The sequence below is a fragment of the Epinephelus lanceolatus genome, chromosome 12 (genome assembly GCF_041903045.1).
Source record: "Epinephelus lanceolatus isolate andai-2023 chromosome 12, ASM4190304v1, whole genome shotgun sequence".
Taxonomy (NCBI): Eukaryota; Metazoa; Chordata; class Actinopteri; order Perciformes; family Serranidae; genus Epinephelus; species Epinephelus lanceolatus.
The window spans coordinates 7,714,811-7,786,899 of NC_135745.1; positions in this window are offsets into that span (position 1 = coordinate 7,714,811).

Below are 72,089 nucleotides of genomic sequence, written 5' to 3' on the forward strand. Positions count from 1 at the left end.
CCGGAGACAGGAGACAGAATGAGAGAAAAGAAGACTAGAAAGGGAGACAACCCACACATGCTGGTGGTGAATCGTGATAGAGAATAAGGCCACGCTCTGCCTTTCTATCTCTGCTCTGAGGGGGAGGCAGTATGTGTGTATTTGTCTGTGTGTGTGTGTATATGTGTGTACGTGTGTATGTGCAATTGAAATCTGAATCCTGCCGCTGACTGCAGGCACAGTTCTCTTCATTTGCACATTTCAAGAGCCACCCCCTCCCTGCTCCTGTGTCTCGGGGTCGCTGGTTATTATATAAAATGCAGCGCCCCTCACAGGCGCCGACAGGGGATGAATTTGTCCACAGGAAATCACACTGCAAACATGAAAAGGTGATGAAGAAGACAATGGCATATTTAGCCAGGGCTGAGACAGACAGAGTTCAAATGCAGTGTGAAATGGAAAGCGTCAATGACCAAGAGGTGGACACAATGTCATCAAGACCTGTTAAAGCCATTTAAAAGCTGTGAATAACATCTGTGTGAAGCATCAGAGGTGTTGATTCAACTCTTCAGCTGTAATGTGTTTGTTTTTTTTATATCTGATCTTATATGCTGTAAAGTGTACCTAATTTTGACCTTCTTCCCTCTACCCTCCCGACTTCACATTCACAGCTGTCTTGGCGAGGACAGTTTCCATGGAGAGAGACATAAAGAGAGTGAGATTAGAGCTTAAGAGATGCTTCCTGTTTGTTGACGGCTGTTTCATCTAAAAGACAATGTCTGTGCTTGTAATGCCAGTGCAAATACATTGTCTTTTGAGTGGATACGCAACCCAACCACCCACCCACACACACAAACACACACCCCTGGTAGTCTAGAAAGGTGACCCTGGAAAGAATCAAGCTTGCTCCCTTTGCGGAGGACAGTACTTATAATCAGCTTGGATATACAACAGTTATGAATTCCCATATAGATTGTCAAGATTAGGCGATTGTGGAGTCGTGCTGTGACTTGGCCGACAGACATGACAGGCTAAAGGTGGTCCACACCAATCATCCCTGGTCGCCTTTCACGACGTTTAAGATGTCACTGGGTTATTTTTGTCCCATTTTTATTATTATTACTATTTTGTGAGTCACTGAGGCTAACGTCTCTGCTGCCTCTGCTTTTTCATGCCATCATTTTGCCCTTTTGCTCTGTCGTGGTAACATCCCTAGAGGAAATATCAAAAAGGCTGGGCTGTTGATGCCATACAGTTGTCCACAGCAGCAGATCGCTGTGTGTTTCTATTGGTCGAAGTGACGGCTGTGACGGGAGAAGTTGTGAACGACAAAAAGAAAATCAAACATACTAGACTTTCTGTCAGGACATCCTGAGGTGGTTGGCGTCTACTATGACACACTACATGAGACAAAACGATGGATTATCGTGTAGGACACTCATTGTCGTTCACGATCCGAGCTGACACCATATGCTGCCGCATCAGGCTATAACTGGGCTGATAATATGTGGTGTGAACCTGGCGTAACACTTTTATAGGGCCAGTAACCAGCAGTGGAGGAAGTACTCAGATCCAGTTCAGATTTTTAACCAGCTTTGTATCGTAACAATGTGGGTAGTATGCATAAATGAACTGTGTGTTAACTTTCCTCTATTTACCAGTGCCCAGATCTCCCTGCTCATTTGTCAACAAAAATTCAGGCAGTCAACCTATAAGATTATACATTTTTTTAAGAGTATAGTAGAACCAAACTCAAATTACTAGGCAGCGCTTATCAAATATGAACCAAGTTTCTATTCCTGAATTTCCTCGCCTCAAATGCTTTCAGAAACATATTTTAGCTTACTATTTAACTGTAATACGAGATCATTTGTCACCAGCTGGATGTCATATTGTTTTCAAGCTGGCCTATAACCATCTCGCCCACCAGCGGGAGTGTTCATTCTTGTAGTTGGCTTTCTACCTCTGGATCAAAGGCAAATGCAACAACCCTTTCCCTCTGTTTTCTCTGGTCATGTAGCACCAATTTCAGAAGTATTTGTGTCTTTCCACTGCAGAGATAGCCCAGTTCTGTGAAAAGACCATCTTCCCTGCAGTGAAATACTGTGTAAAGTAAAAGTACTAACACCATGCTGTAAAAATACCCCATTTACCTGAAACTCCAAGTAAAACTATACAATCAGGAAAATGTACTTACAGTATAAAAAGTGAGAAATGAATGAATAATGAATAACATTTGATTTTTTTTTCAGAATTCAGTTTAGTTTGAAATCTTTCAGAAAATATTATTCTTCTAAATACAAAAAATAATAGAGAAAAAATATTTTTACTTACATATTTATGTTTCCTATAAACACAAATATAAACATAGTAAAATATAAAAAGATAGAGAGCACCTTCATTTTCCCTACAATAAGGAATGCACTCTTTTTTTTTTAACTTCTTGTATCCATATAGGAGTTTATGCCAAACCTTATCTAAGGCCCTAAAACCATTTGAATAACTTAACATATTGTCGGACTAATTATAGTTAACACCTTTGACTCCATTATTTAGAAACCCTGCGAGTGTTTTCCACTAAAGTCGCTAACAGTCATGTGGCATCATCGATCCTCTCATCAGCGACTTACCCTGTGGTGCTGATGTGAAAACACTCTCTGCTGGGCAGGTACAGCTGGCAGAGCGAGGAGGGTCAGTTTACAAGTGTTCAACCATTTCAAGATACACGACTTACTGGACTCAGCTGTTACATACATTTAGCATTCATTTTTATCTGCGTCACAACATTGCTGTCTCCCTTACTGGTGGATGTTGTTGCACTGGTGGATAACGAGCACTGTAGTTGTCCACTTGAGTAAAATACAACCTGAAGTCCATTTCGTCCTCTCCGCTGTGTCCCCTCTACGATAGTGTATGTGTGTGTGTGTGTGTGTGTGTGTGTGAACATGCAAACCAGCGCCAAGGTAGAACAGAGGAGAGGAGCAAAAGGCATAGAAGCAAAAATACCCACCCAGAACTGGATTGTAAGTAGCGTCTCTAACCCTCCCATAATGCAGTTGAAATTCTATTACTGGCATAATAACAATAAATTAATTTTCTTACCAGTTGGCCAATAATGTATCAGCCACCGATATACTGAGCATATCTGAATAACACAAATTACAAAAATCCAGTCCTACAACATGACCTCACTTCACAGTCTGTTGTGTGGTTCACTGCATTTGTTAAGACAATGATAGTACATTATCTTAAATTATATAATATTCTCAATTACTGTAAAAGATTGATGTCATTGCAAAGGGAGACACAACAGCTGATCAGGTGATATCATAATATACATGCTTCCATATTGTTAAAGTTAGTATTTAAATAACAATTGAGATGTTGTGTAAAACAGTTAAAATCACAAATGGTTCATTGTGCTCATTTGCAACAAGTATATTCATGTTGCTTGTATAAAACATAATTAATCTAACTCAAATAGTTGTAAAAATTATGAAGCCAAAACTTAAATGCATCACCCATGTTCACACTGGATGGAGAAGCACTCAGCATGCTGTTCAGCTCCTCTGCTTATTAATCACAAGTAGAGCTTTGTTTCTGACTGCTTGTGTGTGTGCATGTACACTCCGTGTTTTGACACATCTGACAAATATGTGACATGAGTAAGTATGGGATATCATAGAGAATATATCAAATGTATTTGTTTAACTAATTGATAAACATGATGACAAAAGATAACACATTACAAGCTGTGCTAATGGTATGAAATGGTATACACTCCCAGTTCATTCTAATTCTTAAGTCATTAAATACTACCACTTTGTCAGTGATTTTGGTGTCAGACACTGACACCAGGCAGCGTCAGGTTGTAACGTGACTGGACGGAACCAATTGCGATGTAATTAAATGCTGCCAGTTGGCTGGACGGCACCTGTTGTGGTAGTATGATACGCGGACGGGTGGCATGAGTTGATTACGCAACCAGATGATACCTGTTGCGGTGGTATAATATGCTGCTGGACGGTGTCAATTAGAAACACTGCTGGTGACGATGTAATATAAAGAGCTGAAAAAATCCCTGCAGGGCCGATGGGAGGGGTAATGGATTGGTCCAACAAACCTTGGACTTTCACCCAGAAGGGCAGTGTTCGCTGCCTGTATGAATGTAGAGCCAAACCGTTATGTTTTTTTCTAAACCTTAATGCATGCTTTTGTTGCCCTAACCTAACCACGTGCCTGTGTTGCCCAGCATAAATTGGCATGCAGTCCTGGAATGTCAACAACAAATGCAAGAGGATACCTAACACGTAATATGTAGATGTGAACAGTATTGTTCAAGTGGCGATATGTGACGAGTTGGGTTGACATTACCAGTCTCCTAAGTGGGCGTGGTCTCCTCTCTGCTTTGCTCCTTATTTTTCCTGTTGCTTTATCTGCTAACTTAATGTCTGACATCAACTCAGTACAAGATCAACATCAGTTTTATTTCAGTTTTAACTTTAAATTCATATTTTTATGTATACGTCTACTTTAATTTACGTTCATCTGGTTGAAAAATGATGTCGGCAGCATCGCAGAGAGACTGGACCAACGGTTGAGCACCACAGAGAGTGCTGCCAGATCTCATGAGAGTGGGTTGCTGGGACAGTGACATGTCTCGAACTAAGTTAATTTTTTTCTGAATTTATCTGTCTGAAAAATGCCATTTTATCTGCAAAATTTTCGGAAGATATGTGGCTTTAAAAAACTGGGTCCGATATTTACTTTGGTGACTTGAGGCGGAAACATCGGTCATAATCTCTGCTCACAGTGACCTCTCTCACTGGAATGAATAGACTCAGGGCTGCAGCTAGTCTCTTAAAGGGGTGGGACACAGATACAGGAAATTACTCTTAAGTGAGCTGTCTTGGTTTTTCAGTGGTCTCTGATAGTTGGAGGCGCTCCATGGAAAATCAGCGGGCTTTGTGGCACTTCTGTGTCCAGTAAGGTTGTGCCCTGCTCTCCCCTGGACTATTTCTTTGCATTAGTATTCTACACGTCCAGCAGACGGTCTGCAACCACTCCACGTGTGCTCAGTCAACATTCATAAATCATTGTGTTAAACCCATCTAAGACAGTGTGAGGGCTAACAATAGCATGGTAGGGACTAGGGAAAAAAAGGACAGGTTGTGCCAAATTCAGTACTAATACACTAACAGTTGTTGATTCATTACCACTGCTGTAGAGGTTCTGTTTATCATCATCATCCTCATTTTCATTATCAGACTCCTTTCTCCTCACAGCAGAGTAACACAGAACTCATTTATGTTGTCTGAAAATACTACTTCTCAAAGGAAATTGCCACATGGAGTCTCATAAATTTTCAAGCCCGAGAAACAATTTTCAGCATCTATTTTTTTTAACAGTCATTAGAGTGTGACAGCTGTGTGTCTGTCACTGTTTCTGGGTTGACATGATTTGTTTTGTCTGACGTGTCAGTATTTCATCAGCTCATACAACAGTAAGGACATGAGGCAGGGGAGTACATGCGTAGCGACACAAACACACATGTGCACGCACAGCTTCGGGAACAAAAATACCTGCATGGTAATATATGCTGTCTTTGTTGACAAATATAAACAAACATGCCATTTACTATTACTGTCACTATATGAACTACATCAGCAAGAAGCAGACTTGTTTGTGTAGTCTGATGTAAAAAGTTTGCCAGCTACAACTTCTGCTCTTTTTCACCCTCATTTTGGAATTCACATATAATAGATACATAATAAATGTATGTAATATATTCCTAGATTTTTTTATCATTCACTCCAAGTTTTGAGCCTTACAATGTAGCTTTATGTTCTATAATTTTTTGAGAATATTTGAATTCAAAGGCTGAGTCACAGGCTAAATTCAAGGGGACCTTTTATGCTTTTCTGTACTTTATGTGTTATTCCAAAATCCCCCATACTCTTGTACAAACTGGATCATTTGTAAATTTGGAACACTGTTGGAATGTACCATTCAGTTATTCAGAACACACACTCTTGGAGCAGTAGAGCATACACTGGACACTGTGTGGGGAGACAGATCAGCAGAGTGCCAAACAGAGTGAATGTGTGATTAAGTTAATGGTTCGTTAATTCATGTAGAAATAGAACATTCTGCATTCTCATTTTTGTGTAGCACATTAGATTGGATTTACAAATGCATCCATAGTGTTACAATGGAGGATGTTCATTACAAACATGGCCAAAGTTTCAAATAATGAGGTAAAAGTATGAAGAAGTAATGCCACTGAGACAAAATCTCAGGTTTCCTACCATTTTGAACACTTAGTTTCCAACAGTTTCTGCTAATGTGGCTACAACATATCATCATAGGCTGTGTCCAAAATCCCTGACTACTCCCCATATAGTCCACTATATAATGAGCTCGCCATTTTGTAGTGCTGTCTGAATGTATACTGGGAAATATTATACCCTATATAGTGGACTCAAAGTATCCCACAGTGCACCATGAAAAGTAGTGTACAACCAATGGTCGCTCACCAAACAATATATCCCATCATGCACTGCACCGAAGGAACAGATAAACTGTATGGGACTGACACCAAGATGGACGAGGTAAGAGAGAGCAACTTGATATCAACCTGCTGTAAACTTGTAATGACATGTTGAAGTTGATTTACAAGTTTCTTTGTCATGTAATAAACTGTCAATTTAAAGGTCCCATATTATGCTAAATGCACTTTTGCATGTTTTTCACACATAATTATAAGTTACCGGTGTCTGTGGAGACCCCCTGAAGTGTTTGCAAATGCGTCCTCTCAGTATTTCTCCTTCCCTGCATTTCTGTGAACGAGCCCTCCCACAAGCTGTTTCTATTTAGGTCCTCTAGTTACGTATGTAGAGGACCTGGCCCATCCTACTAGGCCATCCCACTTTCACTGGTGAAGATAAGCCCTCCCCTAAGCTACTGCCGTCTGCCACATTGAGCAACACACCCCCGACAATGCCGAGTGGGAAAGGACGACACGCCAGCTGCTCTGTTGCAAGCTGCAATAACCAAGACAGAAGTCTTTTTGCAGTTCCAACAGAAGAAGAAGTGAGGACCCAGTGGATATCTTTTATTTTTGATGGAAACCCTCCTGGAACAGTCCCGAAAATACTATATGTATGTGCTAAGCATTTTACACCGGAGTCTTTCAGTAACCTATTTCAGTTCCAGTCAGGCTTTGCCACTAAACTGTGGCTGAATGTTGGAGCCATACCAACTCTCCGTGAGCCGCCTTCAACATCGGAGGAGGTAAGTTGTCATGTTTTACCATGTTTAATCAATGTGAGTGATGTGTTGGCAATATAGGCCTAGCGTTAGCTGTGTAGCTGTTAGCTGTGTAGCTGTAGCTGTTAGCCGTGTAACGTTAGCTGTAGCTGTTAGCTGCGTAAGGTTAGTTGTGTAGCTGTAGCTGTTAGCCGTGTAACGTTAGCTGTAGCTGTTATCTGTGTAAGGTTAGTTGTGTAGCTGTAGCTATTAGCTGTGTAACGTTAGCTGTTACCTATGTAGCTGTAGCTGTGTGTGAAAGGAAACTTTCTGTCTCATTATACCACTGACGCGTAGTATAGAAAGGTCACAGCAGCTGTAGCCTTTTTTGACATGTATGCTGTCACCATTGGGCATCAGTGAAAAGGCTTTTAATGTTTAACATGTTAATATGTTGACGTTATATTTGCTACTGAGAACGGAGGAGGAGCGGTGGGGGTTGCGGGGGTTTTGACGGAGAGACTGAACTACATTAGTAAAATGTGGCAGCGCTGGAAAGAAACTTCCTCTTGTTCTTCTTGCTGCTCTTCTCCCTCTTCAACCTCAGATTCAGGGTCAAATACATCAGTTTGGACTATCGCGCTCCTTCTAGCCGCCATCTTTACAGACTCTGACTGGGTTGTCATGGTTGCGGGTTGGTGGGGGCACGGCCTTCGGGAGGGAGGGGGCGTGGAAAGCAGCAGCTCATTGCATTAAAGCCACAGTGCACCAAAACAGCTTGTCCAGAATAGGGCTGAATCAGGAGGTTTCAGGTACATGCTGTATGCCTAATCTGAGAGGAATTTTCCTGCACAAACGGCAAATACATGCTCTGGGGGCCTCATTGAAATATTATTTATTTTTAAATGTAGCATAATATGGGACCTTTAATGTAAAGTCTTTGGTCCCTGAAAAGATAAAAATAATTCTGATCCTCTCTGGTGCTTAACAGTTTCTGTACAGAGTAGGACTAATAATGCTAGCTAATGTTAGCAAGCTGGGTCGCTACTAGTTCTGATTTGTGCTGTAATGGCGTAATGTATAATGTTATAAATTAAATTCTCAAGTTATTACATGACTGACTGGTAAAACAAACTTCAACACAACAAAGGTTAAATGGAAAATGGCTTACATTAAGACAGGATGCAATCACGCTGCTCTCTCTCCTCTTTTCTGCCTGCCAGTGTAACATTATTAATAGGCCTACATGTAGCTATGTTTAATGTGAACAGAGCAGCGCGTTTCACAACACAACACAACACAACAACACAAAGTACTTTGTATCGTTATGTATTGATTTTGGGAAAAACACTCAATAATTTCATGTTTTTACCACAAATATGCATGTCAGTATTTCTTATGGATGGTTCACCAGCCGATGTTGATATGACATGTTTTTGCGACAGCAATGAGGTAATTAATGGCGTCGAGAAAATGAGTGTTTTTTTCACGTGCAGATGAGCTCACCTTATGGTGCTCTTCACAGAACTCCCTATATAGTGAGTAGGGAGTGGTGAATGAATGAAAGATTTTAGACATAGCCATACTGTGCCAGATTTCTTGATGTGGTCATCTGCTCTAATGCCACGCTACTCCAAGCTTACATTACATAGCCTACACTGCTAAATTAAGCTAAAAGCTAACATCTTGGAATGCATTCTCGGCTGCTGATTAATTTTCCCGTGATTTTTTGTATCATATCCCTGCTGGAACATGTCTTTTTAAAGATTATTTTTTGTGGGCTTTTGCCTTTAATGGATAGGACAGTGTGTGAAATGGGGAGACAGAGCGAGAGAGAGAAAGGGGACTGACATGCAGCAAAGGATTGCAGGCTGGACTCAAACCCACGACCGCTGCATTGCCTCTGTACATGGGGCACAGTGTTGGGTAAGGGTTACTTTAAAAGTAATCAAAGTACGTTACTTTTTAAAAAAGTAACCAGTTACTTTACTGCATTACTCCCTGAGTAAAGTAACTCAATTACTTTAAAAGTACTTCCAACGTTACTCCCTGAGAAAAGTAACTCAAGCACTTTTAAAGTACTTTTGAGTATTCTACATTTCCTACTGGGCAATGGACCACAGGGCGCTAAGCCTACATTTTTTTGTCTCCAAAATTAAAGTTATGGACCACTTGCCCTTCACTGAGATCCAATTCTCCCATCACAGCCGTCACTTTGACCAGTAGAAACACACAACGATCTGCTGCCGTAGACAACTGTATGACAACAACACCCCAGCGTTTTTAATATTTCCTCTAGGGATGTTACCACACAGAGTAAAAGGGGGAAATGATGGTGTGAAACAGCAGAGGCACTTTGTCAACCCGCTGAGTTAACGTTACTGTCATTAGCATCAAGCTAACAAACAATGGTACATCCTCACGGTCGGACATAAAGTAATAACATTAACAAATAGCGGCGGGGCTTTTACTCACCACAACTGCAGAGGCTCCCAGCTTCATTTGAAACAAACTACATTATAGACGGTCCGTTATTTATTAATCCCTCTGTGTGTTTATGCACCTTATTTTCAACCACGGAAGTAAATAGTTAGCTAACGGTGCAAGCTAATTTTTTTCAATTTTCAATTGTTTATGTTCGTCAATCAGTTAGTTATTTAGTTAGTCTGTGTATTTTATATAGATAACTGTGCCCATGTTTCCGTTATAACGGAAATTTATTCCCTCTAAACGCGAATAAATCGCACGTCAATCAAAAACTATGAACCAAAAAAGCGCAATCTATCCCGAGTGAGACAAACTGCTTGATCCCCGTCTCCAGTGTACCAGCAGAGAACCTGCAGAACCGAATCAGCGAAAAAACACACTAGGCTACACAGCGTCTCTACCTGAGCAGCTGAAGCTGCGGCTCGCACCCTCGACACACAGACACACAGACAGTGCTTCTGCATGCCAGCCAAACATGTGCGCAACTGTGAGAAATAAATATGTGAGGTGTACGCTGCTTTTCTATCTTTTTTCCCTTTTCTTTCTTTCTTTCTTTCTTTCTTTCTTTCTGTCAGCGACATACACTCCTAACACAGGGCGGGTTGTTTTTATTGACTGAGTTGATTATTAAGCCATAGTGATGCGCGGATCGGCTCTGATAGCACCCGAATCAGCATGTACGCATCAACCATCCAGCTGTTACAACATGATTGAGCTAGCAAAGCAGTTTTGTGTTGCTGTGTGTGGTATTTATTCAGTTTTGGGAAATCACGATGTCTAGAAAGCATCAGTGAATGCAGCTGACAGGGACAGCTAACACTAGCAGCAAAGCTAACATCAGGACGTCATCTGTTAAAAGCCTCCCGTTGTCGGATACGACATGAAACTACTCCAGTTAGCTCAATCATGTTGTAACTAAGACATCCGCTGGAAAAAATATTTTTTTCCTGGATCGTTTATTGAGTTATAGAGTTACAGACACCACTAACGGCTAACAGCTAACGGTTAGCCCAGCTAATCTACGATAACCATGTCATTAATTACAAACAAAACATGCACACAGAAATAGTAATGTTTGTTCAATCATTGTGTTTATAGACTTTAAAAACATCAGATTAGTCTAAACGGTGATATAGTGACGTGAAAAATATGATGTATATATATATATATATATAGCTAAACTCAACAAGGTAAACAACAAGGCGGTTCCCATTTACACAGTGCTCAAGAGTGCTGGACCGGAAGTGTCGCACAAAAAAACGGAAGCTGGCTGCGTTCTGTTTTGCCTCCGTATTTCCGTGAAAAATAAAGTGGATAGATTTACTTTTTATCCGCTCTGTTGTCTTTGTAAAGTTAACATATTGCACCTCATTTCAAACTCAACACTTGTTTCAAATTAAAACCCCCTTATAACCTTGGCTGAGAGAATCCCTCCATTTTCTGATGATTTTCTGAATAGGCTTTTATTTTGAAACATTTGTCAGAACTTCCTGTGGAAGATACAGTAGCTTGACAGTTTACGTATGGCGCTTCAAATGTAGCTCCTGCCATCTGCTGACGCTTTTAGGTGAATACAACAACATGTCAGCTGGCACATGAACAGACACAAATAATAGTAAAAGTGATAAAAAATAGGGCAAGAATAACCCGATGACATCACACACGCCGTGAAAGACGACCGGGGATAATTGGTGAGTACCAGCGTATATTTGATTACTCAAACAGCAAACTAACGCGTTACGTTACTCGTTACTGCAAAAAGTAATCAAAGTACTCTAATGCATTACTTTGTAACGTGTTATACCCAACTCTGATGGGGCGTAGGTAGCGTAGTGGATAGTGCTGGCACCCCATGTGGAACATCTCCGGTTGTGTTTAGACAGGATGTTCTAATGCACTGTTCATATATTTTCTGATGAAAAGTAATGCACTGATATTCACAAATACCCCACGTCATGGTCAGCGAGTAGTTTGTGCTGTGGCGACCCAGCTGTTTGACATCATTTTCCATTCACAAATCCAGCCGCTCACGCTCATCTCCCATCTCCATTCATCCAATAACCGTACGCCACCGACCCTGCATAGTAATTCAAAACACCACCCAATCACTCGCGTTTCACTACTGTGGAGAAACGCAGACACACCAGACACACGCTGACAGACAAATCTTACCTGCTATCGAAGTACATGCCGTTAAACCCATCCATTGTTGCCTCATGGTAAGAGCCAGCCACTTTAGCATCTTTAGCATGCCGAGCTTTCACTTGCCTGTTACCCCGCGGTATACATATGGTTTAATAACTCCGCAGAGTACCGAGCTCCATGACTGCCGTGTCATCCCCGACGAACCCAGACTCTACTGACGGGAGGTACAGTGTCTGAGCAATTATTTATTAATGTATTTCTCTGTATGTTGTACCTTAGATCAAGCCCGGTTCTAGGCAGGCACATATGAGGGGGCAGTCATAAATGTGAAGGGGGCATCATGCTCCAGCACATTTTTGCCATAGGTAGAGCTGACAAATAAAGGTCACTCAGTCACTCACTCACACTCACTCAACTCACTCACTCGCAGGATGTGGGGATGCTGTGTGAGTGCCCTATAGAGGGTGTCAAAGCACCGTGGTCTTAAATATGCTTGCCGCTTGTTTTGTTGTTGATAACAGTGTTTTCTACATGGAATTGGGTTGTTGTCAGCTGTGTGTCCAACCCCCAACCAAAGAAATGGATTGCACTTTGTCAGGCCTCTGCCCTAAGACCTGCCCAACTTGGGTGTCCCACCTGAAGACTAAGCTCCTGCTGGTATAGCTCTTAGGGTCACTGAGGCACGTAAACCCCCCTGACCACAATAAGGTGGCAATCCCTCAGGGAGGAAAACTGAAAAATAAAAGAAACAAAAAATAAAATAAACATTCAGGAAAAAACAAAAAAAAAACAAAAACAAAAAAAAAAAAAAATATATATATATATATATATAAATATATATCCTTCATCCAGGCACAACCAACATTTATCTTATTGGATGGCCATTAGGCATCTAAACATATGAAATAAAGTTGAACCTAATAATTACAATAACCTCACTATAGCCAGTATTTACCAAAGCTAGTCTTATATAAAAAACTTATCAAACTAACAGAACTAACAAACACAACAAATATAGGCTAGAGCAGAACATTTTATATTTTTTGTTTTGTTTTGTTTTTTTTTGTCATTTTTTTGTTGTCTTTTGGGTTTTTTTGTTAGCAATTTAACAGATTTCTCTTCACTCCACTCTCCTTTGAGCTGCTGAAAGCTGCAGGAGTGAAAAGTTAATAAAAGCTTTGTAAAAAAAAAGCTGTGATTATCAAAAAACAGTAGCCTCGCGTCACCAGTGAAGAGCCTGGTTTCTATTCACTCTGAATTTTGTCTGGATTCTGGTTCCGGTCTAGAGAGCGGATCTGGAATTCACCAAATTCATCAAAGTAAAACTTTAAATTCTGGCACACCATCGATTTGGGGTGATGAGGGGTGCAAGAAAATCGATAAACTTAATGGCTTGGGGCTTTTCTTGTAAATGATATTCTTTAAATCAAAAAGTTTCACCGCATTTCTATTAGCTTGGTGCTTTTATTTTGACGGAAAGGCGCATCCATCGAATTCCGGATCCTGTCTCACTCGCCCTGGTTCCGGTTGCTTACCAAAACGGCCACTAACAGCCCCAGACTAAAAAACAGCGTGCAGAACTAGAGACTGGGCGGGGCTTTATGTAGGGGTCTGGCACACACAGGGCATTTGTCCTCAGTATGTGACATGCAGCAGGCACTCATCTCTTGCTGTGCTTGTGTGATTGAAGAAACGTTCGCACGGACAGGCTCACACTCTATGCTCACACTGCTCACTATTTATATTTAGTGTTTTGTTTGTTAACTATATATTAAGTATCTCATGACACGAGACGTTATGACGAGTTTAACGGAGCTTCACTTTACTGCTGCATCTGCCTCACTGAGACTGAGAAACCTGATGCTGATGCATCTTGGCTCATTTGCATACTAAATAGTGATTGGGTGTTTACTGGGGGGAGTGCCTCTGCTGACTGCAGACAGTCACACACAGGGAGGGGGCAAGACATTTGTTTAAGGGGGCATTGCCCCCTCTTGCCCCTGCGTGGAGCCGGCCTCGCCTTAGATTGTCAAATTGTTGTTTTCCTGGTTGCTTGTAGGGTGGGATCCGTGGTAAAACCCGGGGTGGATTTATCTTTTCTTTCAGTGCTGGGGGATACGGGCTCAAACGGGAATGGATTGAATGCGTGGACTGGATTATATGGAATGGACTGTCGCCTAATTCAATGAACTTTAAAATACAAGAAAGAAAACTGAAACTGGTGTTGTGTTGTAAATGTTTAATTGTCAATTGTGTTTTGGATTGCTCATTTAGGCAAGTGTGGTTGTGCGGGTTTAAGGTCTGTTTGTTTTGAGTTTAAAGTATTATTATTTGTCAGACCCGACTCTGACTGGCACCCCCCCAAAGACGATATTTCAGAAGGCTGTGATCATAAGAAGGTGGTCCTGAGCGGTCCACTTAACCTTCTCCAGGAGACTGATGTTGGGAACTGTGTGAACTTTGAGTCATTTTTAGGTATGTCCTCACCATGTCTCTTTCCCTAAACCTAATTACAGCAACTTAATTTGCCTAAACCTAGCATCTGTAACTTTATGATAAGGACGTAATGTCATTTGTGGATTGCTAATTCATAGTATATCATACAAACTGTTGTATGTGCATTTTCATTGTATATCATCAATCCTACCTCTATTGTTACTCTATTAGTTATTGGTTTATATCTTGTATAGTTTTGACTGCTATTTAATATTATTTAATAACCCACTGGTTGTTTCGGCTTGTTAGGGGTTTTTTTTTTTTTTTTTTTGGTTAGGTGTTTTTTTTTAATGAATGTTAATTGTGACTGTATTTTGTGTTACTGTAATTGAAGCATTATCTGGCACAAGAATTTCTTTCGGGATAAGAAAAGATCAATTCAACTGAATTGAACTGAACTGAATCGTTGTATACGCTGGTTTAGAAGCTTTTATTGGTAATTTTTCATGGTACATGGTCCTGCTTTTCTCCATAACTGTCATTCCTTTGCTGCAATTACAGTGCGAAGATGCCAACATACAAAAGATCCACAAACGCTGACCAAGCAGGCGTGTGAATACATGTGTACCCACACAGACAGTATGACGGAAGTGTTTGTTCAACATAGCATGTGAACATGTTTAGGTAAAAAGCAAAAATACAAGCATGAACCTGGAAATGAGCTTAACAGATTTTTTGAATTTCAGCCTTACGTAAGCTTACTTGCCATGCCAACACATGGAATGTTTCTATAATGCCAAAGATGTCACCTATCCATTTGATGAGGAAATTTATGCCATATTTCAAGGAGGTGTGACATAGCCTACCATTTTGTGTAAACTGACCAAAACCCTTTTTTCTTTTTGTAACATTTGCATGATTGGGATCGCCCATCTTTCATTAATTTAGACAAGTGTAAGCACATTTATCACACAATTTATTTAAATTCATACTTTGATATAATTTTACATGCACAATTTGCTTTTCCTGTTAATCATCATGAAGTTAGACTCCATGTTCATTTCAGTTATAGAAATGTACACAGAGTTCAGCTTTTTCACTGAAGGTTTAAAAGGCCATCTATAATTCAAACAAAAAAAAGCTGCCTATTATCACTGTGACACCCTCCTCCCTCCCACACCTTCCCTATCCTTGCGTCACCAGGCTCTTCACGTACGGCGAAGAGCCTGGTTTCCATTCACTCTGAATTTTGTCTGGATTCTGGTTCCGGTCTAGAGAGCAGATCCGGAATTCACCAAATTCACCAAAGTAAAAGTGTTCATCAAAGTAAAACTTAAAATTCTGGCGCACCATCGATTTCCGTCTCCGGTTTCTCCACGTTGGAAAGTTGAATCGGAAAAGAAAGAAGAGTGAAGACTGTCGCCACGATCGATACATTTTAATCATTTAAAGATGGACGTACAACAGTCTGTTTTAGAAGAGGTTCTTCAAGAAACTTGGTTGATAGAGCATGCTACATGGCGAGCATCTCACAGTTTTCCTCTCTCTCCCGCCCCCACCGCCCCAAACTACAGGTATAATGAACAAACTAGTGTCTATTAAATAAAACAGACAACTGAAATAGACAATAACTTGAAATACAATTAAATACAATAAAAGAAAAAGGTTAACTTAATGGCTTGGGGCTTTTCTTGTAAATTATATTCTTTAAATTAAAAAGTTTCACTGCATTTTTATTAGCTTGGTGCTTTTATTTTTATGGAAAGGCGCATCCATCAAATTCCGGATCCTGTCTCTCTCGCCCTGGTTCCGGTTGCTTACCAAAACGGCCACTAAACGGCCCCAGACTACACCTTCCCTAATTCACTCCCCATAAATTTCACTGAACACATTTAATTCAGGTAAAAAAATAAAAATAAATCCTTGAAATCTAAAATTCATGGGGTACATTTAATTGGGTAAAACAAAAATGCTTGAGGTAAAAAAATGAATCGAACACATTTAATTGAGGTTTACAAAAAATGCTTGAAGGCTGAAATTCATTGAATACATTTAATTGAAGTAAAAGAAAATATCCAGCGCCAAAATTCATTAAGAACGGTCCCCTACGCCCACAAACTAAACACATCATTTGATTCAGGCAAAAATGGTCCCTGATGCATCAAGCCAAAAAGTCCTTAAAGACGGTGTTATCATCAATGACCCCATTATCTTCTACACAGGACACGTTAAACCATGAACTGACAGATTACACATGAGTTCCAGCTCTCTGCTTTTTTACAGCCCTCTGTGTCCCCATATTGCTGCACACAAGCCATACGTGACTCTTCCTTCTTCTTGGCTTTTTGCTTTTTGGGTGGTGTTCCTTTTCCTGTGGTCTTGCTTGCCATACATTCAAAAGTGTGTGTCACTCATGAGGTGGAAGCTTGGGGGCTTTGGCTGCTTACTTATGGTAGCACACTCATGGATGGGGAGTATTTACCGGGTCAGCAAAGGCTTGGCAAGGGCTTGGAGGAGGGCTTAGGTGAGGGCAAGGGATTACAGTTACGTGTAATTTTGCTAATGGGTGGCATGAAATACAAGAGGCCTTTGTTTTGGTGTGGCGCTCCACTGACTCAGTTTGAACTTTCGTACTCAGTTCGTTACCCATTTAGAGGTGCTGAAATTTTAAAGCTTTATAAAGAACTGTGAATGTCTGTCCTTTTATTATGGTTTCTCTTGGCTTTGCTGACAGCCAACTAAACATAGTGCCCAATGCCCTTCCGTCTGGTCTTCCTCTGGATAACTTGTATCAGCGTTGGCCGCTCTGCATTGCACACCAGCAGGGCCGGGTGGGGAGCCAGCTAGCTGCGCCACTCTTTCATGATTAACACTGGTAATGATGTGTGTTTATGGGGGATCCATTGTGTTTCCGTGACACTGCCTGGACTGCAGACGTCCACTCCAAGTTTTTATCTGAGAGCAAAGAGCTCTCATTTTGACTTCCCATTAAAGTGGTAGGTTTTCCAAACTAGATCAAGGAGACTGTAGACTATCAACACCCCAGGTTTCATCTTCGCAAGTTCCGATCTGTGCAAGAAGCAGGCAACATATCCCAGGTTTCCACGGTACCTTCCTACACACTACAATCTCACAAACACACACACTAAGTGTCAAAGTTAAGGATCCTTTCTTGGTATGACAGGTCCCTCCAAGGATCCTACAGAGGCAAGACAAGAGTCCCTCCTAGCATTTGGTGAACACACATCGGAACAAGCTAACAAGTGTCCCTAGGTGTACGTCATTAGCCCTCAGCAATCTGAGAGGGTTTCAGGATACTGTGATAATTTTGGGCTCTCTAATGTTGTTATACTATTTTTTAAAAAATGTAAGCAGAATTTCCAAAGTCACATGACTTTTAGGGAAAATATATTTCCGGATTATACTTTAAAAAACAAAACAAAACAAACAAAAAAAACTGGTAGACTAAATGAAACTTTTGAAAAAAAAAGCAGTTTTAGAATTCTGCTACAATGCATAAACTGACCTTACCCATTGTGATGATTTTTTTAGGTAAGTTGAGGTGTTTCTGTTAAGTCTCAGGAATGTATGATTATGCATTAACACTTTAATCTGTGGCAGTGATTTTGACAGTTACATGGCTGTTTAAAATGTGTCCTGTTGTGTTGGGAAGAGTTGGCAGGAGGGGAAATCCTTCTTTCACTGAATATGCAAAAGGTGCTGTTCACAGGTGAGGCCAGGCAAAGCCCCCTCAGACACACTCTAACAGAAACATTCACACCCTAATCTCTTAAACAACATCTGAAAAAAGTCCTAAATCACCACAGCATGTAAAGTATGTTCTCAGACTCACACACAGAATCACAATGTGATTACAAAGTGTTCCAGATTTTATATGTGTATCACCACAAACGCCGCTACAGTAAAACAAATAGTGGAGCCGCACTGCTCTGAAACAGCTGACTGCGTCCATTGCACATGATACCGCCCGGTAATTCTCTGAAATAAGTTCACCTCAAAACAAATAAGTGATGCTTTGACCTGCAGGATATTATTATGTCATGCGAAAAGAAGAGGGAGGGACACTTAGCGCTCCATCTCTGCTGTGACAGATTCATTTAAAAACCTTTATGTTTTATCTAAATCATGTTATTTTAAAAATCTCATTATTTGGCAGTGGCTGCATTGGAAAGTGTAAATTATGAGTTTTCTGTCAATATTTTTTTCATGGTTGTAAGATAAAATCACCTGGAGATATTAATCTAAATATATGACATCATTATCGAAATGATTTCAGAATTGTGGGTATTTTACACCCCCTGAGGATACTCACATGCAACCTTGAAATTTCTCGGTAGAATCTTAAGGATCCTTCACATTGGAACAGTCCTTTGGCAGGATTTGATGTGACATCCTTGAAATGCAGCCATTTAAGGATCCTTCCTTACATTTGAGAGACACCCACTGTATGGTCTAACTTTTTGAGAGAGGCATAGTTGTGATTATAAACCTGTGTGGCATACAGTGGATTGGGCTCAGTCTGCAGGTGGACAATCACACCCCCACTGGTGCCCATGTTGACAAAGGCCCCATCTGCACCTTAAAACACATTTTCTCATCCACCACTCATCATCCCCTGGGCAAACTGCATCAAATGCAGCATTGGAGGCATTTGTGACCTTTTAAAGGAAAGCATAAAATACATGAAAATGATGAAAAACAAACTGACACTCAGTTCTCAAAATTACAAATACTATTCATTACTTTAAAATGTTACACAAAGTAAATTATTCTGAAAAGAGAAAAAACTTTCTTACTGAGGGCATGTGGATGTTGAAGGATCTGTGCTGCACATATACAATTTCCCAATATGTGTTTAGGATATTGTTTTCACTGACAATCAAAATGACCAGATAATGTGCTTCTCTTACCTTCACTGCAAGGCTTTCTTCCTGTACTCCTTTTGTCACTGTTATATGCTGGATTCTTTTCCCTTGGTTTCTTTTTTTATTTTTTGTGTGTATGTGTGTAGGCTATAAGTGGTCCAAACTTCACAAAGACCGCTTCTTCTTATGCAATATGAAGTTACATTTTATTTGTAGCTGTCTCCTCCTTTCCTCTTTGGAGAGCAGCACTAGCCTTCTCACAGTTGCCTACAAGGAGCCTTTGTTTTTCCCCTACAATGTGCCCATCTCTGCACAATACGTCTTTGTGACTTGCTATGTTTCAGGTACCTTGTTTAAGTTAAAGGTTGCCCATAACCGAGGCTGAGCTGCCTGCTTGCTACACCCCTTTGCGGGACATTCACTTGTTCTCAAAAATGAGCCATGCTAATGTTTTCTGCCACTGTGGCTTAATATTGTCGCAGGATGAGCTGGTATCACTAGGAGCTTCAGGCAACATTACTTCATCACCTCCCTTGTACATTCCTTCATGACTGTTCCAATTGAAACTTCTGAAACTTCAGTTTCTGTTGCAATTAGTCTTTTGAAAAACAAAAAAACAAAAGCAAAAAAACCAAAACAAAATGATTTGGCTTCCCTCTAAGTATGTTGTGTATTCACTGTTGACCTTGTTTTTCTGTCTAAAGGACGCTTTCCGCTAACGAAGGAATCACATGATTGTTGATTGTTTCAATGGACAACACTGGTCCAGTAAGGGTGGGCAGATCGATCCTAAAATATCGATACTCTCAATGCTACGTTCTCATTTTGAAGATCGATACTAGCATCAATAGGATAGATACCAAAAAAGGGATTTGTTTCTCTCTTCTACACTGTACCTATTTGTATTTCAAGGGTAAAACTGTTTGTGCAAACAACGTTCCATTGTCGTAAACATATCTAGTGCATGTACTTTTTGTTTCACTGCTGCTTTCTCATTGTGTGCACTCAATCAGCTTACATGAGATTCAGCAGCATCTTCTTGGTTGTACTTTCACCTGATGTCAGCAGTAGAGGAACGGTAAGCACCATCCTCTCAACTCACTCAGTAGTTTTCCACTCACCCCGCATCTCCACCATACCTCCCTGCCAACCTATCACCTGTCCACACATTTCCCGCTCCTGCCGGTCCACCACACCTGCCTCATCAAGCTAACGCAACTCACCTGTAGATCATTACCTCCTGCCACTATAAAGACTCCTGCTTCACAGACTCTCCTCACCAGATTGTTCTTAGCCATTCCTATGGAAGACTTTCTTGCGTTTATTCCTGGACTGCTTCCTTGTTGCTGACCCCGCCTGCCTCTGACTCTCCTGTTTCGTCTGCTCTGTCCCCAACCAAGAGCCGAGAGCCTTGGACTGATACAGCTTCTCAGAAGGCTCTGAACCTGGACATTGACTCTCCCAGTTGTTTTACCAGTTTGCTCTCTGAGCCTAATATGAACTATTCTTTTTGTCAACTGTGTTGCTTTTGGGTGCAACATTCACCTGTTACACTTACTTTAGCTTACATGAGATTACAAATCATGACATTCATCATGAAGTCCAGCACAGCTATTGCCTCATTTGATCTTGTGTTATCAACCTTTTTTGTTGGAAAAACAAGTCTGGTCGGCTGAATTTTGTAAAATTTCGTGCTTGCACATACTACTAAATACATTTTACAGTCCACTCTTACCTATTTGTAGTTGCAAAACTGAGAGAAACGCTCGCAGCCAACTGATCCTGCCCATGTCCTACAGTTCAACAAAAAATAAGCTGAGACCTTTATCCAAATGCTTTATGTGCCCCTTTGACTAAATTGCTTCATCTTGCTTATCCCACATATAAAAAATAAAGTTGTAGTATTTCTTAGAAAGAAAATAAACATAAATATAAACTTATAAGTTAATGATAATGAAGTCATAATTTTTCAAGAAAAAAAATCTACCTGCCCTATAGTCTGCTGCACATCATGTTATTGCTCTGCTGATATTGCAGTATCCCCTTCTGACCATCTGACAGACACAGAACCTAGTTTGGGACTCTGTGGAGTTTGAGTGGCAGTGCGCTGCTCTTCATCAGAGACAGAATACCAAAACAAATTGAAAACACTTCTGATCAGGCATAATACAGGGTCTACCCATATTGCAAAATAAAATGCACTGTCCCTTTCTGAATCAATTCAAGACACAATCTGTCTTGTATTTTCATACAAATGAAAGAAGAATGAAGATTCTGTTAAGTTCACTCAGATATTGGTAAGGACAATTCTGCCTTCTCAAAATCCTGTTAGGGACATGACCCTACCATCTGTATGCAAACCTACAGCCTTTGTGATGGGGTGTCCCTGAATGATTGACAATATACTGTTGCAGTGATACATGGTCAGTGACTAACAGGAGGCAGCATTTCCCCTGGTTTCATCAGAGCAAAAGCCTGTCAACTTCCGTAAATCCCTTGCGTGTGTATAGGCGATTTAAATAACTTTAACTAGAGGATAGAATGTTTATTGAAAAAGCTGCATGGGATCCAAAACATGGACCACCACAGTTAACAGCCCCTCCGCAACGAGAGCATCAGGAAAAACACCAATTTTTTAACATGAAACTGCTTTAATTAGTGTTTTAACTGGTTTAATTCACCAGGTCAGTTTGTTTTGGAGAGGAGGTATCCTCTGTGGATAATTCAGCTCACTGTAACAACCTCCTGAATGTTTGGATATTAAGTTGTCAGAGAAAAAAGATGAACACACATTAGCAGGTGCTTGGCTAATGGCCCATCTCGGACATGCCAATTAGTGTCAGAGAAACACTGATTTGTAGCATGAAACTGCTTTATTCAGTGTTTTTACTGGTTTGAATCACCAGGCCTGTTTGTTTGGAGAGGAAGAGACGAAAAAGAAATACAACTTAGGTCTCTCTTGGTACCCTTTTGTACATCAAGTTTAAAATGCTTTACTTATTTTGCAATATGGGGACTGGACCTTGGCCCACCACCACCAAATAACTGCATTTCAATAAAGTACAACTGTGTCTGATAAAATATTGCAGAAATGCCATATGACAGAAGAAGAAACAGTGCTGAATACTAACTACAGTACTATGGTAAAAAACTTTATAGTTTGACAAGCACTTACACGCACACACACACACACACACACACACACACACACACACACATCTGGGAGCTGCTAAATGCCTTGCATCATGGGGGTTTATGCAGGACAAGTGATATTCACAACTTCACAATTCCCAGATTCCTCCACCCACAGACTTAACACATGGAGATGTAAATGTGTAGACTTTTGTTTAATCTCACATCCCTAAATTTGAGATTGCTGTTGTGAAACCGATGTGTTTTATATTTTGACAGATGTCATGCGGAGTTGCAAAGTCACAACTTTTGTTTTTTCTTTTGCTCTTTTGTGGAGCAGGAAGGGAACGTGTGACATCTATTGTGAAAGCAGCAGTACTCCTAATGGACTAAAAGACCTGTTTGCTAAATTTAAACCATGAATCTGAATAGTAATTGTTGTAATTCTCTCTTCCCACTCATGTTGTGTCGGTAAGTGCTGGTAAGAAAGACGTGTTTAAGAGCAAGTGTATTTTTTAGCTGTCTATAACAATATTAAGTCAGATTTTGACTATTAATGAAGCATACGTAAAATAAAAATTTGATGGAATATTGAAACATAATTCTTGCATGCTTCCATTCACATTTCTAAATCATATCTCATGCTGTTATTTTGCACAAATGTGTGAACAAAGCCTGAACTCTACTGCTATTTTGAAAACATTTTATGCTGCCTTAAAAAGGACCTCCGGCATGCATAATAAAGATGAATTGTAATATCACATCCTGACTCACTTTTTCAAACTGGAATTTTAATGTCGCTGCTTCTATCAAGTTGCCTGTTTTACTTAAGTTTTGTGAGCACAGAATTATCACAGTCCCCGTTGGCTATAATATTATGTCAGGTTGTTTCCTCCACACTGACTCTCAGTGAAATGTGATCATGGATGTCAAAGTAGCTCTCATAATGTTGAAGACAGTTTAATATACAGCCATTCGACATTTACAACTACCGTCTATCACGCACTCAGCAGTATTCAGTACCTCACAGTGAATGTTATATTCTTTTTATTGCAGAGCACCCAGTCACACTGTGACGAACAAGTTGTAAGATGAACTGCAAGTTGCGGTGAATGTCATGTAACGTCTTTTACAGCATGATCATGAACCAGGTGATAAAATAAAAAGAAGTATTACGCACATAGAAAAGTCTTATTAGAAACAGTCTTCAAAAAGCATACAAAATGTACAAAACATGTGTGTGTATATATATATATATATATATATATATATATATATATATATGTACAGTACAGGCCAAAGTTTGGACACACCTTCTCATTCAATGCGTTTTCTTTATTTTCATGACTATTTACATTGTAGATTCTCACTGAAGGCATCAAAACTATGAATGAACACATGTGGAGTTATGTACTTAACAAAAAAAGGTGAAATAACTGAAAACATGTTTTATATTCTAGTTTCTTCAAAATAGCCACCCTTTGCTCTGATTACTGCTTTGCACACTCTTGGCATTCTCTCCATGAGCTTCAAGAGGTAGTCACCTGAAATGGTTTCCACTTCACAGGTGTGCCTTATCAGGGTTAATAAGTGGAATTTCTTGCTTTATCAATGGGGTTGGGACCATCAGTTGTGTTGTGCAGAAGTCAGGTTAATACACAGCCGACAGCCCTATTGGACAACTGTTAAAATTCATATTATGGCAAGAACCAATCAGCTAACTAAAGAAAAACGAGTGGCCATCATTACTTTAAGAATGAAGGTCGGTCAGTCCGGAAAATTGCAAAAACTTTAAATGTGTCCCCAAGTGGAGTCGCAAAAACCATCAAGCGCTACAACGAAACTGGCACACATGAGGACCGACCCAGGAAAGGAAGACCAAGAGTCACCTCTGCTTCTGAGGATAAGTTCATCCGAGTCACCAGCCTCAGAAATGGCAAGTTAACAGCAGCTCAGATCAGAGACCAGATGAATGCCACACAGAGTTCTAGCAGCAGACCCATCTCTAGAACAACTGTTAAGAGGAGACTGCGCCAATCAGGCCTTCATGGTCAAATAGCTGCTAGGAAACCACTGCTAAGGAGAGGCAACAAGCAGAAGAGATTTGTTTGGGCCAAGAAACACAAGGAATGGACATTAGACCAGTGGAAATCTGTGCTTTGGTCTGATGAGTCCAAATTTGAGATCTTTGGTTCCAACCGCCGTGTCTTTGTGAGACGCAGAAAAGGTGAACGGATGGATTCCACATACCTGGTTCCCACTGTGAAGCATGGAGGAGGAGGTGTGATGGTGTGGGGGTGTTTTGCTGGTGACACTGTTGGGGATTTATTCAAAATTGAAGGCACACTGAACCAGCATGGCTACCACAGCATCCTGCAGCGAAACGCATCCCATCCGGTTTGCGTTTAGTTGGACGATCATTTATTTTTCAACAGGACAATGACCCCAAACACACCTCCAGGCTGTGTAAGGGCTATTTGACCAAGAAGGAGAGTGATGGAGTGCTGCGGCAGATGACCTGGCCTCCACAGTCAGCGGACCTGAACCCAATTGAGATGGTTTGGGGTGAACTGGACCGCAGAGTGAAGGCAAAGGGGCCAACAAGTGCTAAACACCTCTGGGAACTCCTTCAAGACTATTGGAAAACCATTTCAGGTGACTACCTCTTGAAGCTCATGGAGAGAATGCCAAGAGTGTGCAAAGCAGTAATCAGAGCAAAGGGTGGCTATTTTGAAGAAACTAGAATATAAAACATGTTTTCAGTTATTTCACCTTTTTTTGTTAAGTACATAACTCCACATGTGTTCATTCATAGTTTTGATGCCTTCAGTGAGAATCTACAATGTAAATAGTCATGAAAATAAAGAAAACGCATTGAAAGAGAAGGTGTGTCCAAACTTTTGGCCTGTACTGTATGTATATGCACTGGCACTGGTTGAAGTGTTAGATGAAGTGCCAGGTTTTGTCGTAGGTTTTTTATTCAAAGAAGAGTATTATGATTAGAGCCTGCACTCAAAGAAACAATCTAAAGTCCCATTCATAAAGGATTAGTGAGGTACTCAATGTAAATCCCAGTAATCTCCAACTTCATCATGTTCTAAGCATGTGTGCGGTGGTATGACTGTGCCTTGTCATAGAAATTATACAGTATTAACAGTGACAGACATTTTGACTTGAAGAAAAGCACTGCAGGAAACAACAGGAGTGATGATGAGTGTTATTATTGACAAGTTGGACTCAACATGTACAATGCCAAGGCTTTGGCAGATCTATGTTGGTTAAATTTATGTTAATGTTATCACTTACACGTGTGCAAAAAAGGCATAAAGTATTGCTCTATTGATGCGTCACAGATAGTGAAATGAACGGGTAAAACACTTACTGGCTTATTCTGAAAAAAAGAAAAAAGAAAAATCTGGGAACTGTATATTCTGCTTATTTATTTGAACACAATATTTAGCTTGAATATGCTACCTACACGTCCATGCCCTTAAAGCTGTGACAGCACATTGCTCCACCATTTCTCTGGCTTACCTTGTGTCACTCATAGATAGTGTAAAGTGGGTTTATCCACCCCCATTTTGTAGCAAAAACACCTAAAATGACATACCCAAAATAAAATGACTGTAACTTCTGAACCGCTTTGACTACATGCATGCATGAGGCCTTGCCAGAAAGAAAAGTCTCTGAAGTGTCTTGTGCAAGTGTCAGAAACACTCTAGGTGATACAGAGACAGAGTAATGGGCCTCTGAAGTCAGTAAAAAAAATGAAGATTTTGCCTAAAATAAAATTAAAAAATGTTTTTCAGTATGAATAACTGTCTGTGGCTTCATCTGAGCAGGTAAATGACACAGTGGGGCTGTAGGCACACTATCAATGAACATTTGTTTCAAATTTGAAGAACACAGCTCAAAGTCTGACCATTCTACAGTGTTTTTCCATGAAAAGATCCAGGCGGAGCTCCAAATGACAGGAGCGCTCACTTGGCTTCAAAACAGTACTGTCAGTGATCAAACAACACTCAGCCAGCTTCAAACATTGTACCTTATTGAAATCAGGTGTGATTATGATAGCTGATGTTGTTTTTGACACAGAAACACCTTAAAATATCACCAAATAAAGCCATATGAAACGTGAAAGTTATGATCCCACTTTCTAGACGGTATATCTCAGCCAAAAATAGTGGTAAGAGTGAGACTCTTACCTTTTATAAAAGAGCTAAGTCCCCGCTAACGGCTCCGCATAAGATCGCCAGTAATCCTTTAACAATTCCCATAGAAAAGCGGCATGACATGACTTGTCACCACACATCGCGATTTTGGACTTTGTGTGTTTTGGCTGCTCTGGTGTGAAATACATAATAAATAAAAGAAAAATGATGTTATTTTTGAAAAGTCAAGAGCTTCCTGAATCCGCCAATACCAAACATCACATGGTTTGATGATGTAGTGTGCCTGGGAGATACCATTTAACAGAGGAGGGGAGCGAGGACGCTGGCGTCCTGGCGGAGTTAGAGAGGTTAAAGCAGAAAGCAGTACTTGCTAAAAAAGACATAGTTGATGAGAGCGGCAAAAGTGAACCAAAATAGTAAAGGTGCTGGCCGTAAGCCAAAACAGTTTCTATAAAGATGCTAAAGGGCGCTGTAGAGCAAAGGCTTACTGGAGATGTCTTCATATGACATATATATATTTGATACTCTGATACGCTGTTTATGGTGAGATGTTGGCATACAAAATACAATATTTTTGTAACAAAAGAGTATAAAGGAAATATGGAAGGCCCCACACTAAATATTATTCCAGTTTGTTAGGCCTGTGTCAACAGTGAGTGAAAAAAAAATCAACAGTCTTAATTAGAACACTGCAACTGTAGATCATATCATTAATTCACTTTATAAACGGTATGGATGTTTGGACACAGTGTCCAAGCAAAGTCTCAGCCAATAAACTTCCTTATTTATAAGGCTGGAATGTGTTTGACATAATTCACTAGAGGCTGACATGGGTGCGGTTTTTAATCCTGTCCCATCCTACAAAAAAAACAAAAAAAACAAACAAAACAGAACTCAAGGCTTCAAAATAGGAGTCCACAAATCAGTGGTAACCCTTTTCCACCAAATCAGCTTTGGCTTTTAGGACTTGGACTCTAGCAAACCAGCCCACGTTTCCACCAGTTTCAATCAGAAACATTGTAATCACAGAGGTAAACAGTAGTAGCAAGATGGCTGATTGCAATGATTACTTGTGAACTTTTGTCCTGTTATTACAGATATTGGTTTTTATCCAAAAACATCACACACCAACTATTACTGAGTCCACAGCACGCTCTTTTTTTCCCAATGATTTCTTACTTAATGTCTCTCTTGTTGCCTTCTCTGTCCTCTCTTTCCAACCTTAAGAATGGGACTCATTCGCTGATGTTACAGTTCGTAGCTTAAGTTCCAGCTGGGAGCCAGCTTTTAATGATTTTCTTTTCTTTGGTTGAAATGCTCCAAATGGTTCAAAATTAGGTGTGGGAACCAGAATGGTTCCAATCTATTTTGGTGGAAAAGGGGTATGTGTGATGTCACAATAGCTACATCCATTATTTTCACAGTTTATGGGCTGGATCCAGTCAAGTCTGCATCCTAACCTGTCCCAGTCACCTGAGGAATAGTGAAATTGAATCTCACAGGAATCTCGTAATCCACAGGATTCCCAGGAAAATGTCAGCCTCTATCAAACTAGGGGTGAACTAAAAAAAGCAAGCAGGTGAAGTCTCACAAAGGCAAAAGTAAATACAACACTGTTGGGTTGAACTGTCTGACACTCTTTCACCATCTGGTATTTTTGGATATGTTTTGGATCTTGGTAAACTGCAGACTTACTCTGTAAACCCCAATCCATCCATAACACAAAATGTTAATGTAAAGTCTACACAGATGCCCCGGATTGTCAAAATGACATAAAAACTGTTCACTCATTTTTTATATTAAGTCAACATTTTTGAGCTAAATTGACTAAAAAGACGATTTTGCTTAATTAGTTTAAGACCAGTAAACAACACTAACATTTTGTGGCGTGTTGGGGCTAATTGGGTGGAGTTTCCCAGCACGTTGTGAGACAATGTGTTTATACCATAAGCTGGAAAAAAACTGTTTAAACGTGTTTTAAATCCCTCACGTAACCCATTACGCAGTGATTAATGTTTAAGTATTTCACAATGGTTCTAATGACTTACAGTTAATGTTGTGGTAAAAGACGTTTTGCACCATGAATTAAGATGCATACACAGTTAGTGGCCTCTCACCTGTGGGAATATTAGAGTGTCTAACATAAAGTTGTGCTGAAGTGAAACAAAGAGCACTTCCTGGTTTAGAATTTATCTCTTTGCTTTAATCTGGCAATCAAGAAACCTCAGTGTGTCCCAATATATTCTTATAGTTAAATGACAATTTTTCTTAAAGTTGTAAAATCTGCACCCAATGTTTTTATGTTTATATGACAGATAAAAAAAGTTATAAAATTTTTTTTTTTAAATTTTTGAGTGCAGGCTTTTTCCAAAAAAATTTGAGTGAGCACATTAGGGTTTACAGTGTAGTGTGGGGATCACTGTAAGTAAATTCGAAAACTGGGTTTTGTTCACCCTGGGCAAAAAGTTTATCAGGTTTGGGTGTAGGAAAAAGTATCACCAGCCAGGAGTGGTGCCATACAGGAAGGGGAAATTATCATTTAGTAATTATTTAATTATTTATTTATCTGTCAAATCCCATCTACTGTGTCCAAAATCAATCAATCACAGGAAACACAGTCCAAGGACACAAGAGTGGTCAGAAATGGCCCAGCATACAAAAAACACAGAGCAGGTTGAGTTATGTGCAACAGAATGTGTTTGTGTTGAATGTGTTTGTGTGTGTAAGGGGTGGATGTGGGTTTTCACAGTATTGTAGTTGCTTGTGGGAAATTTAATCTACCAAAGTTTATAAAGTTAAAGAGCAAGTTAAGGTTGATCAAGAGTGAGAAAGTCTGCTGGAGAACACAAACAGGCCGGAATGCTGAATTAATGTTGAATGAATTCTGAATGTATTAAATGTTTCATGGCCCACCAAAATAAGCCATTAATTTTACAGTGGACGACAGTGCACTTCACCTCACCAAAGCTGAACCACATTGGTAGTCAGACTGTGTTTTGTGTCTGCTCTAGCTATTGGCAGTAGTACAGGGGAGCAAGTCAGGGTTACTGTAGCACCTTCACAGTTCTGCATAGAACTATCAAACCCCCCCGAGCATTTTAACAAAAACACAGAACTTTTTCCCATTCTAATCATGACCTGGCCAGGACATTACCCAGACAAAATGTCAAGTAGTCGTGCATGCATGAAGGTTAGTCTGACCACTGACACAAAGCTGCCCGCTCAAATCAATCAATAATGGATGAGTCTCTAGAGTTCTGCAACCAGACCAAACCCAGTGGATCCTGACAAGTATAGTGTTTAGGTTGTTCAGGCCACATTTAGTTCAGGCTATTTACATTCAGATGTTGCAAGTAGATTTGCAATACTCAGTGGGAAGAGAGACAGACCACATTCTAATCCCAATTCGTCACATATCAGCACTATGTCAGTGGCCCTGCATATTTTGCGCTAGGTAACCTCCTGCATCTGCTATTGACACCACAACCAATGCCAGGATGTCAACAAGTGGTAAAAGTCCAGGTATGTGGGACCCCAACACCCACCATCCACCATCCACCACCCTTCCCATCCACCCTTTATGGACTTTCCAGCTCCTGATATTGTGTCATTGCCGGTAGTTCTTAAACCTGACACCTTTCAGTAACATCTCATACTGCTGCGACAGGTGCCTTCCGGCCACATTATGAACTGACAATGCCCGTTAGTATATCATACTGTTATGTCAGGTGTCGTCCGGCTGACCGACAGCATATCATATCACTGCAAAAGGTTACGGTTTGGCAGCATCACAAACTGAGGCCACCCAGCAGTGAAAGGTGGCTTTTAACAACCTCACATCAGCTTAAAGATGACTTATCAACTATTTCCTTATGCCAGCTAAGAAATGCTTGCTGATTTTGTGGAAGGGTGAAAATATCCCTAATGTGAATATGTGGCAGATGTATTAGAAATGTGCAGGTGAACTTCTTTGATGCCATCTGGAAACATTGTATTAATATCTGAAGATATCAGTGTAATGCCATTTGTAGATTCATGTCACCAATTAAATACAGGATCCTTCGATTTTCTTTTGGATGTCTAGGTTGGGTGGATTGGGAGCTTATCTTTTTCTTTTTCTCTTTTTCATATATTCTAAAAGAGAACAGTGTTTGTATCAGTTTTGTAAATGCACTAATTATCTCTATTTTGCAATTCCATATTTACCAATAATTTCTTTATTTGTATACATTTAGCCTACTTAAGATATGTGCAAACTGACACCACTCTCAATAAAATGCTTTCACTAAAAAATCCTAATGCTGTTAATTTGGAAATACATTTCCCTGACCTTACAGTTCAGTGTCACTGTTGGTTGTCTCTGTGCAGACTGTAGTGGACAAAACGTGTTGTGTTAGTCATGTCTGCTGCTAGAGCCAGTTTTGCATCTTAGTTTGATTTGAACAAAAGAGGTCAGGAAGTGATCTGAGCATGACAGAGCAGCCCTGTCTCCTGCAGCAGGTACTGCATGATCCGCTCAGTCAAAAGTTATTTGCATAGGGAAATACAAGTGAGGTCTTGGGAGCACAGGAGTGGATTCAGTTTCTAAACTGAATTTCAGCAACAATGATGTATACTGAGACTCTTTCTGTACTGTGCGTAAAGGAATAAAAAGTGTATTAAATATACTATTTATACTTTTATTAGCCCACTTTTGTGACCTCCTACTTCTAAAAATTATTCTTATAAGATAGGGTGACCATATTTTGATTTCCAAAAAAGAGGACTTTCGGCCGGCCACGACATAGTCTACTTAAATGATACTCGCAGCTTACTCAAAGATGCCTTATCATTTTAATATATTTAAAATTTATATGTATGGATAGAAAATTCAGTTATATTACAAAATAATATCTCTCAAAGACAGAAATTCAGATAGGCCCCTATAGATAGGGGACACATACACACACTAGAGTGTGGCGATCCGAGCCCGACGGTACCCGACGGGTCGGGCCGGGTTTGGTCAAAAATGTAGCTTTAAATTGTATTCGGGCTCGGGTCGGATTCGGTCAGCTTTCAGTGACAATGTAGTGTAAAAATAAATAAAATCCTATTGTCTGTCCTGTTTATTGCTTGGGCACTGTTATTTACATGACAACACCTGAACATAACACACACAGACAGACACTGGCTGTTTGTTTCTACCTCTCCCTCGCTGGAAGTCTCGGACCTCCAGCTGCCCGCCTCCGCCTTGATTAAACGATGAAAATAAAATAAAGAGGGAGACAGGTTTTTCCTATTTTATCTTATTTTGTTTTATTTCTCCCTCTCCTCTCGCTAGAAGCGTCGGACCTCCCGTCTCCTGCTCCCGTCTCAAACACGGAGGTCTCCCTCTCTGCTGAGCACGCCCGGCCTGTAACCGTAACAACTGTGTGACACAAACTCAGTGCTTTCGTCATTAAATAATGTCGGGCTCGGTTCGGGTTCGGACAGAAATATGCGGCCCGTGCCGCACTCTAACACACACACACACACAAACACACGGAAAACCGGACATTATCATCAGTTTATAAAAACCCCCCGGACGCCTCGGACGGGACGTGAAAAGTGGACATGTGCGGGCAAAAGAGGACGTTTGATCAGCCTATATAAGAATTTGATAAATACGGTGTGAGATAAGTGAACGACAGGGAAATTGTCTCTATTCGTACAGAATTACACTAACCAACCCTGTATTGCTACTGTTACTACAACACATGTGGCTCATGTGTTATACGCAATAGCTACAGCTCTGCTGGTGGACACATCATCTCTCTCACTAATCGAGGTTGACTGATTTGCCTCTGATGCAAATATCAACTGAAGATGCGCTGCAGTGACGATGCAGCTCAGACAGCAGAGAAAAGGTTGTTTCAGGCAATGACAGAGACATTTAGCTTTCAGTACCAGACAGGGATTTTCCATTCACCTGGTGAAACTTTTACTGAATATCTGGTCTCATTATTCAAATGTTCAACCATTATTAATGAAACTATCATCCTAGATATGAGATATGTTACAGGATCTGTAAACTGATTGGGTTGTTGGGTTATTTGATAATCTCTGCATATGTTTTATAAATTTGACTGCTGTACAATTACTACTTGTGTGATGAATAAAGTGGGAGACTTGTCTATTTTCTGACGTCACTGGTGCTACACGGTCATTTCTTCTACTTCCTTGAGATTATGTGTCAGCCAAACAGTGCAGCCAGTTTTAAATTTGTTCCTGTGATCAAGAAATGGGTGTTCATTTGACTTCATGTTAGTCCTAAAACACAACAGTCATTTTTTTTTTAACGAGCAGATGGTAACATTAGTCCTAAAGTGTCAACAGGATATATGCTGTATGCAGCAAGCTGATGGTCAGCCCTTGGTCAATGTCAGGCTGTTGGTGAGTGTCTCTGGCCCCAGTTGTTGCAGTTTGTCCTGCATGCTTGACACTTGTCAGCCCTTGTTGCCTGCGTTTGGCCAATTTATCCTGTTGAATTGACATCAATCAATTTAATCAATCAATTTTATTTATAAAGCCCAATATCACAAATCACAATTTGCCTCACAGGGCTTTACAGCATACAACATCCCCCTGTCCTTTGGACCCTCACAGCGGATAAGGAGGCCCATTGGAGCTATCGATGAATGATGTCACTCTGATTGGCAGTACAACTCAGTGCATGAGAAAAGAAACACAAAAGCAAACAAATGACTTAAGTCAAGTGTGAGATGGAAACAAACTTGGGTACGATTATTTTTTTAGCCATTGAGCTTTTTCGCAGAAAAGGTTTACAGTTTTTATATTATCGTTCACTAGCACACTATATATATATTTTTTTAAAGATATTTTTTAATGGGCATTTTTGCCTTTAATCGATAGGAAAGCTGAGCGTGAAGTGGGGAGAGAGAGGGGGAATGACATGCAGCAAGGGGCCGTGGGTTGGAATCGAGCTCGGGCCACTGCGGCAACAGCCTTGTACATGGGGTGCCTGCTCTATCCACTAAGCCACCGATGCCCCACACCTGCACACTATAAATATGCTTTGGGTAACACTTTATATTAAGGTACTGTCATAAGCGTTAATTAATGCCTAATAAGCATTAAATTAACAGTTAATGAGCACTTATAAGACAGAATAAGATTTTTAGTACCATTAATAAGACTATATAAGTGTTAATTATAGTATAATTAACACAGTTATTATTGCAAATAGGAGCATTATAAGCACTTAATAGAAACTTGATAGTTTATAAAGCTATCCTAAACATTAATAAGATGTCTATTTACATTAATTATGATTTATACGGGTTAATTATAGAATACTAACCACATTTATTACTGGTTTATAAGACACTATAAGACCCTATCAGATTAAATTAATAAGGTGTTATTAATAGTTAATAATGATCCTTTGCAGCTACCGGATCTAAAGTGGGAACAGTGTCGTATAAAGGTTAATAAATTATTAATATGCTCTCAGGGCTCAAAACCAATGGTTTGCTACTGGATGATGTGTCTGGGACAATTCCGGTGTTGCACCGAAATCTGTGACCGTCGGAATCTGTGACCGCAGGGGGCGATGTTGCACATTGTCTGCGTGTGTGTGGCCATCGACATTAGAGAAGAAGAGTATTTACGTTAATGGCGTACGCATTGATCCATTGGCATAAACTTCCAGATACTCTGCACCGTCTATGATTCTATGGATAATTTCTTCCAAAAGTTTGATTGCCGTCACTGTCTGTGATCCACGAGTAACTGCTGTTTGTTAAGAAACCGCTCGTGACCATAACAACCATCCCAGACATAGTAACACATTATCTGGCAATGGAAAGTAGATAGCCTTAAGGTAGATGTTGTAAATTACTTTTATTATAACAACATTTTGTGTGATAATGTATGCACTGTTTAATAAATGAGTAAACATTGACACAGGTGCTCTGTTATTGCCTCAATATTTGGACAGATGTATTTTCATTTCAAAGTTCAACTGTAAAGAGCTAGATGCACAGCCATCAGAATATGTGACCTCACTGAATCTGCATGATAATGAGTTTAAACCTCAAAATAACTGTTTTCAATCCTTCTGTCATCCTCTCACATTAATGTGGACACATATTTGTATTTGGGATCATCACAGAGATAGAAACAGAGGTCACATATTCTGATGGCTGTACAGCCATCAGAATATGTGACCTCACTGTACCTGCATAATAATGAGAATCAAATATACAAGAAATTCCCCCAACTAAAATGTCAAATATAAACACATTTTAATGTTTTAAAGGAAGTTATAAAACTCAAACAAAAACAAATAAAATCCCAAACATCCAAGGAACTATTTACAATAAATCAACAAATCAGAGACATTCAAGGTACTACTATATACTACTATGGATCTCTGCAAGCACCACAGCTGTACAATTCCTCCCCATCCGGTTTGCCAGCACAGTTACTGTGGTACCATCGTTGGCAGTGGTCACACTGGATCTGAAACCAGGGGTGAAAGTAACACATTACAAATACTCAAGTTACTGTAATTAAGTAGTTTTTTGGGGGGTACTTGTACACCTGAAAATGAATGAAAAGTTTTCAGTAAGTCCAAATTTTAATTTTTTCATCACCTTGAACTGTATGACCAAATTATCTATCACTTTCTGTAATTAAATCAAAACCCTAAATACATTCTTAAAACATACTATAAAAATATTAAAGAAAATTACCTTAAATAATGTTGATTAAAACCTCCATATTAATAGTTAAAAATTGGTTGAATGTTTTTTTTTATCATTATGAGCCTTAGCAATTGATTGAACAGATATATTAATGTGTGTTTTACATTTTTCTGCATTGCAAGAGGTGCCAGGAGGTTGGGTAGAGCTTGAGGCAGGTGTTTTTGCAGCAGATGTTGTGGTAGCTGGTGGTGAGGTAGTTGTTGAGATGGCAGGTGTGACGGCAGGTGTTGTGGTAGCTGGTGGTGAGGTAGTTGTTGAGGTGGCAGGTGTGACGGCAGGTGTTGTGGTAGCTGGTGGTGAGGTAGTTGTTGAGGTGGCAGTGGTGACGACAGGTGTTGTGGTAGCTGGTGGTGAGGTAGTTGTTGAGGTGGCAGTGGTGACGACGGGTGTTGTGGTAGCTGGTGGTGAGGTAGTTGTTGAGGTGGCAGTGGTGACGACAGGTGTTGTGGTAGCTGGTGGTGAGGTAGTTGTTGAAGTGGCAGTGGTGACGACAGGTGTTGTGGTAGCTGGTGGTGAGGTAGTTGTTGAGGTGGCAGGTGTGATGACAGGTGTTGTGGTAGCTGGTGGTGAGGTAGTTGTTGAGGTGGCAGGTGTTGATGGTGGACATCCTCTCAAATTTCCAGGAATTCTGGGGGTCTCCTCATGGTATCTTTTAAGGTGATCAATGTTGACCTTGCAGACAGATTTCCCATTCATGTCAACAAGGTCAACACTTTTCCCTTCCACCTTTGTGACGGTATAAGGTCCAAGGAACTCTGGGTCCAGCTTTCTCCCTTTCCGTTGCTGGCTTCTGACATTCCTTCTCCACACCATGTCCCCCACTTATATGTTTTGACCGGGTTTTTGTGCATCCAGTTTCGCCTTTATTTTCTGGTGAACTTTCTCCTGGTTTCCCTGGACAATGCTCAATATTTGTTCATGACGCTGGATGTCAATGGCCACCTCTTCCTCTAAAAAAAGATCCTCAAAGGATCCATCAACCTGTGACAACAAAAAGTGAAAAGCAGGAGGATGTTAGACTTCCTTACAGTTCATATGTTTAAATGGCAAGTTATCTTTTAACTATTCAACTATTCAAAGGGTGAACACAGTATTTTGTTGATGAAATTTTAAAAATTATATATACTGTGTATATACAGCTCTGGAAAAAAATAAGAGACCACTCCAAATTTCCCCTAAATCAGCATCTCTACATGTGTGGCAGCCATTGTATTCCAGTGTTTGTGTTGAATTTCAACACAGGCACACCTCATTCTACTTAATGAGGTACTGATTAGGTGATCACCTGAACCAAATCTTATTTAATGAGGAAAATTATATTTAAAAAAACACTGCTGGTCATCATTATCCTCTTGCAATAGGACTTGCTGGCAAAAACATTGCAAGTAGTACCTCTAAAGTAATTGGCATCTCAAAATAACTATTGATCATGCCAAAAGATTTGAAAAGACAGTTTTTGAGTGAGGAAAGAAGGGTTCAATTCTGGCTTTACTGGCAGAGGGATACAGTGAGCATCAGGCTGCTTCCAGATCAACACCCTGTCATGGCCAGCCCAGTCTCCAGACCTGAACCCCATTGAAAACCTCTGGAATGTTATCAAGATGAAGATGGTCACAAGCCATCCAACAAAGCTGAGCTGCTTGAATTTTTGCACCAGCAGTGGCATAAAGTCACCCAACAACAATGTGAAAGACTGGTGGAAAGCATGCCAAAACGCATGAAAGCTGTGATTAAAAATAAGGGTTATTCCACCAAATATTGATTTCTGAACTCTTCCTAAGTTAGAACATTAGTATTGTGTTGTTTAAAAGTGAATATGAACTTGTTTTCTTTGCATTTATGAGGTCTGAAAACACTGCATCATTTTTCTTATCTTGATCAGTTGTGATTTTCTGCCAATAAATGTCCTAAGTGACAATATTTTATTTGGAATTTGGGAGAAATGTTGCATAAAATAAAACAAATGTTTATTTCACTCAAACACATCCCTATAAATAGTAAAACCAGAGGAAAAGATCATTTTACAGTGGTCTCTTATTTATTTTTTTTCCAGAGCTCTGTATATATATATATATATATATATAAATAAAAGACATTTTCAAAAAATATTAATTTTTTTGTAATTTTTTGTTGATGTTGCCAGCAGCAACACCGTACGATACTGGAAATTAACGATAAATAATAATAAACGAAGAGAGTTTTGTTTATAATTGTAAAAACATTTATTTAAAAACTCAGGTTATAGTCTCAACAGTCCCCTGTAGCATCAACAGTTAAAAATGCATCTCATTTGAAAGTTAAAACCATTTAAAAAGATAAAAAAAAAAAGCATGGAACATTTTTGTTTCACACTTAGACTATGGGTCTAACTTTACCATAACAGACAAGTCAAACTAAACACCAAAATCAGAATTAAGCTACAAGTTGAATTCAATCTATTTTAACCTCTGTATGGTTCCATTGAGCCTCTCCACTAAACCATTTGTTTGAGGATGATATGGAGCGCAGAGACTTCTATTGATCCCCAAAAGCTGGCATACCTCTGTGTTGATCTGTAAAAAATGGTTGACAAATTCTTTCCCTTGGTCTGTCAAAATTCTCTGTGGAACCTCAAACTGGTACACAAATTTTAGGATGCATTTTGTGGCCTCTGCAGCTGTTTTGGATTTGATGGCATAGGCCTGTGCCCATCTCGTGCAGTAGTCAATAATTACACAGATATATTGGTTCCCCTGGTCTGTTTCTACAAGCTTGCCGATGAGGTCCATACCGACAAGTTCAAATGGACGTCTGGTCTATTGAAAAACAAAGATTAAAAAAAACATATTAGGGGAAAACAGATATTGTTTCATGTTACAATAGCTCACATTCTAGAGAAATATAGAATGTATACAAGCATAGAGGAATTGTAAAATTGAAAATAAGAAACATGCATAATGCATGTATTATACTACCATATAATAATAATATATGATGGACAATACTAAAATACAACCACAGACTCATAAAATGATATTAAATTAAAACATAAAAGGAAATATTTACCTTGATAGGCTTGTAGTCTGTGCTAGCCTTGATCTCAGCTCTGTTCTGCTGACACACAGTGCATTCTGATACCTGTGTATGATCACATATTGATTTGATACAAAACTTTAGAGTGCAAAATTATGTTATTGTTTTGCTGCCACGGCTAAAAAGGAAAATTGATCAGTTTCCTATTGCAATGTATAAAGTATATTATTTAATTATTGGATAATAAGGAATGTGGGGTTGTAAATTGTGATTTTTATGGTAGTTCAGTACATTATGGCAAATGATGACATGTCACTCTGGAATCCAGTAGGTGGCTGCTAAAACATGTTGCAACACCAATTTATTTGTGCAATTAATCGAACGTCAAGATTTAAGAGTCTATTGACTTTTCATTTTAAAGTCAATTCAAATCAGTCATTTCATGACTTTTTTTCTGGTGTGGCAGCAATAATTCACGCTTCTTTATTGCCAAATAGGCCTAACATGTAGGCATAGAAGTATTGAAAACCAACATACCCATTTGTCGATGTCAGACGTCATTGAAGGCCAATAATATCTCAGAGATATGGCATCCCTGGTTTTAATTTGGCCGCAGTGTGCGCCAGTGCCACTTGCATGAAATTCTGCAAAAATGGTGTCTGCCTCGGCTGCCCCACACACTACTTTGACTCTGACTTCTTTGTCAAAGCCTTTGTGTCTGATATAATGCAGGTTGTCATCTAGAAAAAAGGACAGCATTCATTGAAAGGGGATGTTTTATATTTAAAAAATAATATATTTAATTAGGGTAATAATGCTTTATGATAGTTAATAAACTTGCCTTCCACGCGGTAGTTCGAGGGTCTTCGTCTTATGATGTAGCGCTGGTGTTTGTCCGAATTTTCAGGAAATTCTCCTTTGATAAGAAAATCCATCAATTCCTTGTATCTGGTAGAATCCATAACCGCAGAATATCTTCTATCAGTACTTGAAAATGGCTACCAAGAAAACGGTCGCAGCAAAAGAGGGTCCAGAAAACTACTTTGGCTACTTCTTAATTGACTACTACTTAACTGACAGCTACAGGAGACCTGTGATTGGCCGACAGTGAAGTCACATATTCTGATGGATCAGGACAGGTGGCTTCTGTGTTTCTATCTCTTTGATGATCTCAAATACAAATATATGTGTCCACATTAATGTGAGAGGATGACAGAAGGATGGAAAACAGTTATTTTGAGGTTTAAACTCATTATTATGCAGATACAGTGAGGTCACATATTCTGATGGCTGTACAGCTATCAGAATATGTGACCTCTGTGTTTCTATCTCTGTGATGATCCCAAATACAAATATATGTGTCCTCAAAATAACTGTTTTCAATACTTCTGTCATCCTCTCATATTGCAGCGGTGCCTGGATAGTGTGATGTGTGTGGTTGTGCTGCTGCCGTGGTCCTTTCATCATGAAGATAGGTCATTAACAAATATTTATCGTCTTAGTTTTTCATTAGAATTATTAGAACACACATACACATGAGCAGCAGGGAATTAGCGCGTTAGGTAGCAGTGCTGTGTGTGACTTATGCACTGATGAAGTGGTGGGTGATCGATTTGCCTGACATCGATTGATTTAGTTTCAGCACCGCGGTAGTGCCCAGCTCCTGTTAAGAGCTTCTTAAAGAGCGATCTTAAGAGCAACCCTAAGAAGGACATTAAGAACGCATCTATGAAACACTCGTATCTTAACGACCCTTCTTATCAAAGACGTTCTTAACTGTGCTCGTAAGACTTAAGATTGCTCTTAACTGGTGTGGCAATACCAGTTGAACTGCAAGAGGCAGATCTGGAGAATTAGCACCAACAACGCCACCTTAGGACTTGCACCTGAAGAATCTTTTCACTTTTCTTTTCACTTTAATTTCTCAGAGGGTTTCCCAAAAATCACCCATACACAGGTAAGTTACACAAATGAATACAGGCACGATGTAAGAAGTTTAACAAGTTTTATTACTCACAATAAAATAATTTCTTTATTAAGTTATTTCTTTTAAAAAAAAAAAAAACAGTTATATAGTTCTTTTTATTTCCAAAGGGTACAATATTAATCTGTACCAGTGACTCAAAAGTTAAGTTAGAAAGAGAGTCAACAACTTTAGCTGTTTTTGAGGTCAACTGCGCAAATAAACAAAAACAAAGAAAAGAAACCAAGACAAAATATCTATATTACAAAACAACTGCAAACTCAAATCAAAATGAAAGAAAAACAAAAATAAACATGCTACATGCATAAATTTAGCAGGTCCTCAATGCTGTGTTAACTTCCCACCCCCCACTAAGGAGTCACGGTCTGAGGTCAGTCTTGAACTACAATACACTACTTTAAAAATAAGGGCGTCTAAACGACGAAGGCAGAGCGGCAGAGCGGCTGTCTAAGTGAGCCAGGCAAAACAAAAAGAAAACAAACTATGGAGGTAAGAGGCAAGGCAGGGCAAAACAGCAGCCTAACGCCAGGCAAACTTTAAAAGAGACACAGAGTGAGCGTTAGTAACCAATATATAAGCTACATAAGCACTAGCAGACAAAATAACATTGGGCTTGTGGCACTGTTTACCTGCGTGGTCAGCTGTAGCCTGCACAAATCAATAATCTAGCTGTTGGAAGCTAAAGGCGGCAGCGGCGGCTAACCGGAAGGGGACACACACACACCTCGGCTCAACACGCCAACAGAGAACTGTCAACATGGCACTTTATAACATCTTCACAGCATCATAAGACTGTGCTACACATACCTGGAGAACGAACACACGACACATACTACGCCGGGAAACCACGGCTCGGCGGAGCTGCACGCCGGCCAGCACTTGCTTCAGCAGGGGAGAGAGGGCGACTAAACGACAGCGGGGGGGTATATGAACAGGTCCGCATTAGCAGCCAATAACGCGGCTGCACTACAGGTGCCCGTAAGGGGCGTGACACACACCTGCCGCGATCGCCATGCCTGCTGCAACATAAACAGACTGAGGGACACAGAAAAGAAATGCAATATATACACTGTAAATAACCACCCGGTTACACTGGGAAACGCAGCCATTGCTGGTAAATCATCAGCAACTCTAAATATTAACACTATTTCTGCCAGAGAAAAAATCTAGCTCCCCAACATTGCTGTTGGCCACCTCTCTGATACTGGCCTCTCTCTCTCTCAACAGCTGAAATCAATGAAGCTCATTACAATCTACCTTGAAACATTAACAAATGTCTGCATCAGGCTCACAAACCTTACAGACCATTTTAAGGGCTCTGTTAAAAGTCCCCAAAAAGATCACCTGAGATCACCTGACCCATCTGAGGCAAGAAAAAATTGATACAGAATAATATCGGAATATTTTTATGTAGCAATATCGTATCTTCACAAAGTTTTTTTGTTATATAGATTAATAATATGACAAATACAAATTAGACTGTAGGTAACCTACTAGATATAATAACATGCTTTTTCAGTGTACTAGATACATCCTGCTGCTGCAAAAAGTTTTCCTTTGGGGACACAATTCACAGTTGAAAAAAGATAATTGCAATATATCACAATATATTTTATCGCAATACTCAGCATCGTGATAGTGTCACATGCTGGTGATTCGCACCCCTGATCATTATCACACCTCTTTTAGTTCAAGGAAAAGCAGAGCTTTCACAAAGGCTATGTGAGGAGTTCTTGACCTCCTATTGTTTGCCATGTTGGAGGAAAAACTGAAATTGATGTAGCTGAAAGAAATCTGGACACAACAGGAGGAGATGGAAGCTGAAAAGTTCTACCGGATATCGGATGACCAAGCATGTGAGGCCACACGAGAACAGGTGTTATTGATCAGTCAGCTTTTGAGAGCCAGGAGGTTCAAACGAGCAGAGAGAGAGCTTAAAGAGGCCACAGAAGCTTCTAGCCTTTTACAAGCTCATTTATGCTCTTTGGAAATAGTTACTTGTGTTTCAAACATTGTAAGTGTCACCACCCTCATACTTCCATGTGTCCTTAATGTTGACATAGATACATCCACCTGAAGGTATTAGAGGGCAGAGTCACATGTTTCTGAAAACAACAAATGAGGCAATGGTGGAGGAAGTCGTAATATTGTACTTTTGAACTGCAGCAGCATTGTAGATGGTGATGGTCTCTAAAGCCAATAAATACATTGCAACATGTGGATGGAAAATTCTTGCACTTTATTAGCTATTCGTTCCATTTCACGATTTCCTAAAGGTCTTCGTCATTTCCCATGGTCGTGTCTTGCTTGAACTACACTACATTGTCTCCACGATCTCTGGTGGCACTGCTCTGTCTCGTCCATATCTGTGAGCTTTCAGAAAACATGCACAAATACAAGACTATATGAATGCAGAGTACAGACAGAAAGCACTGCCCATCTCTGTATACATAACTAACATTAAGCATGAATGAGCCTTACACTGGAATTCCACTGGATGCGTGTCCGTTGCAGAACAGCAGCGCTGGTTATCTGCTGCGCGCTCCGCCGTCCGTCGACACCCACCGACTGCGTTTGCTGTGAGGAGCGGTGCAGCTCCGCAGGAAGACATCTCGGTGCACCTCCATGATTAATATCTCCTTGTCCATGGTGTCAACGGGGTGAAATGACGTCTGAAAACCTCTGACCTGTTGACTTGAGGCCTGCCTCTGCCCATTATGTAGTTTTCAAAGTGTAGTGCAGGGAAATATGATCCGCTGTGAACACTGTATTTTAATTTGAAAATTAACCAGATGTTTTATTTTATTTCTGTGCACGACTTCCTGCCCCACACGATCTGCTCTGTGCTGAATTGCTGCATTGTGCTGCATAGAAGTCCTGCGTCAGGATGTCCCAATCCGATATTCGGATCGGTGTCGGCCGCCGATATTAGCAAAAAACGTGCATCGGCATCGGATCGGACTGCATGGAAAAATCCAGTTTTTCACGGAGTCTGAGCCAGGTTTTCCAGCCAGCCCAGCGCTCCGCGATTCAAGCAGTCCATTCCAGTGATCCGCTCCAGCACTTACTATCAATCCACCAGGCCACCATGCAGACGGCAGACACACATGAAGGGTAGGAGGGGTAGCGGTCAACTTAGTTAACTGACTATTTATTTTCTGCTCTGGTTTTTTGAGAGTGATATTTTTATTTGGTTTACACTCTTACTGTTTAAGTAAAGAGCACTGATGGCATTGTTTTGGGCACAATTAGTGAAATTGGAGCCATGGATGGACTATTGCTTGTTTAAACAGTTGTACAATATTGTGTGTGGTTTTTTGTCCCCTCTGTTGGTCCCAGGAAACAGCAGCACCAGGCTGGCACTGACACTACTAAAATAACTGAAAAGGAAAGGCTGCATTGTTTGTTAAATGCCAACAATGTCTTGTGGTGTTAATCTATTTTTTATTTATTAGGGGGCCAAAGCACAAGTGTGTGGAGTCTTGCTGCTATTTTATTTTCAGTGTTAGACATTTTAAAGATTTCTTGTGTTGATTTATTTTCTATTTATTAAGGGCCCAAAGCAGCCAAAGTAAACCAGCTATATTTTTTATTTAATGCGATGGACGCGTCTAGCGCGACATGGTGGATGCGATAGACGCGTAGGCGGGGCGCGATAGCCGCGAAATTTGCGTCCATTGCCTCATTGCTCGAGTTGAAAATATTGAACTTTTGAGGCGAATTTGCATGACGCTGTGCCGTGAAAGCCAATCAGCATTGAGATTCTCCCGACATCACTGGCGTCATGACGTCAGTGACGTCCAGTTGTTGACACAACAATAAACTGCTACTCACCAGAGACAGATGGACAGGCCAGGCACTCCGCAGCTGAAATGGAGCGCCTGTAGTTGGTGTCCTGCTGGGAGATCCTGGCGCCAACCCTCGCCAACAGGTCCTCAAACTGGGCCTCAGTCAGCCTGAAGTACCGCTGAAAGCGGCTATCATCCAGACGGAGTTCCTGGAGGAGGTGGTGAAACTGACCGAGCTGGATGCGCTTCTGCAGGATAGGGTGAACCCAAAAACGACAGCGTTTGGCCCTCCGACGCATCTGGGACTTCCAGAGCAGGTACAAAGCAGCGATGGTGGTTATCTCAGCCATGGTTGAGGAGAGAATGGCAGGCCAGATGTTGTTATCTAGTGAAAATGGGCAGGCTCACTACTCGCGCAACTGACGCGATAATGCGAATTAACAAAATGGTCCGACGTCCAAACTCACACGTTACGCGCGGCGCGTTACACGCGTTACGTGTGAGTAATTCGCTTCACTCGTGCCCGGTGTGAATGCAGAGTTAGAGTATCAAACCTTTTCTAACATGACTGATAACAAAATAAGTGAATATGTATAATACGCGCTTGGATCGGATTGGTATCAGTATCAGCCAAAACTCAAGGCTGTAATATCGGTATCGGATCAGAAGTGAAAAAGCTGGATTGGGACATCTCAAAAATGTGAAATAGGTCATTCCAGCACCGACACTCCATGGGGGATATGCTATCTCACTCTTGCATGCAGTGTCACAGACATGTGACGCTACAGACATGAACTGTCGCATCAATCAGCTTCCTGCCAGCACCTCCACATTGCGCAAAGGTGCAAGGGCCAATTCATCGCTGCTTGCAGCTTTTCTTTTTTGGTTGTAACTGTTGCATAATCGTATGCTTCACTTGAGGGGGAACTTTACCGTGACTATTGGCACAACAGGGTGCCAGGACCTAGGTGCTGGCACACACTCTAGGGTAATGTTTAAGGTTACGGTAATGTTTGTGTTTAAAGTAATGTGAAGTAAAGTGGTTGTAATGGTTTAATGTCTGCTTGTGACACTAGCAGCACAAATGCAAACTAGATCAAACAAACTAACCTGCTCCTTATATAGATATAAATGACCCATTCTGTAGGATTGAGGGTCATCTATTGGCAGAAATGGTATGAAATATTCATAACTATGTTTATATTATTGTATAATGACCTGAAAATAAGAAACAGTGTGGTTTCGTAACTTTCGGATTAGTTTGCATGTGCGACGCGAACTGTGGTCTCCTTTGTATACTGAAATTGCTACATTGTGCTACAGTTCCTAAATGCAGCACTCAATCATATAAAGCAACCTTAAAGGCAGAAATCTGATGAGAAATGTATGACCATATCCACCACCTACTGTAGCTCTACATTTCAACCAAATGTAGTATTTCTACTTCAAAAAAAGTGATTTAACTGCAGTATTAATGCTGGCCTCTACTTGAAAATGATATGGTGCGTAAATGTCTCCATCATTCAAATAACCCAAAAGTTCAGAAGAGATTTTGTCCACTTTTAGGCATTGCGGCAGATTGACGAGCCCACCTCATATTTAAACATGGCAATATGTGTGTGATTTAATACGGGCTAGTTCATGCAGTGCTAAATAAAACTCTTAAAACATTACAATATATAGTTTTGATTGTTTTTATTTTATTTTTTCCAAATTAACTTATATTATGATCTGTGGGAGAAACCGGAGCACCTGGGGAAAACCACACATGGGAAAACATGAAGTCCTCACAGAAAGGTCTGGCGTGAACCAGAACCTCCCAGAGACATCAGTGCTCACCACTGAAAATGAAAATAAACAACTCTCTCACAAATCTAAAAGCTAGAATGCTAAAAGTCACATTTGTTATGTCAGAGGGTGTGTAGCCTGGAGCTGCTCCATAGATAATAATTGGGAAAGATGTTCTAGTAACACTGAGAGCACCCAGGGGAATGTTCTGACTCTACGGATATATTTTCTGTTTCAGAAGTGAGAACACTACAATAAGACTGAGCTCAACTGGGTATAAAAAACATGACCACTTTATGTGGGTCAACAAAATTAGGCGCATTTCATTGTCTACGGAGCAGCTCCGGACTTTACACCCTATGAAATCACAAATTTGAGAATTTCTTCTCTGGTTTCTGGTTTTGAGAGAGAGTAGCTCATGTTCACTAATACTGATAGGATTTTCCAAGGTCATGGAAATAACATATCAGAATTCTTAATTTAGGTGGTGTTCGCCTTTAAGTCCAACTGAGCTGCGGTGGGTTGTATGTAATGTCTGAGGGTCCTGGCCTTGGCATTGCCATATTTAGGCAACAGTACATCTGTCTCAACAGGGAAACAACATCGTCCTGCAGGTTCCCTCTTTGTGGAAATAGGGGGTGGATGGTTTAGTTGAGGAACAACCTCATTGTCGTCTTTGTCACCTAGCTGCAGTGGGTTGCATTCTATGGGTGGTTTTAGGACCCTAGCTTGAGCATTGCCATATTTAGGCAATGATACATCCGTCTCAACAGGGAAACAATGTCGTCCTGTAGGTTGCCTATTTGTTGAAATAGGCAGGAGACGGATTAGCTGAGGATCAACCTCACTGTTTTCTTCGTCACTTACCTGCAGTGGGTGGCATTCAGTTTGCTGTGTGAGGGCCCCCACCCGCAAATTGCCACATTTGGGTAATGATTCCTCTGTATCCTTGGTCCCCACAGCCCCAGCGGGGAGTCCAAGTCACCTTGCACGCATCTGTCCCCTTGAAATCAAAGCCTCGTGGTGGACTTGGTTTCAGGTCTCTTGCCTTACTTAAGACAGTGGCCTGCATAATGACAAACAATATATTTGTCAAATGAAATCATAAAATATTATTTCAGTGAAATGCAATAATCAGTTCCATCAATTTGTATTTTCAAAACTGTGCAATGATGGCAAATAAATGTCTTCGTTTTTATTTTGGTGTACATGTGTAATGACAGTGATGAGGGTGGAGATTTGGTCAGATGTGTGATGGCTGGGCATGAATCCAATCTGACTTTTATGTGGGACATTATGGACATTGAAATTCATGTCCCTCAGCAATTCTGAGAGTCAAATGTGCAGCTTTCTAAATACACATGTGTGTGTGTGTGTGTGTGTGTGTGTGTTTCTATGTTTGTATGCCTAAAAAATAAGCAGTGGCATAGTAGCACTTCTATAGAGGCCTGTATAATTCAATCGGCTGATCGCACAGAGAGTGTGTGTCTGAAACACTGTCTGCTGAAATCAGAAGGGGTGATTGCCTATAGCCAGTGTTTGAACTCCCAGACACTGGAGACAAGACCTTTTTCTTGTGCACCACACTGAAGGGCCACTTTCAGCCTTTTGATCTCACAGAATAGATAGGATACAGTGTCTTTGGCACTCAGGTGTGCATGGTTGTGTGTGTTTGTGTATGTGTGTCTATGTGAGCACCTATATGCAGTGGTGTTGTAATGAACTGCGGGTTACATAGAAATCTTGTTAATGTCACAAGTGTGTCCTTTCACACTCTAAATAAATAAACTTGGAGCTGTAGGTTAATTATTGTCATTTATAGTCAAATCACACTTCATCATGGATAGGTATAGAGAGGCAATAGATATTGGTACCAAAAGGCAATTGAAGAGATGCTTAATACCACTTTACTACATTGCAATTTTTATTGTATATTACAACCCATTTTCCTTCCCAACTCCAACACCGCCGCTTTGTCAGTGATCTGGCTGTCAGACACTGATGCACAAAGGTACCTGGAGCAGCATTTTGAATTGCACTGGCCGGCAGCAGTTTGTTACACTGCAGTTAGCTACCATAGTATAAAGAGCAAGAAAATCCCCATAGGTAGAGCAGGAGGGGTGGTCATACAAAAATGCATTTTCATCCAGGAGCCTGCTGTTCATTCATTGGCTCCGCACAAAACCAAAAGACAGTTTAATTATTTTAAGAACAATTTTGTATATTAATATATGTAGCATGCAACAGTAGTGACGAATGTCATATGACGTATGTCACGTGATGTGACATGACATTAGTAACAATCTTAAATCCCCATCCGGACCAAATGCGGAATGTGGACTGGTGGTTGGAGAGGTGCCAGTTCACCTCCTGGGCACTGCCGGGGTGCCCTTGAGCAAGGCACTGAACCCCCCAACTGCTCGGGGCGCCTGACCAAAGCAGCCCCCTCACTCTGACATCTCTCCACTTTGTGCATGTACAGTATAGGTCCTGTTTGTGCATGTGTGTGTATTTCGGACCTGTGTGTTCATGACAACAGAGTGAAAAAATTGAATTTCCCCACAGGGGGATTAATAAAGTATATAAAATTTTAAAAAAAATAAATAAAAAAATAAATGCCAAGCCATGCCTTCTTTTAAACATGCTTTTGTTACCTAAACTAGTAACTAGGCGCAACAAGGTGTAAGCATAGCACAGACATATTAGCATACAGTTGCCACATTCAGTAGACATGGAGCAACAATAGCATTTATTTTTTATTTCTGTGCATTTCTGCCATATCACATTCCATATAACTGCAATGTTTACTCCATTTAGTGCCATGTTGGTCTCCACCAACTGATAAAGGAAATATCTGTCTCTTTAGGAGGACTCCCTAAAAATTTCACCCAGATGAGTGTGGTCTTGCAGGACATAGCAGTGCATGCTTCGGCAAGCTCCATGACCATTTCAGCCCGTTAGTGCACATTAATACTTTCTGTGACAGCCTGTGTGCCCCTTTGTAAGACTACAGAACAAAAATCCTGAATTAATTTGTTTTGATGAAAAAAGAGAAGTTAGACTGAGTAGCAAAATTTTGATTTTCTTTTAAAGCTCCGAAAGCAGGTAAACTAGAATGAATAATACACACATACAATTAAAAATCAGTTTATTTGATGCATGTCAAGCGTAAAGGCATAAAGAATAAAACATTCATATCCTATAATTTGTATATTTGGTATCACAACTTTGTGCATAAAAAAATGATAGTCTGCCTTGTAAGCACATTTGGGCTGGGCATTTATTGATGCAAGATACTACATTGATATTAGTAACCAGACCCCCCCATCTGAGTAGATATTTGTTGTTGGACATAATTTAGTTCATCTGAACATCAATATATTTAAGCACTAGTCAGCTGCACATATTTTCCAGTATAACATGATGATGTTTAACAGCCGACAGGTGAAAGTCATTTGAAAACCTGCAGGGAAGTCTAGTAGAAGTTGCAGTTGTGCGAGCACTACGCAGAGCAAAAATCTACGTATATCTTCGTAAATTACACCAAAAAACAAACAAAAACAAAAAAAGCATTATCTGTTTGATGTTACAGCTAGGCATGAGGACTTCAGTAGGTGTTATCATGGTGATGTGGCAAACATTAGGTTAATAAACATTTTTTAGGTTGTGATAGCTTATCAAAAAGGGCTGAGACAACCCAATGTGACCCGAAGAGAATGTGCAAGTCTTTAGGGAATCCCACTTCTTGGTATCCAAATACTTAACTACTCGTACTCGTCATCCTCTGCTTATCATTGTCCGGGTCGTGGGGACCTTAACACTTAACTATTCACCAGCTAGTTGCTAACTGTGTCTGTCTGCTGTTGGGTGTTTGACAGGTAAAAAGAGTAAGAATGAAACTCCAAGAAAAGTTAAGGGCAGGAAAACCAAAACAATGAGCGGAAAGCTGCTAAAACTGTAGGGCTGTAGAGCTGAGGGGAACTGAAGAGTCAGTTGATATGTAGTCTTTTTGTCCATCATTAATAAAACATATCAATTAGTAGAGCTTTAGTGATTCTTTTAATATATAAATCCTTTGATTGTCCAATACAATCTTATTTTGGAGATGCTTTTGAAATTAAAATAACCAAGCAAAATAAGATTTTGTTGTTTCTTTGAACCTTACAAATGGAAAACCTATCAAAGGCAACAGACACGGACAGCATAATGATATGCATCACGACACCTGCATATTGTTTTCTTGATGTGTGTCAGACCATGACAACCTATTGGGTCTCCGCAAAAGCAACACTTTTATGAATAACTTCCTCTCAGGATAAGCACTTCCTGACTATGTATTTTTTTTTGTATTTTGTGTTTATGATGCATCCAGTATGACACAGACATCAACTGGCTTGATTCAAATGACATGATGTGGTCGTGTCTTGGACTTTATTTTTTTTTTTTTTAAGATTTTTTTTAGGGCATTTTTGCCTTTAATTGATACGACAGTCAAGTGTGAAGGGGGGAGAGAGAGGGAGTGACATGCAGCAAAGGGTCACAGGCTGGAGTCAAACCCGGGCCGCTGCGGCAACAGCCTTGTACATGGGGCGCCTCCTCTATCCACTAAGCCACTGACACCCCGTGTCTTGGACTTTTAACGCCTTTGCGCATTAAGTCCATTTTTTTAGATGCACTCTTTTAATCCATCATCCGAAAAAAAAGTGTTACACACAGAAACCTTGCACACTCGTTCTGTGCGTTGCGAAAATTCACAATACCAGACAAAATGAAAAGGCGGATTTCTTCCCTTGCTTCTCTCCACAGAAGTTATTTATCTGTCACCTCTCTTTTTTTCTTGTGTCTTGCATTTAGCAGTACAGCTGCATGAAAGAGCTAAGCTATCCTCCCTCTCTGTCTGTGAGCGGTCCACATCCTCCCCGTCGTCGTCATCATCATCCACCTAAATATTACTATCTGACCTGCTGAAACTGAGCTACCTAAGTTCTGAAAGGATTACCGTGTCACCCTTTCCTATGTCTTGTCACGTGTCCCGTCGCCACATTTACTATTTACTACACATTATTCTTGGTCCAAAAACTCACTACAGGCTTCCTACAGATGCCAAAAACACAGAAAATCTATCCTGTTTTGAAAACTTTGACTGAGATAAGTGACTGACTAACTGTGCAAACACAATTGACACAGCATCAGGTCATATTTATCTTTAGACGTGTGACAATTTTACATGAAAAAATGTACTTCTTGGTTGATAAAACCTTACAACAACTTTGGTGTGACCTTAACAATTTTAGTTTAATTATAATAACTGTCATCTTTTCACTTTAATTATCTTGTTACACATCGGGCTTGTAACACGAAGCATAATTAGTTGACATATCCTCATAGAATGGTTTGTATGATATCCTATGAAAATGTAGACACAACAGTTCGTATGATATTTTATGAATTTGTGCCCCACCAGTGACCTCACATCCTTGACATACAGTTACGTAAATAATGTAAAGTTACAGAGGTTAGGTTTATAAAAAGAAACATGGTAAGGACGTACCTTAAAGGGGCCATAAGTGAAATTCAACATTTCTAGATTGAAGGAATTAAAAAATTGCTATGTGAAGAACTAGAGGTGTAATTTCATCTGGAGTATAGCATGACCTCACACACCCTCTCTCTGTGTTGATCTCCAGCCCCTTGTTTACAAGCCGGTCCGGCTGCGCGTTCATGTACATTCATGTGAATCGCCGCCTCCTCCCTCCTCTAGGAGCCCTTGGCCCTCCCTCCCTATAAAAGGCTACAGCCAGTGAGCAATGGCAGATGGCATGATGGTACCTGTTATAAATGTAATATATTTGCTGAGATGGAGGCGAGGCTCAGTGACTAGAAGAGCTGGTAGAAGCGCTCCATAGCTGTAAGTTACTCCAGTAGCCAGTGGCAGCCGACTAGTGCTAACTCCGGGAGCTAACGCCAGGCTCATGGGCTCACGGGTTCACAGGCACGCAGAAGAGTAGGAACTCCCGGGAGGTAACGCTAACGTTCCTAATCTTCTCCATGAGCCTGTGAGCCCGTGAGCCTGGTGGGCTCTTTTCTGTGAGCCTGTGAGCCTGGCTCACGGAGGAGAGTAGGAGCGTTAGCGTTAGCTCCCGGAGCGTTAGCAGTTAGCACTAGTCGGCTGTCACTGGCTACTGGAGTAACTTAACAGCTATGGAGCACTTCTACCAGCTCTAGTCACTGAGCCTCGCCTCCATCTCAGCAAATATTACATTTATTACAGGTACCATCATCATTGAAGTAGGCAGGGGAATAGCTAAACACAGCAGAGACCGAGAGTGAGTGAAAGACATCACTAACTGCTAAACTAAGCCAAACTAAGTTGGCTGTTTAGGTTTTATTTCCTCGCCCATGTAGCGAGTGAATCTGCCTTCAGTGAAACCAGGGCTAACCGGTGCTTCCTCCTCAGGCTCCACCTCACTCAGCTGCCTGACAGATCCGTTGCTTCTTCACACTTTAACCTGAATAACAAACCGGAGCTAGCTGGGAGCATGACCGGAGGGAAGCACAGCCAGTTAGCCTTCGCTAGCTTCCCAGCTAGCCCCGGCTCTCCGTTTGGATCCAACCAAGCCCCAACCTCTGGGGGAGACGAGTGAGACCAATGCGGAAGTGCCAAAAACTGCAGTTCACTGACTGTCCACTTGAGGCTGGCTCCGCATAATTAAGGGCGTGGTCACTTTGAGTGACAGGTCGCACCATCACGGGTGGCTAACTAGCATGCTAACTAGCCGCTGGCTCTGCTGCGCGGAGCTCGGCGGAGCTGAGCCTCGACTTGGTTGTCTGCTCGGCGTCATCTCAGCCAATTCGTGCCCATGTTCAAGGCATTGAACCTGTCCTCTCAGCCGTGTTTGTGCCTTTTGGATATTTTTTCAGGCAAATATTGGAGTAATATGGCTTGCTGTTCGATTAATTATACCAAAAAACTGTCCAAGAAGTCTGTGCTCCAGGTTTTTCGGTAAGTGAAATTCGGAAATTCTAGTATTATTTTATTTATGTTTATATGTTAGCACTAATTAGCGGGTATCGGTGTCTGCGGTCACTACGGTCACCACCTAGCTTGTCAGCAGCGTGTATCGGTGTCTGCGGTCACCACCTAGTTTGTCAGCTTATTATTATATTATTAAGCCTTTATTTAATACATGTAAAATCACGTTGATACCGGAGGTCTCATTTTCAAGTGCGACCTGTATCACAGCAGCAACATCCACATCAAGTTACAGAGCAGCAGACAATATGATACAACACAAGCCTAGCTCGTTAACTAGCTTACCAGCCGGTAAGACGCCAGTCCGGGAATGCATCGAAGTCAGAGCCTGACAGAGGAGTGTTAGGATGTAGGCATTTAGGGAGAGAATATTTTGAACAAAAGGCTGTGTGAAGTTTGAAAATAAAGGTCCACCACGTTAGTTAGCTAACTTGATGCAATGTTAATGTCATATGAGCAGTGTAACGTTAACATAACATTAAGGCTATACTTGTGTAACGTTATGTAAATTAAAAAGTGGCGAACTGTGTGAAATTACAATAAGGTGTGTAACGTAATTTAAAAAAACTAATGTGACATTTGACTGTCACATATAAAATATTAAGAAGATTAGTGTATGATATAGGCCTGTAGTTACACAACAATAGATAATGCGCAGACAGAATATGGGGACTGTGATGGCCACCACCTTTTTGTTTTGCTAAAATAAACTGATTATGATCTGTTGAACATTGAAGTAATTTAAGTTGTATTGTTTGCATGTAAAGGTGTCTGTGAAGTAGATAGCTAACACATACAGTACAGGCCAAAAGTTTGGACACACCTTCTCATTCAATGCGTTTTCTTTATTTTCATGACTATTTACATTGTAGATTCTCACTGAAGGCATCAAAACTATGAATGAACACACGTGGAGTTATGTACTTAACAAAAAAAGGTGAAATAACTGAAAACATGTTTTATATTCTAGTTTCTTCAAAATAGCCACCCTTTGCTCTGATTACTGCTTTGCACACTCTTGGCATTCTCTCCATGAGCTTCAAGAGGTAGTCACCTGAAATGGTTTTCCAACAGTCTTGAAGGAGTTCCCAGAGGTGTTTAGCACTTGTTGGCCCCTTTGCCTTCACTCTGCGGTCCAGCTCACCCCAAACCATCTGGATTGGGTTCAGGTCCGGTGACTGTGGAGGCCAGGTCATCTGCCGCAGCACTCCATCACTCTCCTTCTTGGTCAAATAGCCCTTACACAGCCTGGACGTGTGTTTGGGGTCATTGTCCTGTTGAAAAATAAATGATCGTCCAACTAAACGCAAACCGGATGGGATGGCATGTCGCTGCAGGATGCTGTGGTAGCCATGCTGGTTCAGTGTGCCTTCAATTTTGAATAAATCCCCAACAGTGTCACCAGCAAAACATCCCCACACCATCACACCTCCTCCTCCATGCTTCACAGTGGGAACCAGGCATGTGGAATCCATCCGTTCACCTTTTCTGCGTCTCACAAAGACACGGCGGTTGGAACCAGAGATCTCAAATTTGGACTCATCAGACCAAAGCACAGATTTCCACTGGTCTAATGTCCATTCCTTGTGTTTCTTGGCCCAAACAAATCTCTTCTGCTTGTTGCCTCTCCTTAGCAGTGGTTTCCTAGCAGCTATTTGACCATGAAGGCCTGATAGGCGCAGTCTCCTCTTAACAGTTGTTCTAGAGATGGGTCTGCTGCTAGAACTCTGTGTGGCATTCATCTGGTCTCTGATCTGAGCTGCTGTTAACTTGCCATTTCTGAGGCTGGTGACTCGGATGAACTTATCCTCAGAAGCAGAGGTGACTCTTGGTCTTCCTTTCCTGGGTCGGTCCTCATGTGTGCCAGTTTCGTTGTAGCGCTTGATGGTTTTTGCGACTCCACTTGGGGACACATTTAAAGTTTTTGCAATTTTCCGGACTGACTGACCTTCATTTCTTAAAGTAATGATGGCCACTCGTTTTTCTTTAGTTAGCTGATTGGTTCTTGCCATAATATGAATTTTAACACTTGTCCAATAGGGCTGTCGGCTGTGTATTAACCTGACTTCTGCACAACACAACTGATGGTCCCAACCCCATTGATAAAGCAAGAAATTCCACTAATTAACCCTGATAAGGCACACCTGTGAAGTGGAAACCATTTCAGGTGACTACCTCTTGAAGCTCATGGAGAGAATGCCAAGAGTGTGCAAAGCAGTAATCAGAGCAAAGGGTGGCTATTTTGAAGAAACTAGAATATAAAACATGTTTTCAGTTATTTCACCTTTTTTTGTTAAGTACATAACTCCACGTGTGTTCATTCATAGTTTTGATGCCTTCAGTGAGAATCTACAATGTAAATAGTCATGAAAATAAAGAAAACACATTGAATGAGAAGGTGTGTCCAAACTTTTGGCCTGTACTGTATATTACTTTTAATATCTATTTGTCTGTGTAAAGTTTTCCTCTAGGTGACCCAGACAGACTGGACCAGTGGACACTCAACACGAGGAGACAGAACTGGACTCCAAACAAGACTTCCCGTCTGTGCAGTGAACACTTTGAGAGTCATCACTTCAGCACTGACTCCAGGATAAAGACACCTTTTTTTCATACAGTACCTCACAAAGAGTCAAGAAACTTATTAGTTTAAAATGATGAATTATTGTCCATAATACATTTAAATGCATTACATAAATTACTAATTGTCATACATTACTAAGTACTTGATTAGGGCACAGCTTGCTCTGTACTATTACTGATGAGGTGAAATTACTGACACACCAGTGCAGTTTAGTGTTCCCCTGATGCAAAAGGCCAAATGAAGATTTTATCACTCAAGGAACATGACACGTATTTACCGACTTTAACATTTTAGTGCCTTTTATGCAAAGACCCTTTATCAAAGTGAGAACTACTACCTTTTTACCCACACACAGTCTGTGAAGAACCAATGGAATAAAATATTCTCATAATGAGACGAACATAGCATGATTCCACAGTGGCAGTGAGCTTTGAGAACAGTTCAGTTTCCTTTTGATAGCAACAATTATTTTAATGTGGATGAATTGCATACTGTACATTCATACTCCAGTTGTCTTGGTAGTACACTGTTAAATTTAAAATCACATTCAAATATAAAGTCAAATATCTACAGAACTTAAACACAAAACTATTTTATGAATGACAGCCACTTACTCAGCAATAAGATCATTTTGGTGGTGAGTGGGCTTTTAACCAAGACAGGCTGTAGTCAATGTGTTTTTAACCTGTCATCTTTCTCTCATGTAGGACACTTGAGGAAAGTTACAACGCCTCGACCAATGTGATGTTTACTCCACAGTAAAGAGGTTGTTTCACAAGAAATTAAGATTTTGCAAATTATGACACTGGGTCCTAATCCATAGGTTTTATAATTACCGATATAAGTCTTTTCATTTATTTCATGTGTACTTTTTGTAACCTTTTAATATGGATGTTTTCATAAATGCAAGCTTTGACTTAATTTTGTTAAACTGTTTGTGTAATTTTTATAACTTTTGCTATATAAAATGGATCAGACAAAATTTACTTTAGAGTAAAAGCTAATTTTTTGAAAGCTGTCATTCATCAGTTTCCTGTGATGATTGGAAATATAGTGGTGATTTAAACCATTAACAAAATATAATAGTTATTAATGGTATCTTAATGTTTTCATTTATGTCTTAACATTTACCCAAGTTTGCATTTATCTTAGCAGAATGTAAAAAAAAATTAAATGCTGATGTTATGTGCTGGTTTTGTTTGAACATTTCTTTAAGACAAATGAAGAAAATCCACTGAGAAACTATTTTCCTTTTGTGAAAAACAAGGAAATATCTGCACACTGAATAGTTTTAAGTCCCATAGGAGGTATTATTTATTTGTGACGTTGTGACATATGAGAAGGTTCTGTGGGTAATGCTCGGTATTGAGGCTTATATAGTGAGGCTAAAAAAACGTAACACATAATTGGCTGATTATCTTTCTGTTTGCCTCACTATAAAAACGTCACGATACCTTTGCCTAAGGAAGACCCTCTCAGAGTTGGCAACATAGCAACAAGTGATACCTCCTTGGGGGCTTCAAAACTATTGTGTCCAGCTAATTCGTTGTTTTTCACTTTGAGCCCTTTTATCCAGTCTCATTCTAATGTGTTAAAACTAGACTTCTAACAGAGCAGCAAACAAAGGTTACTCTCCAAAATCTTCTCAGGCTCTGCTGCTGGGTGTAAGGTGCTTAGTTATCTTCATGTACAAAGTTAAAATAATCAGGCCCACACAGAAATGGACTGCTTAATTTTTTGTCAGTGACAATGTTAAACATTAATGCTTAATGTTTTATCTGTAGTGTATGCTTTGTTTGTCCTTTCAATTGACAGTCAGATTTGATTGTGAAATACAACATTCAGTCAGTAACAAAGACAAAAGGAGTGCAAATATAAATAGAATTTATTGAAACTTTAAACAAGTTATAGATGAATATCAAAAACTCAACATTAGCTATGACAGCCTGGACTATGTTCAGGCCTAACAAAATGTGTCCTAAAGGCCAAATTCAAAAGCAGTGACACTGCCAACTGTAAGCAGTTCACTGCGTTTGGAGGTGGTCTTTAAGACAATTAACTAATTTACTTAAAAACATATAAATTCTCCTAGGTGTGAGATGAATGTGTCTGATGTGAGGGTGCTCAATTATGGCACCATTTAAACTATGAACAAATGTAGCCATAACACTGTAAACACATTTCCTGGCCTTATCAATCTTTGCTGGATTGCCACCAGCCTCCCACCTGCACCTTTGGGCCAATGAAGAAAATATTATCTCAATGCCAGGATGCTGGAGGTGAAGCTGGTGCAGGTCCTCCTTCATCATGCTGACCAGCTTGACACTGCTGACCTTCCCCATGTCATTGCCGCCACAGTGGATGAAGAGGACATCTGGTGCTGCTCTTCCTCGCAGGGAGTGGGAAAAGAAGGAGAAAAGGCCTCTCCACTGCAGTCCACCCCAGCCAAACCAGCAGACACGGACGCCCGGCATGCTGAGGGTGCTTCCCAAGGTCTCTGCAGCTCTCTGGACACCACGCCGGACATAGCTGTCACCAATGCTCCACACTGTGCATATGAAAGTAAAATGAGTGTAATAAATGCTTTAGGTAATTAAAAACAGAAATTTAACTATAAAGGGTGAATCACTTCTTTTTGTTGACAATACTATTATGTCACAGTAGGATAAAATAAAACAGGGAGCAACACCTCAAAATGTAGATGACAGTCTTTTAAATGCTTTCTTTCTGTCCTTGGAAGACAATGTAATATTAGCTGTCTAAAGTCAAGTAGCCAAAACTGGTACTTAGAGTTTCTGCTGTGTGTAGCAGGCGTGGTGGAGACGTAATGTTAACAAGTGGCCATGACCTCAACACCGGTGATGTACTGAAAGAAATTAACATCTTGTAACAACTATAACACTGCCTTTCTTTCACAATTTCTACATTTCTTTATCATGTTCTAGATGATAATCTTGCAATGCGCTGTTGATAACAGTAACGTTAACGTTACAGATACATTTCAGTCCCCTTCGACTTTTATCAATGTCACGTTACCATAATTAACGTTAGCGTTCTATATTTAAAAATGTTGAAGCGTTTTTTAAGATTGTGTAATCTCAATAACAGCTGAGTCATTGTTTCAAGATTTGTTATATAACGTTAGTTTCAGGTAGACTCAACTTACCTCAAGTTTCGTGAAGGAGCTGGCACCAAGCCGACACCACAGGGCTAGCCAAAGTAGCGTAGCTTGTTAGCCTCGTAGCTTCTTAGCCTAGCTTGTTAGCCTTAGCTAACTTAGCAGCGTCGAGCGAGGTGGGCGTGTTTAGGCAACCAGGCTTCCTTTGGCCCGCCTCTTTGCCCATTTTTGATTGTCCGGGAGTTGGGCGGAGTCAGGCACTGCCAAGATGGCGACGTCCATAGCCGAGTATTTTGAGCTTCAAATCCACTCTTCAGAAACGGATGGGTGACGTCACGGTGACTACGTCCATTTTTTATACAGTCTATGGATCCAACCGGAGCACCGAGCCCTGGTTTGTTATTCAGGTTAATGTGGGAAGAAGCAGCAGGTATATCGGGCAGCTGAGTGAAGTGGAGCCTGCGGAGGAAACACCGGGACCGTCTGGATGTAATAGTCCGTGGAGGTGCTGCGGTGCTTGGCTACACAGATAGGTAAGGAGGCAAGTGGGGGGTGGAGAGCAGAGGTAGAGGGAGGTGTGGCTCATGACACACTTTGTTTTGGTCTATAGGCAGTGCACAACAGCAAACCTAGCGGTGAAACGATTTCGCTTTTTGCCCCTTTAAAATGACTCAGTTCAATCAAAGTTCACACTTTAGGGTAAAGTCTTGGGGTTAAGTCTAAATTTTTGCTCAGGACTGCTTCCTTGTTTACTCCCGTCAGCACATTGGTCATGTGATCACAGCCTTTCAAAATATGTGGGATAAATTGGGGTGCATTACTTTTCATAGCAAAACGTTGGATCAATTTATGAGAACGGCCTGGCTTAGCAGGTTAGCCAGCTGTCTTTGAGCTTAACTCTGATTTTCCTTTATTATGATGCTGTCTCACTTGAACCAAGATCGATCACCATGGCAGGGTCCGACATTAACGGTTGCCCGAATGCCTGCGGGGCAAGTAAAAATAGCTGGCAGGCCAGCAGGTAGGAAAAAACCTTAACGTCGGACCCTGCATGGTGTTGCACAGTTTACCTGATTTGTACCAGAGAAAGCTCAGTTCAGAAGGTGACAATTATAGCAGCATTTTAATTGTGCAGATTTTTTTTTCACTTTTACATTCTTATTCCATCTCTACAGCTCAAAATAACATTAGGCAGGTTTATGATAATAATTGGGAATAAAATATGTTTAATTTTGTGAGAAAAAAAATCCACACTCTGTTAATTATCTCCCATGATTATAAATGTAACATCTCAGTCAGACAGACCTCATTAGGCATTAACCTTTTTTCTTCTCCTTTCTCTCCACACCAGCAGAAATAGTCTAACATTACTTTAACTTTTTTTATGTGCATCTCATAGTTTGTTCATTATCAGACAAAAGCAAAAAAAAAATTGCTTTGTTTATAATTTCAATTATTCCAAGTGTTGTTCTACGTCTTATTTTATTCTATTTATTTCATTATTTTATTTACAAGTATTTTTTGCTATCACTGTCACTATTTCATCTCATTTTCATATTTAGTATCTCATTCATGGTTCTTACGTGATAATTGTAATTAACAACTGAGTCTCTTTCATTCATAGCTGGATGCAGGCTGTTTTCATCAACTGTTGGTACGTTTCCCACGAATAATAATGCACCCAAATTTACACATATCCCATGTAACCATTAGCCAGTAATTCGCACATAACCCACATGTTTTAGAAAGGCTGCTATCACGTGACCAATGTGCTGATGGGAGTAAACATGGAAGTGGTCCAAAGTGGTCCTTCTAAGGAGGCAGGTTGGGGTGGTGGATGGCTCATAAAACAAAGAACTTTCTTCCTGGGACTTTCCTTGGGAGACCAGTGTTCTGTACTATGTGAGCTTTGAGTGCATATTGCGCATTTTTAAGGTACATCCTCACCATCTGTCTTTTCCCTGAACCTAACCATAGTACTTTTATTGTCGAAACATAACCTCTGTAACCTTACTTCAATTACGTAACTTCATGTTAAGGACATAACATCATTTGTGGGATGCTAATTCGTTGGATATTATAAAAACCATTGTGTGTGCATTTTCATAGGATATCATACAAACCGTTATATCAGGATACGTTGCTGGATTAGAAAACCCAGAGTTAACAGGGCCGGCTGATAAGCAGCTTCATGATACCAGTTATCCAGGATCATCAATTTTAGGCTCAGGGAAGCCAGGCAACCAAAAGAGAGGCACACTAAGTTGAACTGGCTTCCTGATACAGGCCCCCTGATGTGCCTGCGTCTAAAGCAAAGATACAAGACAGAAAAACTAAGATCCAACACACACACACACGCACACACACAGATACAACCTTATACCTACAGAAAGAGAGGGATTCTTTGCTACTAACAATTCTCAAGTGAATTTTCACCTCACTTTATTTGTTTGACTGCTGGAGTGCTTTTCCACTTGTATTTATTCACCTCAAACAACTCTTGCACCAAGAGTATAGATGTTTGCTGCAGTGGGAGAAAGAAGTGTTGTCTCTATCACCAGGAAAAGAGCTATACTTGAGTTAATATGGCCCTTAAACCTTTGAGCTAATTTTTTACAGCAAATGCTGTAGTTAAGAGTTCAAACAAAACATTAATAAAAGCATGAACATGACCTTGGGAACATAGTTTGACAAAAAAGTCTTAAATTCTAAGATCATTTCACTTTTTTTTTTTACCTCATCTCACAGTCTTCATCAATGCAAGTTCCAAAAGAAATCCAGTAAGTTCACCTTGATTTAAGAATCTTTTTGTTAATTTACAAAGCTTTTGTCCACTGCAAAGCCCATAGATCTCATTGGTGTTAGCCACATGAAATATAACATTAACCCAAAACTTTATGGCAAGTATAACTCACCAGAAAGAGGCAGAAGTTCAAGTAACCACCAGTTTTGATAGAAAACCATTATTATCCACATGTGGGTGCATGCATGATGAGGGCCTATTGGCCATTTAACACCTCTGTAAAGGTTTCAGTGGTATACTCTGATGTGTATTTTACCTGGCTTGTTTTTTAATAAACCACATTGACCATTGGCCATATTGGTTCATGTAGGCCTGATACATATTCATGATGTTTGAAATATTACAAACTGTGCATAAATAGTCTACATTTCCATAGCGTCCCCAGCTCAGAAAAACTGTGCCATTTAACAATGCTTGTTTTGAGCTATGCTGGTGTTTTTTTGTGAATGTCTTCACAGCTATTCAATGGATTGCCATGGAATTTGGAACACACAGTAATGTTGTCCACAGAATGAGCAGCATTGGTGATTTTTCACTTTTGATCTAGCGTCATCATCAGGTCAAGCTTTTAGTTTGTCCAGTCATTTGGTTTTAAATAACTGCAAAACTAATGACATCTCCATCAGCCTCAGCTGTACTTTGTATTTGTGCTAATTACAGATGTTAACATGCTAAACTAGAAAGGCACTTGAAAAGCCCAGACCAGGCAAATTGTCCACTCCTGTATGATAAATCTGCAAGCACAACCAGTATGTCTATATATATTTCCAAACTTATTAGAATCCTCTCAAACTAGTGATTCATAATGACTGCAAGTCACCCCAGATGATAACTGGTACCTATCAGTGTGGATTGTAAAAAGAGAACAGGATTCAGTGTTGCAGGCGAAACCGCCTATCAAAGTTGCTCAGTAGTGGCCAAAAACGTTAAAATTCCTGGGTATAAAATTACTTCGATCATCGTTTGGTCCATAGAGCAATCTCACTAGACTTACGCTGGCCAAGTGGTAAACTCCCAGTTTAGCCCACCACTAATTAAAATGGGGATAAAATGATTTAATCATGCAGTTCTTCTAGACTTTAGAAATGTTGTTTTTGGACCAAATTAATTAAATCTCAATTATGAAATGAATCATTTTACAGGGACTGTGAAGCTCAAAAATTGTATCCACTCATTTATAGACATCTCTTTCACAAAATAAGTCTATGGGAAAAAGTATTTTTGGGCCTAATGATCACATGATGGTTCCACGGTTTACCCATTGTGTCAAATTGGCTTCAAAGCCTGGCACTGTTCCTGGTGGCTTGGTGGATAGTGATATGTAGTCATCGTATTTCTACAACTGGCTATAATTTGTCACTTTTCAACTATATGATTATTATTCACTGGTTTTTAAGATGTGTAGCATTTATTTCGCCATGCCCAGATTCCCAATCTCGCAATGTTAACAAAAGTGGGGGAAAAAATGGTGTATCTGGTTCCCGTAATTAGGATCCATCCTAAAATTCAGTGGATTCTTTTTTGGCTCATGCTACACCTTTCTACTAAAACATGATCTCTTTGGCGGAGCTAGCTATGATGAACATCGTGAACATTATACCTGCTAAACATCAGCATGTTAGCAATGTCATTGTGAGCATGTTAGCATGCTGATGTTAGAATTTATTGTAAAGCACTGCTGTGCCTAAGTACAGCCTCAGAGGGCTGCTAGGATGGCTGTATGTAGGTAGGGGGTAGATTTGTATGTCGCAGCACTAAATTTGGCGCATATAGGCCACTTTTTTAAAAATGCAGGAGTACCCACCAACGAAAGCTGTTAGTAAACAGACAGAAGAAAGTAGCATGGAGCCCAGTATAAATGTTATGATGGTTGTTACTTATTTAAGTCTCTCTTTTAAACTTGGTTCAGACTAATTCTGAACAATGTTTTAGTGCTGCTTGGACATACACGGACAGTATTTTGTGGCGGTGTGTCATTGCATCATGCCATCAAAGGGGCAAAAATTAGCGTGTCAACATGTGTCATATTTACATCACTGCTGACTGGAGCCATTCAAAGCTGGAGCTGATAAATACCGGTGACTACTGCAGGGTCATTTGTCCTGGGCATGGTTGCTGATTGTAACCTTTCCCATTAAATACAAAAGCCAGATGTTAGTGGGCGTCAGTTGGTTTCTGTACAGTGGTAAAAGGACTAAGCAAACATCCCAGTTGGGGCCAACAAGTAATTGCTACATGCGAGGTATTTTTCTCTGAAAAAAAAGAAAAAAAAGGAAATGATGAGCCTTAGGTAGGATAAGTATTGACGTGATTGCTGCTGCCTGTTTATGCACTAAGACCTGTTATCCCAACAGGCCTGTGAATTCCCTCAAAACAAACATTCACACTCATGAACAAATTCTTCCTCTATCTTCCAGTCACTCATTTAGAAATAAACAGTGAAGGGGAGAGACAGTTAATTATGTCCACAACAAGGGGGAGACAGAGACAAGCTCCAAGGCTCCCATGGTTTGGCTACTTTGTGCACTTTTATCTCTGACAAAGACATCGTTACTAATTTACCCAAACAAGCTCCTCTTCTCAGTACGTCTCTGCCTTTTTTATTTCAGCACTCTCTCACACCTTCAAACGTCCTCTGAAGCACCACAGGGCAAGCAAACAGCTTTGACGGATAGCTGCCTCTCATGTTGGAGCAAAAACGACAATACAAAGGACTCGAGCAACAAGCCTGTGTGTGGATGTATGTTTCCCAGATTAAGTGTGCATTCACAGAGCCTCGTCCATCTGTGTAAGAGTGTGCATCGATGTTTAGCTAGGGGAAAAAACATTTGAATTTTTACAAAGGAGCAAATCCCCAATGCTCATTTAAATTCCCCAAGAGCTCTCTGTGTACTCTCCTTCCCATCTGGCCTTTCTGATCCAATAGTTCAGCTGGATCCTCCTCCTCCATCCACATTCGCACGGATCACAGATTGAGAGGAAGGAAGGGAAATGGAGACTAAGAGGAAAATTGATAACTAGCTGAGTCTAAAGACAATAATGTGCTGACAATGCTGGTTTTTAATCTGTTTAATCATTATCCACAAATGACATGAGTAAAATAAGTGTTGTCTGTGTAGCCACAGCCTGGTGCAACTTGCTTCATGCCACAGAGCTCTATTGTTGTCCAAAAACTATTAAAAATGCACAAAAGAGCCAAAAACACACTGTAGTTCCTTTCACCTTGTCAACCCAGCAGGCAAAGCAGTGTAAACATGGACCCCAAGCAACAAGGAGTTACTCTTAAAAACTACAAACTGAAGTTATTTGTGGTTAAATACACTGGTCATCTTCGTTATGTCAAAGGGATAAGTCATCCAATGCAGCAGTATGGCTGCTAATGACTCTATTGTTTCCAGTGTGAAGGCAGCAGTGGCAGTGCCAACAAGTTAGGTGGTGTTGATGGTCAAGTATCAGCATATGAATGCAGACTTTTTTTTTCCATGCATATTATACATATACACGTAGTAGAACAGCAGCAGAGGGGTTCTGAGATTGCATTTTGATCAAAGTGTTCTGCCTCTTTTGCTCTGTACATGGAATATTTACCTACTGCACAAACGTGATTGGTCAATACTGATCAGACTACAAACAGAAACCAGAATGGTTCTGATACCAAAGTCTTGTCCTTTTGCTTACAGATTATGCATAAATATGCAGACATCTGTTTTTCAGAGAATTGTCAGCTAATGTTAGCGCAAAAAAACCGAATACATTTTATTTATTGTAGTTTATTTGTAAAGAGACCATGTACAATATTAAATAGCTAAGTCATTGTCAGACGATAGCCAAAAGGTTCCAAGATTGCATTTCGGCCAATGAGTTCCACCTGTTTTGCCCCCACACGGAATGTTTACCTGCCATTCGAACATCATTGGTCAATACTACTTGGACGACAAACGGAAATCAGAAAGCTTCTGATACTGTTGTCTACATATTCTGCAACTGTTTCTGGACATTTTATTTGGTAGAAGCCATTTATGAACTGATTTGCAATTAAACACAGAACTATTATAGGGGTACTCAATTCAGTATTGCACTTCCATAATATTTGGGGACTTTTAGGAGACATTTAAAAAAGAATGATCAAAATCTCTTCAGCATAGGAGGAGATATCCTGGCTTTTAGTCCACAGATAAAGGAATCTCCCAAAATGCTGGATCCTACAATTCCTATTACTCATTATTCATTTGCGTCTCTCGTTAGACCCTCCATGCCTGGTAACAGCCCACATTCAAATTCTACAGACATTATCAGGGTTATCTCAGGGTTATCTGAAAGGGAGAAGCAAACACCAATACAACCAGGGGACTTGACAGACACAATAACACTCCTGCTTGTCTGCTTCCCCTGAGTTTGGACGACTTCTTGGAGAAAAGAAACATTTTGCTCCTTAACGTTGCTCTTTGAAGAAGGAATCTTAACAAACTTGTCAAACTGTGTTTGTCTTTACTTATGTCTGTCAAGATGGGAGTAACAGAGATAACTCCCACTGTTTGTGTGTACACTGGCCTCTACTGATCCATGCAGTGTCAAGAGGGAGAAGCAGAGCGAGACAATGGAAGAAAAACAGGTATGAATATGATGAAAGGGAAAATGGAAAAGAAGGGAATGACTAAGGAAAGAGGGAGAGACAAGAAGAAGTGTCAAGAGAAAGAAAGGAAAGAGGTTTCCAGAGACTAGCTGCTGAGAGTCACTTACAGCTGTCATTCAGCTGCTATGCATGTAGAGTGTTTCTTGTCTTCTGTCTGTCAATCAGCAGGACACAACTCTTCCCTATAGCATCAATTTAAGGCTGAGGTGATCAGTTTGGTCTCTATTTCTCAACATAGAATGGGCCAGTGCCTCTGTACGGATACACTTGTTGCCCTTTGTCTGTGTAAAAGTCTGCTACTCATTCAGATTGGGATGAACATCAATTAAAAAAAATACACAATAATAATATTCTGTCCCTGCTGTGTCTGTGGATGCTTAAATCTCTGATAATTGATTGCACAACAAACTGACACACATATCCCTCATACATTATGAATCAAAATGTTTTTTGGCCATTGTGTTAGCAAACAGTTTCCTAGTGCCTGTTAATGACATTCATTGTGTTTGTTGTTTCTGACCACCTAATGAATGTAAGTCCATAATTCACTCTCCTTTTAGCTCTCTTTTGGTTTAACTAACTCCTGAGAGAAATATCTGGCTTTTTAGCTGTTTAAAGCTCCATGTTCAGCAGCTAACTGCTAACCTGCTTGCTGCAGGTGAAAATGAGGTGGCTTTTGAGTGGTGAAACCAGGCCCCCAGCATAGCTGCTGAGCCTTGAGCCCTGAGCCCAATTTTCCCAGTGGCCACGCACAGTACTGCAGCAACAAAAACCCTTTGTGGCCCAACAGTATTTTCCCCACAGGCCACCATTATAAAATAGATATCTGTAAAACTGTTGACAAGACACCTTAAACTTGGTCAATCCTTCTATTCTGAATTTCTGAGCTATGGCGGTTTTATATTTTTAAAACTTTCTTCAAGCCAAAAAGAGCTATTTTAAATAGCTGTGAAAAATCTGTGACCTCATCACAATGTCAAGTCTATGAGCTGAGCAGGAACTGGCGGGCAGGGCCAGCAGGAGACACAATACTGTGCATATCCAGTGGGCCATATACCATGGGAGCAAGCCCGGACGCTCGAAAACTTATTTGGCATATGTGCCAGGTGAGCAGCTCCACTGGAATGAACAGGCACCATCATGGAGTCCAGTATGTAGACTAGTTATTATGAAAATCTATGGGTGAAACCAAGCCAAACAGTGAAAATGTTATAAAACTAAAAGGGTTTGTCACTGTAGCTCATGCAACCCTTTTCACATTACATGTAGTCAAGAGTAGTAAAGACTACACTCTGACTTTTCTACACTGTTGACTGGCAACGCCAAAAGTCTCTTTGGGCAACAGGGCATCACGTGATGGTCCAGGGAGTTGGAACTCCACAGTTGGGCTGTTCTCATGCACTGTTTGTATGGATACCTTCAAGAAGAAATGCACAAGATTTTATGTATAACCTATGTAATTGGGGAGGCTGTGATCATGTGACCAATGCCCAGATGGAACTAAGGAAGGGCGTAGTATAAAGAGCTAAAGTCTGCGTAACAAGGCATGTTTGGGTGGTGGATAGGTCAAGCAAACACAGGACTTTCCCCAAGGAGACCAGGGGTTGTGCCTATGTTAAACCAAGTGAACAGAGTTATTTTAAGGTACATCATCACCATGTTTTTCTTCTTAAACCTAATCTACGTCACTGCTAATTAGTACAAATACAAAGTAACTTGTGAATGATTTTAGTGGATGAGAGGACGCTACTGCTGTCTGCAGTTATACTGTACCTGTCATGTTTCCAAATCTTCAATATGGTCAAAAAAAAAAAAGTGTTGCCCAAGACCAAGTGCCAAGTCTCTGATCCAAGAACTCTGCTAAAGTGTGTCCTCAGGGGGAAGAAAGGTACCAGATTCCCATTAATGCCCATATGTCTTCTTTGTAGTTTACTGATCAGCAGGTGTGAAGCCTGGGGACTGCAATGGCAAAGAGATCTTAACTTAAAATCTGGCACTTGTGTGTCTTGTAATTTATCTGGATCATATGTTTACGTACCTACTGTACTTGCATTATGTTTTGTAACTGTGGCTTTCAGGGTGCTTGGCAGGAAGTAAAACAGCATTAAACGTGATAGAACTTGTGAACAAAGTGTTAACTGTGACATAGCCACAAAAATCAGACACCTCCTGATAAGCAGATGTACTGTATAGCACAACAGCTTTTGGTCTTAATGGGCTGAACTCTCCTGTTGTTAATGCCACAGACCATGCACACCCCCATAAAACTGTTTGAATGTGACAGCATACAATACTTGGCAAGGACAACCTCAGTTCAACTGGATGTTTTTCGGGTATTAAATTTAATTAACTTGAGATAAAGTATTTAATTGGCAACAGAAAAAAAACGTAATTGATGTCAAGCTGGAAGAAAACATTTATTTATCCATTTATTATTCATGTGCCTGTAAGAGCTCACAATTGTGTGTTTGCCAAATCATATTAGTGCATTAGGAATATCCAGCAGGTGGCCTCAGCTCTCAGGAGCAGCACATCATACAGCAAGCATACAAAAAAGACAGGCATGTGTTTGACTATGATCCTTTTTCATGTAAGAATATATGAAATTAATTGCCTCTCTGGAGTAAAGTGTTTATAGCTGATGCGAGATGTATTTGAAACATTTCGACTACAAAAGAGGCAAAGAAAGACTGTCGGTATCATCAAATATAATAGCTGTTAATGCTGGAATATGATGTTTTCCTAAGTGAGCCGCATCTTTGTGCACAATATTTATACTTCAAAAGAATTATGGCTTTAATATTTTTGTGGTTGATCACTGGACTTCATCTCATTAATACCTTGTCTTCTGTAATTTCTTCTTTCTTCTAAATAGAGAGAACACTACAATGAGACTAAGAGCAAATTTATTTTTGAATGCATATGTACGTATGTGTCTCAGTGTATGTTATGGCTTTTAAAGATTACAAGCATGTTAGCACACTCTCTCACTCATACATACAGTACAAATATGTACGGGGAGATACTATATATCCATTACTCATACATACATACATTTTACCATCTGGTAGCCGATGTTGGTAGTTGTTAGTCCCATCTGTAATTTGAGCACTTCCTAGAGACTTTGGAAATGTTAAATTATTGTACCAAAGCCTTAAAGGTAACGTATTTTGAGGTAAATTATTGTATGTAAGTTATTACCATGAGAACAAATTAGTGTAAATGTGCGATTTGTGTTGACTGCAATGGTCTACCCACTGATCGGCAACATTACACTCTGTCTCCATAAGTTTGTCCAAAAACTGTTTTATCCATTTTTGAGAAATGGAAAACTATGCACAATGGCTGCAGTAACATTATAATTCAGATTTCCTTACACAGAAAGTGAATTGAATTCAAATTTCATTTTGACCTTAATGGATAGCCTACTTATTAACACTTTCACTTTCACATATTCATAGAAGCTATAGTGATGTGATTAACACACAATCATGTCATTATAGGGGGATGAGGGCACACACGCAAGCAGTGATTGACACAGCTTAGAGACTCAACTTGACTGATTGGTTGTTTTCATTCAGGTGCAGTGGATTCTTGCAAATGCCATTAAAATCACTAGTGTAACTAAAGGAGCCTGATTTTATCACACATTATATGTCTTATGTACAACTGTCAGCATATAGTGCATACAGTTTCAAAACATACAACAAAAAAATAAATAAAACTTATGAAAGTTTCCAACTGAATCTTGAAAGGTAATGTTAGTCTGCAAATCTGTCCTTAGTCTCTCAAAGCCAAAGAGCTCCTGCTGACCTTTAGGAGTGAAGCAAACCTTCAGTTTGACAGATAATACAGGGACAGAAAGAAGGATGTGTCAGAGATTGAGAGTGATGTATAGGACAGGTCCTGGAAATTATTTTAAAATGATATCAGGGGCGACGTCAAACAAAGCAGGATGTAGTTAATGACCTTAGATATCTGGGCTCTCATTTGGTACAAAGGGTTTGCTGGTATTAGTCAGTGTAATTGAGGTGGCCAGCCCTCTCTATAAAAGTGAAGTTATTCACCAGAAGATGAATATCCTATTATTAATCACTTAGCATCAGTTGGCTCAGTGACCTCATATACAGCAATGTTTGGAGTTTCAAGACTTACTTATAATATATATTGTTAGATTTTGACGAGACAGATTGCTTTAGAGAAGTTCATTTTTGTCTCCTTCCTCCTCTGCACGTATTTGATTTGTACTAAGCACTCTGTGTATCAGTGACCATCAATTTTATCCTTATGACTTAAAGTAGGACAGAAAGATCTTCTGAAATCTTGGCAGGGTGTCCTAATGGCTGTAGTGTGAGATCATTTTTGGTCCATTACCTTATCATGAAACCAAATGACCTTATTGCTAAAATGCTTTTGACAGTTTCAGAGATGAAAGGATTGAAAAAAAGACTTATCTGCCTATTAATCATTAATGAAATTGATTTGTGGCCAAGGTGCACACTGCTGAAATCATGATGGAACCAAGTAGTTAATGTTTTAAACATTAATAAAGGACATCAACCAGAAGCCAAATTATTCTGTCTGTCCTCAGTAATTAGTCATGTTGCATTACATGTACATGTGTAGAGAGAATTGGGTGTTAATATATGTATATGACAGAAAGTCTCAACTCGAGGCCCACTTAACCACAGCTCATGGACTTCATCTGGGATGGAGATAAGTAGTCATATAGATGTGCCTTGGCACAATGGCTCTCATTTACAAACCAACATACAACAGAACACACTGGGTGTGCAGTAATTTCCAGGCAAATCTCGGCATTTATCAATGTGGACATGAGCAGAGGCTATGTTCAAATCTCATGTCAGGTCTCAACTCGCATACACAAGTTTGAGTCCACGTGGACTGGTGGTACAGCATAGCAAATCTGGCTGAATTAGACGCTTGTTATTAGACTATATTCTGACTGCGATCTAAGTATTTCCATCCATCCATCCATCCATTTTCATCTGCTTATCATCTGGGCAGGGTCAAGGAGCTGCAGGTTGAGAAAACTACTTCAGACGTACCTCTTCCCAGCAACACTCTCCAGCTCCTCCTGAGGGATCCTGAGGTGTTCCCAGGCTAGAAGAAATATATAATCCCTCCACCTTGTTATGGGTCAGCCTCCTACCTGTTGGATGTGCCCAGAAAACCTGTAATGGGAGGTGCCAGGGAGGCACCCTGATCAGATGCCTGAACCGCCTCAATTTGCTCCTTTCAAAGGGAAGGAGCAGCAGCTCTTCCCTGAGATCCCTCCGGATGTCTGAACTCCTCACCCTATCTCTAAGGCCGTGTCCATCCATCCTACGGAGGAAACACATTATGGCTGCTTATATCTGCCTTCTCATTCTGTCAGTCACTACTCAAACCTCATGACCATAGGTGAGGGCTGAGATGTAGATGGATCAGTAAATCGAAAGCTTTACCTTCAGGTTTAGCTCCATCTTCACTGCAACAGTGTGGCGTAGTCCCTGCATCACTGCTCATACCACGCCAAATCACCAATCTAAGTATTTGCAGTGAAATATTGACCACTTAAATATGTAAAGCCTAGCTTATAAGAAAGTATTGTATTTTGTAAAGGTCTACATTGACATGCTGTCTCTAACACAGCCTGCGCAGGTCTAATTTATCCAAAACTTTTTTTTTTATAATACTGACAAGCCAATGCATGTTTATATCATTTATTATTAAAACATGATTAAAAATAAGTAAATTAACCCTGATACAGTGTAATATTAAATACGTGTAGCCTAGGCAATTACATTTTTACAGTAGTGTGGTTCAGGTCAGACACAGGCACACGTTCCTCAGTCTGCATCAAGTATAAGCTTTTATATAAGTATTATAGGAATATCAATATTATATAATATAGTATAGGCTAATTTTATAAAATATGTAGGCTATAAGTCACATATCATGAATGTATGAATTAAATATTCCAACCTTTACTTTGATTGTCCACTGCAACGCTATTGATGGCAGTGATTACTTTCCATACTGCATTTTTCTGACGTCCTTTGATGACACTTTTCAGGCTGCTAAATACAGTAGAACCAGTTAGTTAAACTG